The 60,948-nt window shown below is 31.0% G+C and overlaps 5 protein-coding genes across 6 annotated transcripts; 2 read left to right on the top strand and 3 right to left on the bottom strand.

Moving 5' to 3' along the window:
- Window positions 1-11,440: 11,440 nt before the first annotated feature.
- LOC124945798 (expansin-A6-like) lies at window positions 11,441-13,475 on the top strand. Its single transcript, XM_047486296.1, has 3 exons — window positions 11,441-11,608; window positions 12,498-12,816; window positions 12,895-13,475. Exons 1-3 carry the CDS (start codon window positions 11,458-11,460, stop codon window positions 13,202-13,204), a joined length of 780 nt encoding a protein of 259 aa, XP_047342252.1. The 5' UTR covers window positions 11,441-11,457; the 3' UTR covers window positions 13,205-13,475.
- An 8,586-nt stretch (window positions 13,476-22,061) lies between these two features.
- On the bottom strand, window positions 22,062-29,490 carry LOC124945636 (transcription factor MYB3R-5-like). 2 transcript variants are annotated; one of them, XM_047486102.1, is made up of 9 exons: window positions 29,282-29,490; window positions 28,854-29,039; window positions 27,706-27,757; window positions 27,072-27,129; window positions 25,601-25,695; window positions 25,378-25,481; window positions 24,743-24,871; window positions 23,243-24,115; window positions 22,062-22,470 (listed from the first exon to the last, which is right to left on the bottom strand). In XM_047486102.1, exons 2-8 carry the CDS (start codon window positions 29,036-29,038, stop codon window positions 23,257-23,259), a joined length of 1,482 nt encoding a protein of 493 aa, XP_047342058.1. In that variant the 5' UTR covers window position 29,039; window positions 29,282-29,490; the 3' UTR covers window positions 22,062-22,470; window positions 23,243-23,256. The 2 variants fall into 2 exon arrangements, with proteins under 2 accessions (XP_047342058.1, XP_047342057.1); XM_047486101.1 differs by having other exon boundaries at window positions 22,062-22,451.
- Window positions 29,491-43,922: 14,432 nt separating this feature from the next.
- LOC124910451 (metallothionein-like protein type 2) lies at window positions 43,923-45,162 on the bottom strand. The gene is made up of 3 exons (XM_047451094.1): window positions 45,050-45,162; window positions 44,451-44,531; window positions 43,923-44,218 (listed from the first exon to the last, which is right to left on the bottom strand). Exons 1-3 carry the CDS (start codon window positions 45,112-45,114, stop codon window positions 44,131-44,133), a joined length of 234 nt encoding a protein of 77 aa, XP_047307050.1. The 5' UTR covers window positions 45,115-45,162; the 3' UTR covers window positions 43,923-44,130.
- A 5,871-nt stretch (window positions 45,163-51,033) lies between these two features.
- Window positions 51,034-53,242, top strand: LOC124909750 (endoglucanase 13-like). Its single transcript, XM_047450397.1, has 6 exons — window positions 51,034-51,192; window positions 51,601-52,014; window positions 52,125-52,211; window positions 52,297-52,446; window positions 52,552-52,830; window positions 52,913-53,242. The coding sequence occupies exons 1-6, from the start codon at window positions 51,034-51,036 to the stop codon at window positions 53,240-53,242; spliced, it is 1,419 nt and encodes a 472-aa protein (XP_047306353.1).
- A 1,069-nt stretch (window positions 53,243-54,311) lies between these two features.
- LOC124910786 (actin) lies at window positions 54,312-56,029 on the bottom strand. The gene is made up of 4 exons (XM_047451464.1): window positions 55,952-56,029; window positions 55,453-55,846; window positions 54,752-55,365; window positions 54,312-54,637 (listed from the first exon to the last, which is right to left on the bottom strand). The coding sequence occupies exons 1-4, from the start codon at window positions 56,009-56,011 to the stop codon at window positions 54,572-54,574; spliced, it is 1,134 nt and encodes a 377-aa protein (XP_047307420.1). The 5' UTR covers window positions 56,012-56,029; the 3' UTR covers window positions 54,312-54,571.
- Between the last annotated feature and the right edge of the window lie 4,919 nt (window positions 56,030-60,948).

Below are 60,948 nucleotides of genomic sequence, written 5' to 3'. Positions count from 1 at the left end.
GAACTCAACTTTTCAACCAGTTTTCACCCACAAACCAACGGACAAAGAGAAAGGGTGAACGCGTTGCTTGAGTTTTTCTTAAGGCACTATGTAAGCGCCAATCAGAGGGACTGGACAAAGTTGTTGGACATAGATCAATTTTCATACAACCTGCAAAAAAGTGAGTCAACAAGCGTGAGTCCTTTTGAGATCGCTACAGGTCAACAACCTTTAACACCACACACCTTGGTGATGGGTTACAAAGGCCCAATCCCCACGACCTTTAAATTCGCCAAAGGGTGGCATGAAGAGGCCGACATCGTACGAGCTCACCTTGCCAAAGCCGCCAAACGAATGAAGAAATAGGCAGACACGAAGAGAAGACACTTGGAGTTCGAAGAAGGAGACCAAGTGATGGTAAAATCCTTCTCCATCAAGGGAGACGCTTTTCCAAGGTCCACAAGGGGCTTGTAAGGCGATACGAAGGCCCTTTCCTCGTGGAGAAGCGAGTAGGAAAAGTGGCATACCGCCTAAAGCTTCCATCACATTTGGAGATGCATCCCGTATTCCACGTAAGTTTACTTAAAACTTATCATGAAGATAAAGAAGATTCTAGTAGACACGATTCAAAGAGAGCTCCCACTGCAATCACAATCGTACCCGAAAAAGAAGCCGAAGAGATACTGGCACATCGGGCGATACCAAGAAGGGGTACCCATCCAAGTTACGTCGAATATTTCGTCAAGTGGAAGGGGTTACCAGAAAGCGAGGCAAGTTGGGAAAATGAATTAGTGTTATGTAACTTCAAAGACATCATCCAGGCCTACAAGGAAGACGCGACGAGGACGTTGCCAGATTGAGTGGGGGAGAATGTCACGGCCCAATCTTCCTGGCCCAAGAAGAGGAGGAGGCTTAAGCCCTCTTAAGCCCAACCCAAGGATTATTCTAGGCTGGAAGGCAGGTCCTTGATTAGCGCATCTAATTGAGAGTTAAAAGGAATTCCTTGATTAGTGCATCACTAATTAACATATAAAAGGAATGTCCTTGATTAGTGCATCACTAATTGACAATTAAAAGGAATCCCTAAATTAGTGCACAATTAATGTAGCGGCTAAAATTAGTCCTATAAATACCCTTGAAGTATTACATTGTAAATCACGAATTATTTTATCAATATATTACTTTCTCTCTCTAAAGTTCTAGTGTTTATTCGAGTATTACTTTGAGTAAGGCTGTCTAGTTATTCAATCTTGCGAAGATCATAACTAGTGTCGCACGGATCGTTGGTGCAAAGACCAAGCCCGTGACAAAATGCACGAGCTACATACTAGTTCCAATTAATTACTAATGTTCCACCACGATGAAAAGATGCTTGATCCTCAAACATTCATCTTACGTTCATTTTGAACCCTAGAACTTCCTTAACTACTAATTTCAGTTTTTAACTTTTGAATTTCAACTTATTTTAAATAAATTAAAATTAGTTTAGCCCTTAAAAATTCAGCTTCATTCAATTGAATCTCTAGACTCTTTTAAGGTCCAATTTCAACCTAAATTTCAATTTCGAATTATCTTTAATAATTCTGAAATATTTCAATCCATAGACTATTTGTTCACGTTCAAATCAACCCATGAACTTCATTTATGTCCAATTTTGACATTAAAGTTCCAAATTTCATTATTTCAAAATTTATTAAGGATTGTTTGGCTTTATTTCACAGAAAATAAGTTTTATTCATGCTTTTGACCTTCTAAATTATTTTAGAAAAATAAAAAATACAATATTGTCAAAAATATTATTTTCGACAATAGTAAAAAATTGGAACCTAAAAAATATTCATCATTTTTAGGATTTTATTGGAAATCTATCTATCATTGAGAGCTCATATCTTAAATTTTACAATTCTAAAAATCGTTATTTTTTTATAGTATGTCCCTGAAAATATTTTTGACCTCCAAAATAAATTTTAGATTTTTTTGGCACGTTTGAAAAAATACCTAGATTTCTACAACTCCTAAAATTATGCTTGACATGCATAAAAAATTTCATAATTTTTCAAATACTTTAAAAAAAAATCTCGACTTTCGCGGTGACATAAACGGGGCTCCAATACTCCAAAATTCTTAATGTGAATTTTCTTATGCTCGTGGACTTTTTTTACAAGGATCTACAACCTAAATTCTAATTAAATAACATGTGAATTTTTCACTTCACATTTGTGTTTTCTTTGTGCTTAGGACGCGTTCGTGGCTCTATTATCTTAACCTTGTCTAAACTTAATGGACGCCTAAAGTCATATTTAAGCAATGAATAGGGATAGCCCTTTAATTAGACACAAGTTAGGATAATCAAAAGAGTAAAAGAGTTTTAAACTCATAATGCACGTGTAACAATCCTTTCAAATATCCATGGTCAACTATGTTCGAGTAGAAACTGTCCATCTGGACAGGCATGTAGGAGATATCACCTTAGGCCCTTTCTTAATACGTAACCAATCACTGAAATATTAAAAATAAATCTCAAATTTTAATTCCTAGTTTTTTTGAGAAGTAAATTAAGGTGGCAACTCTTGAAGTCAATTAAATTAATACGTTCAGACACGTATTAATCTAAAACATGTACGGGCTAATTTTAAAAGGCTTATGCTAAAGAACGTTACTTTGGTTTCTCATCTCACACTTAAGACTTGAAAACTTCCAAAAAATAGTCTTCTTGTCTATTTTACAAGATTCGAAAGGAAGGTAAGTCAAAGGGTTCTCAAACATAACACGTGGAAAACATTTTCCTAAAACAGTACCCAAGGTCGAGCTTACCATCAAATTCCTTCGTTGTGACCCCTCTCAAGGCATAGCACACGAAAGGACATGTAAGACATAGGGCTCCGACCAATTTTCAGATCGTATAAACTGATCTTAAAGACGAGGCATTCGAATGGATAAAACATGGGAAAAAGCGCGAGAGCGAGAAAGGACGATAAAAATCGCGTACAATTTCATCCACAAAAAATAAGTCATAGATACTTTTATAAAAGCTGTTGAAGAAAGTCATTTAGCCGAGCTAAAGACGTGACTAAATCTGCAACACTTTCATATTGAGGAATGAATATACAAATATTAGGTTAATTAAAGATTATTTAAAAGTTAGTTTATTAGGATTTGAAAGTTAAAGATAAATTGTAATTCGATAAATAGTTGGGGGACTTGATTATTAAAATCTAACTTTCCAACGATATAACTAACTACATTTAACTATTGAAAATATGATATTCTCGCCTAACATTGTTTTCCCAAAATTAGCTAACCTAATTTGGGCAATTTCTCTCTCACTCTCCATCCCTCTTTTCTTAAATTCCACTTTCCCCACATGGTATTAGAGAAAATTTGTTAATAAGAAAGTGTAGAGAAACTAAAATGGTCTGATCTAGCATCACGACGATAGGAACGGACTGAGCGATACTTTATAAATTGCTCCAATGAAGAAAAATATAACGTCAATTCACTAAATCTTCACGGTGTCGACAATCTGAATTCCGTTCAAAGCGTCATAACTCTCACCGGAGTAAATTACTTATCTTGGACGAAGAGTATCAAACTATCTCTTCAAACCAAAGTGAAACTCGGTACTATCAAACAAGGTAACCTTATTGTTAAAGAATATATTCAAAGATTATGTTATACTTGGAAGAAATGGTTGATATTAATCCCTTTCCGAAATGTGAATGTGAAAAAATGATTCATATACTCGCATCCCCTTTGTAAGCACTAAAAATTTACATCCCAATTTATAATAATAAAATAATTAATTTGACTTATTTTTAAATAAATAAAATCAAAATAATTAACCTCATGGCCAAAAATCAATTAAAACAATCAATTAGGCTAATTATTGTGATAATTAAAACCTAATTAATTAAGAAAATGGTCAAAATAATAAAAATAAAATTATTTAAGATAAATGTTGTACTCATTTATTTTAAAATAATTTTAGAAAATTTATGAGAAAAAATAAATAATTTAGAATGAATTGTTCTATCCATTTTATTTAAAATAATTATTTATTTAACCCTGAAAATATAATAAAATAAATTGATAAAATATTTTTATATTTATTTTAATATTTTGTGTAAAAAGATCAAAATTAAAACCAAAAGGGTGAAAGAAAAATTAATTTTAAACAAACCCTTAAGGTTTTAAAATAAAATTAAATCTATAATCGGGTGTAGCCGAAAACAGAAGAAAATGTTGCAGCAGGAACCGCATTCATTGGATGAATACAGGGACCGCATCCTACACCTTAGAGTGATTCGCGTAGCCCGTTGTAAGGGAAGCATCGCACGCCCGAGACGTAGGAGAAAAACTAACGCGGACGTTAGCTCCGTCCATCTAAGTGCTGACAGAATGCCAGACGCTAACATAACGCCAACGGAATGCCTAAACACGCCTTAAACAACATAATTTTGGCCTCCGGTCTTCTTCATCGCGATGCCGAGCATATATGCTTGAAGATTCATGGTTGATTTTGCCTAGTTGGAACTTAGCCATTAATCCACCATTTCGGCTCAAAATAAAAAAAAAGGTTTGATGTTCTTGGGTAAATTCTGCTGAATCACAACCCATAACGCTTCCCAACATGATTGTAATGATGTTGGGAAACTATTTGGATCATGATGTTTGATCCATCCCGATCATGTTTGATCAAAATCAATTTTTTCAAAATAAATTGAAAATTTTGAATGATTGATTTGGTCAAAACAAGCCGCTAGTGTTCTTGTTTTGGTACCAATCAAGTATATATATAGTATAAGGAAGCTATTAGATAGCTCCATACACTTCAAAACAACTTTAAAATTAAAAACCCGATTTTGATCACAAACTGTTTTGAAAATTTTGATCATCATCCATGTCGATTTATACCTTAAGATGATGATCAACGTGTTCTTGGGAGTTTTGTGAAGCTACCCAAACCCTTGGATCATAGAATCCAAACTAAAAAATGAATTAAAAAAATGAACCTTTGATGTTCTTAAGGACCGAGGCTTGTTAGCCTAGGAACGAGAGACCCAACCAAAGATCCTCGGTTTGGACCAAAACCTAGGACCGAGAAAATCGAACCTAGGACTAACACCTAGGACCAATGTTCTTAACGTAGGACCGATTTTCTTGAGCTATAACCAAGAGGTCTCACCGATGTTCATGAGCTAGGACCGAGAAGTCCAACCTTGGGACCGAGAATCCCAAGTCTAGTACTGAGAGCTCCCGCACCTAGGACCGAGGGACTTAGCCTAGAGCTAGCCCTGGACCGAGAGGTTTAGAACCTAGACCCTATCTAACCTAGGACCGATAGGTTTTTACACCTAGACTGGTAAGATTATTCAAGGACCGAGAGTCCTTAGCACCTCGACCAAAGGACTTCGGTACTTAGGCCCAAGACCCTAAACCTCGACTTGGACCGAGAGTCTTTTGACCTCGTCCGATAAAAATGAACCCAAGCTTTAAGACTCCGGTCCTAAGGCCTGTTTGGTTCTACTTTTTGAAATCCAAAATTATTTTTGTAATTTTGGGACTCCAAATCATTAAAAAATCCTTTAAAAATTTGAAAATATCTCGAAAAAGGTTCGTTTAATGTTTATTTCTAAACCCTAATGCCTTTAAAAAATGACCAATATTCTTCAAGTATTTCCACCCTAGTTATCATCCGCAATAGGTATGAGCATTTAAATCTTGATGTTTTAATACTTTAAATAATGCTAAATCTAGAAGCATGACTAGGACCGGAATAATAAACGGTTAAAACTCAAACGTTATATAACCGATTTTCGAAAACTAACTGTATAAGTAGAGACCGTTTTAAAAATTGGTATGGAGTACAAATCGCGAAATCATTTTCCCGAGTATCACCAAACTATGAACATAAAGAAAACTTTGGTCAATACGTTTGTACACGTATGCCAACTTTTATTGATTTTCAAAAAAATCAATTAACGACTCTGTTTCAAAATAAATAATCTGCCAAATTAATTATGTTTAATTAATTTAAACTAAAGAATTTTCTAAAAATCAAATTATGATTTGATTACTGTAAATTCTCGGATTATTTAAAATTGAACCACTGGAATTAATTATATTTAATTAATTTAAAAAGTTGTCAGGAATGAACGACATCTTTTAAAAACTATATTTTATTTGAAAATAAAATTCATGACACGTAAATCAGGTTAAATTTCCCAAACGTCAAGATTTTTATCGGGAACCACACGAAGGGTTTTTTTTTGGGGGGTTACAATTTTCTAGCGACTTTGTTGGGAATTAAATGTTTAACTTGAAAACATAAAACCTTGCTTTTGAAAAGTTTGTATCATATTTTCATACTTAAATAGGCTTGTCTTAAAAGTTACAACACCTTAAAAGGATGCATAAGTTTTATCCCTATTTTAGAACCTTTATGTGTAAAGGGTCCATCACTTTCTTCTTGCAAAGAAGTACTAGACCGGGATCGGTAATTCTACACTTATGTGCAAAGATTGTCAATGTGGAATGACAACTTGTTACAAATCGAGTGATGTTTCGAGAGGAAAAACTAGAATGCACATGATCGACCCCACCCTTTGGCGATGAATCGTCCGATAGGATGCAAGCATTATGGAGGTGGGGGAAATTCCCAATTGAGTAGATATTCCCGGGTTTATGGCGGCAGTTTACCCCTCCACTATTGGTGAATGAAACTCTTTTATGATTCCCCTTAGAACAAAAAACCTAGTTACTATCACCAAGCCGGTTTTTGTCGTGCCCAAACAACCAAAAAGCCTCGTCACTACAACCCTTATATGACTACTATATATGTATTATGTGTATGAATGTATAGTCTAAGTGAGAATTCTGAACATATTCCTTCTTTTTAAAACAAATGTATGTTTGTAAATGTCTTGAATTTACAGTCACAAATGATGTCCATGCTGATGAATGACGCGCTGGTTCCCTGGATTGATAACTTTGACGCATATTGAAATGTTGCAAGTTCAATATTTATATTTATCATTTATTATTTTATTTTCAAATTATTATTCCATATTCAAAGATTAATTTATATTAATCAAAATGAAATTAATATATATGAAGTTAATGGTAATATATATATATATATATATATATATATATATATATATATATATATATATATATATATATATATATATATATATAATCAGTACATTAATGTTTGTTGTCTTAACTGTTGAAATTAATCACGAAGGCGTGCATGGAACTTTAAATTAGTTAATTATTTATGCATGCATGTGAAAATGGAAATTGGACGGCCAAAAAGTTGGACTGGTCAATATATAGTATTAACTAATATATATATATATATATATATATATTCAACATATATCCATATCTATATATATATATTCACATGGTATATATATTTACATGATATATATATTCAGGGTCAAGTATGTCTCCAGCATTTAATTGGACCTCAACAAATTCAAACACGCCTTTCAAACTCTAATTTATTAAGTGTGAAAGGAGACACTTTATATATATAAAAACAAACTCATTTTTATCTCTAAAATAGTATTAAAAAAAAATACTTTTTTTGTTTTTCATCTATTGTTTATTTGTTTTGCTGTGTAGAAATGTGTCAAAAAAATATTTGTCTTAATTTTTTTTTAAAGAAAATAATGAGATTAAGAAATTATAGAAGTTTTGTAAAAAAATATTTAAAAATTTTAATGGAGTTAATCAAAAAATGATAACTACAAACAATTTGAGTAAATTTTTAATTAAAACTAAAATGAACATGCAAAAATTAAAATTTTAAAACCAATCATTAATGCAAGTTTGAGAAGTAAAAAGAAGATTATATAAACAAGTAACTTATTAAAGTTAATTTATAAATTAATTGAAGCAACATTTTATCCCTAATTGTTTTGGTTCATTTATTATTTTATCATAAATTAATAGGCACCGATGATACAACTACTGCCGACTGGGTGAGTAAAGTGACTTTGCATTCATATGCTTACACGTGGATACAATTAAGTGTGACGTGTATAGAAGGTGGCACCATCACATGCAAATGTTGGAAGTTTCTTGATGACGTGGCAGATCACCTAGATTTGGTTGGTTGGATATGTGAGCCAGCCGTACTTTTCGCATTATAACTACCGGCTCACATATACAAATCCATGTTTTATGTGATAAAAATATAAACTATATATAATTCAAATAAATATAAAAGTTACCACAAGTTTAAGAAATACATAAATCAAACTCATATCATAATAATACCAAATACATGATAATAGATTCATGTTCCACGAGATAAATAATATATAGTTTACAAGTTCCCCAAGTAACCTAACTCAATTTATAATATGAATACCTCTATCGTACCCTCTTTTATAATTTCATCAACTGTTTACCTTGAAAACATTGGTGTCACACAAGCCTCTTGATTCGTCTTCGTGTTTGAGTCGAGGGAGGTTGGGTGCTTAAATTGAAAAGGGTGCAAACTGGCGGATGAGCATTGCAATAATGAAGGGTCTCCTTCGTCTCAAAAGTTTTGCGGAGTCCACCTCCTCAGGGTCCCCTCCACTAGTAGAAAAAAGGTCTTCTGTAACGACTACTAGTAACTGCGCTCGAACGCCCTTACTAATGTTTTTTTTATCAGTAACGGTTATAATAAACCGTTACGGTTAAGAACACATCAGTAACGGCTATATAAGACCGTTACTGTTAAGATTTTACAGTAACGGATATAAGGAATCACCGTTACAAATAATAGCGGCTTGTTTTTTTAAATCGATTTAAAATAAAGTTTTCCTTCCGTACCTATATGAAACAAGAATGCATTTGTATTGAATTGCTGTAAGTTTTTACAAAAGATATCCGCATTCGTGTGCGAGTGCCTTTAAGCCACTTTGTGGTTTGGCACCCATACATCTATGCATTTGTATAGTCTCCCCTTAAAAGAATTAAAATATATTTATAGCAAGGTTTGAACACTAAATTTATAGTCACTGTGTTGACTATAACTAATCAACTAAGTTAGAATAATTTTATTAATTTTATATTAATCTTTTATACATCTCTATGTATTTTTTAAAATATTTAAAAAATAAAAATAAAAGTTCAATAGTCCCCATAAATATCCAACTCTGAGGTCGGCCCTAAATGACAGTGTCAACGAAAGTCTCTACTCGCTTCTCTTCTCGTTGAGTGAGTAAGTTTCAGACTTGAGTAAATTAGAATCACTAAATAAAATAAAAAAAAGAATTGGATATTATAAAGTTTAAGATAGAATTCAAATTCAAATTCTTAGTTTTAAATGGTCAAACAATGAAATGAATTTGAATAACCTTATCTACTCTAATTCCAACCCATGCCATATATATACAGCCAAATTAATCCTAGGTTTGAAATAAAACAAATTAAGCTGCTTAGAAAGTTTGAACCCTGACATTTTTTATATTCCATGGAAAAGTTGCATTGACATTTTGCATATAATGTACAAAACATTTATTTTACTTATAATTATTTTGTGAAAATTCATAAATTTGACCCCTGTGAATAGTCTGAACACTAGCACTATTATTTATATATATATATATATATATATATATATATATATTTTGATAGATTGGAATATAATTTTTAATCTTTGGATATTTGATTCAATGTGTATACGTTGTTGATGATTATGTATATTTCTGTCATTCTACATTACTGATAAATATACTTTGACTGCTAACTTGGTGTAAAATATTGACATGGTTATCGAATAAGTATTAAACTAATTAGTTTTATTTGATTATAATTAGTTTAATTGTAAATCAATATTGTAAGTCTAACTAATATTATCCAAAATTTAGGAAAATTACTGTTTAAATAGATATTTAAAGAAGATTTCCCAACCAAATATATAAGCTTTCAAGTCTTTTAGTAAATTCTCTCCATAACTTTCTTACATTTATTTTTTTATTTAAATGAGTATATTATTGTGGGGAAGTTAAGGTTAGTTAGGATTTTTGTCTTTTTTTTCATTAAATGGTAAAAGAAAAAATATTTTTACTTTGAAAATATTGTCAACTAAAAGATTTTTCACTTATTTTCATTTCTTCTTTAAAGAAGCATATATGTATTTTGTGTGAACTAATTAACTAAAATAGTTTAAGTGGTAAGAAGGAGTCTTAAGAGACTAATATCACATGTTTGATTTTTATTTATAACGCTTTAAATTAAAGTGAAGGTCAAACTTTTGAGAAAATGTTAACTTTCAACATTTTAAAAGAAAAGTTAATATATCTTGGGTAAGATACCCACTATATATATAAGGTAGCTCAAATACTAAGAATGAATTTTAAGAGATTAAATATTGTGGATTTGATTGTTTAGAATGTATTAAATTGAAGGAAGTTAATGCATAGGATAAAATTCTAACTTCAAACATTCAAAAAAAAAATAATAATAAACTTTGTATGAGTTACACCATTAAAAGTTATTTTATTATGAAGTGAATTGGTTATATTGTCTATTGGACACTTATTATGTTATAATTTGATAGTAACATTTGAATATTAATGTTAAATCAATGATTTTATGTTACAATATCAAATTGGGACCTAAAGTTTGTTAAGATTTCCAAACTGAATTAAGCATCATTTACTCTTAAGTCTTAACTCTTAAATTTCATTGAACATTTTAAAACAACTAATTTATTTTTTTATTTAAAAAGCTAGCAGTCACTAATATGATGAGTTTTTATTTATAACATTTTGTCATGTCTTGATGTTTTTATGAACCGACATTTTTCTTTCTCAACTACTGCCCGAGTTGATTACCTCATTATTGTTAACTTTCTTCTCAAGAAACTTCATATCGTTAAATAAACCATAAAACATGTAAAACGTCAAAATGTTTCTGCTATTTTCTTTGTCATAGTAGTTGTAATGTAATTGTGTCACATAGTTATATTGTTGTCTTAAATGATGAATGTGTTGTCATTTGAAAAAACTAAAAACATTAAAGTGTTGTCACTTGCTTAACTAATTAAAGTCACTTATTAAAAATGAAATAAAATACTCACCAAATTATGTTTCATTTTGAATTTCTCAGCAAACACTTATGAAATTTACCATCCAATATAATTGTTAGAATCCATTTTGAATAACTCACCAAATTATGTCAATTAAGTTGATATTAACTATAATACTAAAGTAATTTTCATTATACTATTTTTTATCTCCCCCTTTCCTCATAAAAAAAGAAAAGAAATATTTTATAACAAATTAAATGAAAACAAAATCTCAAATTTGGCCGGTTCTATCAGTAAAAGGAAGGAAGACGGCAAAAATTAATTAGAAATAGGGTCCACTACTTATTTTATTTACACAATTACCCTTTTTTCCTACATAAATACCCTTCATCTTCCTCCCACTTTCCAATTCACTCCAGTCTTTCTCTCTAGTTTTGAAAATGGCTCTTGCAAGAATAACCTTTTGCATTGCAGCAATACTCTCTCTCTTAACGGTGGCTTATGCACAGACTGCCGGAGTTTTCACGGCGGGGCCTTGGCAGAGTGCTCACGCCACCTTCTACGGCGGCAGCGATGCCTCCGGCACCATGGGTAATTAAGTAATTATGTTTTGTTTTTTTCCATTCAAACTTATGCTATCTATCCAAGTCTCCCATTATTTGATTTTTTTAGGAAATAATGTTACAATATGTATATAAATATTATTTAAACTTATCAAATAGTTTAATGGTAAAAGTTAGTTTAAGAAACTAAAATGTTATAGATTTGATTTCATCTCAAAACATTAAAGTGAATTTTATTCATTAACCTACATTATAACTCAAGTCACGAGAAATCTTCTCTTTTAGTTTAATGACAATAAGAGGTTGATATTAACCCTAAGTTTCTGAATGATCAAATGAGAAATTATTTAGTTAATTGTGTTTACAAGCTAACTACATTATTATCTGTTGTCTTATGTTTTTGATTAACAAAAACACAAACTAGAAGAAGGAATACTTAAAATACTAATTATGTCACTAATTTATTTCTACTTCTAGCTTCCTATTAACAAACAAATATTTAATATATATATATATAAATCATAAAATTATATAATATGGGTTGTTAAGGAAAATTTTACAATAATCTTTACAATTATGGAATTGAAGAATTCATTCTGAAATATTATTTATATATGTTATACATAATACTTTTATCTATTTTTTCAAATAACTAAATATAAATATTACAATAAATTAATAATTAATTTAATATTTAATATAGTACAAAAATTAAAATATATATTTATTAATGCCATTTAAATATGTGTTATATTACCTATTTATTTCTAGTGTTTCGGATTCTAGATAGACAGACAGATCATATAAATGTCATTTTCATTCAATTTTCAGTCAAATTACTAGTCAAATTTATATTTAATAAGAAAGAATTATTAAATTAGATGATTTTTTTTTTATGGTTTTGTTTTTGGGGACAGGTGGAGCTTGTGGATATGGTAATCTATACAGCCAAGGATACGGAGTCAATACGGCGGCGCTAAGCACGGCATTATTCAACAATGGCCTGAGTTGCGGCCAATGTTTTGAGATCAAATGCGCCAACGATCCCAAATGGTGTCACTCAGGCAGCCCTTCAATCTTCGTCACCGCCACCAACTTTTGTCCCCCAAACTTCGCCCAGCCTTCAGACAACGGTGGATGGTGCAACCCTCCTCGCCCACATTTCGATCTTGCCATGCCCATGTTCCTCAAGATTGCCGAATACCGTGCCGGAATTGTCCCCGTCTCCTATCGTCGGTAAGCAATTGTTCCAAAAGTTATTTCATTTTGATGTTATTCATCTGATGAAAATTTGCTAATATGTTGGTTCTGTAGAGTTCCATGCCGGAAACAGGGAGGAATCAGGTTTACTATCAATGGGTTCCGATATTTTAACTTAGTTCTGATCAGTAATGTCGCCGGAGCAGGAAATATAGTGAAAGTGAGCGTGAAAGGGAGCCGTAGTCAGTGGATGTCGATGACCCGTAATTGGGGACAAAACTGGCAGTCCAATACCGTTCTTGTCGGTCAGGCTCTGTCGTTTAAGGTGACCTCCGGCGATGGTCGTACTTCCACCTCATTCAATGTGGCACCTTCTAATTGGCAGTTTGGACATACTTACCAAGGCAAGAATTTCATCGTCTGATGATTCAAGTCAGTTTGTCAGACTCAAACCCAAACCGAGCCGAATTGAGCAAAAAGTATTAGTATTAGTATTAGTATTAGAATAAGACAATGGTAATGGGAATGGAAGTAGATTGTGATGAATTTGGTATTTAATTACCCACATTTTGTTTCCCATTTTTTTCATGGGAAAACTTGAAGCTTGCCCACAATCCCTACGTTTTATGGTTTACGTTTAGCGTGTAATTGTATGATAATAATCTTTGTTATATAAAATAAGTGGGTGTTTGTGTCAATTTATATTTCTTTTTATCACTTAAGTTAGTATTCATCCAATTCTCACCAAGGATTGAACACATGAGTGAGCTTAATGATGCTTTATTTACTATTTTAGTTATTTTTTTACTAAAGGAAAAGGATATCTAGACAAGACAATTGACAACTAAGTACCTAGTATAAAAATTTTTGGGTCAAATAGGATTGGGTACATGCCGGGTATCTGAAAACAAAGGACCAAACTTAACAAAATGTTAATTTTATATATATAAAAAAGGGTCCTTTTAAAAATTTATTTCAAATTTATAAAAAAATAATTTTTATTTGTAAAACAAATAGGTTTTAAAAATCTGATTCCTTGTGTAATAAATAGAATTTGAGTTGGGTGGAATACCTATAGTGTCAAAATGGGATAGGACAAATTTAGGATTATTGTTGAAAGATTTTGTCAAATTTAGAACTTACCTAATTTTTTGTCATTTTAAAAACTATAGTTATAATATTTTGTTATATTTAAGACTTCTCAAATCACAGTGTAAACAAATCTGTTAAATTATTTACAATGTTATTTCTTTATTTATTTAATTTTTTTATATATCTAGTTAACATTTTCAAGTCTTCAACAACATTTGTAAATCCTTTCAATTTCTGCTCCTCTCTCTTTCTCCAATTGCATTATCACTTTCAAATGATAAAAGTTGCATAATTACATAAATTTTCACCTCTTCTTCTCAGCAAGGAAAAAATGGACGAAAAACAATCCCAGCTCTCTTTCTTCTTTTCTGACTGCAGCTTTCAGCTTCTCCAACCGAATTCCTGCAACGATTAATGTCTCCGGCGAGTACTTCCGACGATTTCTAGGAACTATTTTGTGCTCTCAAATCGTCTTTGTGGTCGGAAATGTAATAGTGATCGTTCTCTACCTGAAATTCGGCTTCTTTCGAATTCAGACAATAATTGTACTTACGAAATTGTATGAAGAATACATGACAATAAACAATAAAAATGAGAACTTTAATGATGAATAGAGCAAATAGAGCATTTTCGAGGTTAAGTTGACTATAAAGATGATGAACACAGAATCTTCTACCGACAAAGAAATGAATATTCAAAGGGGAAGAATGTCAATTTTACACATAAAGTTGTAAGAAGGTGTCAAATTTACTCATTAAGTATCAAAATTCTATTTATATATACTAACTTGTCAAAAAATGTCAAATTTATTTAAAATAACGGAAAAGTTAAACGGAGTTAAAATTTTTGCCACATGTAATATCCACCTACTTTTTTATTTATTTTTAATTTACATTACTTTAATTTTTTTTCCATTCATACAAAACATTTAAATTTTTCCTTATCAATTTTTTCTCTCTCTTTACCCATTAACTCTTCATCTTTAATACGAGTAAGTATTATGAAATAAAAAACTAGATCAGAATTTCATTTTCCTGTTTTTCCAACATCGTCGCTGATCGGTTCACTAGGGAGGGCCCCACCTTTTGTCCAGTACCTTCTACAAGTTTTGCAGAAATGCTTCGGCTGCGCGAGGCTGTAGTTGTTGTAGTAACATAATTTCGTATTTGGAGAATCGCATCTCAAACACTTTATCGACTGTTCCGCCACCTTCACCGCCGTCATAGTTTTCTGGCCACCTGGTTGTTCTTCTGTCATAATATTATTATCTGACTTCGACATAGCTGGTTCTTTAATTTTCTGAAAAAAGTTGAGAAAGAAAAGATCTTTATAGATGATTAGTTCATTATTTCATTATTTAATCTTCATTGTAGTAACCCATACTCTATCAGATCAATTTTAATTTCAGCTATAACCTAAACAAAAATAGACGATCAAAGTTATATAAATGGTATTCGTAAACATTATAGAGATTTCAGAAAAAACAGATTACTCATATTAGAGAGGAAAAGTTAGAATGAAGAGTTGGGGGTAAAGAGAGAGAAAGAAAAAATTTTGATATTTTTTTGAATAGAAAAAAAATTAAAGTAATGTAAATTAAAAATAAATAAAAAATATGTAGATATTACATGTGGCAAAATTTTTAACTCCGTTTAACTTTTCTGTTATTTTAAATAAATTTGACACTTTTTGACAAGTTAATATATATAAATAGAATTTTGATACTTAATAAGTAAATTTGATACCTTCTTACAACTTTGTGTGTAAAATTGGCATTCTTCTCATATTCAAAGGGCAGATGGAGAGAAGACATTAGTCAAACAAATGAAATTGAGAGGGTCATCAATTGATTGTCACCCACAGTTTTGTTTGACTGATAATATGCTCTGATAAATCTGATAAATCGGAGAAGCAATTGTTTACTATCTACAAGATTGCAGGAAATATTGATTTAAAAGATCTTATAATGCTACTATGTTTTATTTTTTGAAGAGATAATCTTCTGCCTGCAAATAAAAAAAATGATTTTAGAAGAGAAAATTATGATCATAACCTATAAGATCAATTGGTATTTGAATTACACGAAAAATAGGGCAAGATGATAATGATCAAATCTGAGGAGAAGAGCAATGTCTTGACGAAGAATTATAGCAATGATAGATTGCTGAGAAGTTTTAATAGACATTGCAAACTTTTGATTAGATTTTTTTATTTGGATGCTTTTCTCTATCCACGGAATAAGAGCTCACTTAACAACTTAACAGCTTGGTTGATGAACTGAAAAGATAATTAATTAAATAATTTAATAATATTTTTTTTTTTGTAATGAGAGAGATCGCGCACAATATATCATAACAGCGGGAAGGATTTGTCATTGAAGCAATTGGAATTGAAGAAAGGGAGAGAAAATCATATTAAAAGATCAAGAAGTGCACGCGTTTAAAACTTGTAAATATTAATGAAATAAGAAAATATATTAAATAAAAAAAATGTTAAATAATTTAACAGACTTTAACTTAGTGAGAAGTCTTAAATATAACAAAATATTATAACTATAATTTTTAAAACGATAAAAAAAAAAATTAGGAGAGTTATAAATTTGACAAATTCTTTGAACAATAATTTTAATTTTTTCATTTATCCCAATTTAAAATATATAATATAGATGTAACAAATCACTTAGATAGTTGATTTTTTGAGATAGGTTCGATACAATCTCAACTCGATAAAAAAATAATGAATTAATTAAAAAATTAAGAAAATACAATCGTGTCAAATTTCTACCTTACAAAAAATAAAACATTTCAGGGTAGGTAAATCCACCCCAATTTATATTAATATAATGTGGTGGAACTTTTATTCTTAAAAAATTATAAATTATACATAAAAATATGTTTAAACAATATTTTAATCAAATAAACACTTAAAATTTAATTTTAAGTGTGTTAAGTGTGTTGCTCCATATATATAATCTAAAATATTTTTTTAATAATAAAGATGAAATAAATCAAAATCATCAAACATATTGAGGTAATGTACATGGATTGAACAACGAAAATTAAGATATGTTTAGATCAAAATGTTACGTTCTGAAAATCGTAAAATTCAAAATTCCGTATTTTTTAATCAAATATTTTGAAAAACAAATAGTGTTGCACAACAAAAAAAAACTTTAAAAATATTTAAGGTACACCTCATATGAACAAAGTTAACATAGAAAATTACAACCTCCTGAATTATGATATAAAAAGAAATTATATAGATAATAATAATATAATGTAAATGAGATATATAATCCTTTTGTTTATCAATCATACAGAGTTTTTATAAAAAAAAAACATGTATCTCTTCATTGACTACCTATAACATATTTTATATGAAAAATAAATTATATAGACTATTTATCTTTAAATTTCAAAATCTTTTAAATATGTTTAAACATTCTACCTTAATATACTTTAATTTCATATATATATATATATTACAAATTAAAAAAACAATATATATATATGATGGATTTAAGTCCACCTAAACTCACACTTGAAATCTGTCATTGTTGGGGCAAAATTTTCAACATTCCTTTTGAGATGAATTCTTAAACTTAATTCTCAAACCACAATGCACCTATTTTGTTCCATTTTCAGATAAAGATATTACAAATTAAGGCGACGACGACGTGATTGTTACTAATTCGTCTCATCCATATTTAGATATAGATATTGAGTATCTATGTTATGCCCTCAAAATCATCTCTAAACAATAAAAAATATTAATGTTGAAGGAAAAGAAAATGTCTCATAGTCTTATAATTGTAAATAATATGATAAAGTTTGCGAAACATAAAATATGATATTACACTACAAAACCTGTAATAAGTTTGAATCGACCGGTTAGACATGACTTACACCAAAAATATGATTATCCCTTAGCGAGAATAAATATAATTTGATTTGAAAACAAAATGAGTTTATTAGTAAAAATAAGTTCTAATTCAAATCTAAGAAACACAACCTAATTAGAAACTTAGATGGTCGACTGTTTTAAATGAATTATAAAGAGGGTTTAAATTTCGACTATAGAATAAGCATTATTCATACTTAAAGTTATGTTCTTCGTATTGTAATATTTGAAGAAGCCTATTATTTTAAACAAAATAAATGTAAAAAAGCAATTACAAACAAAAATAAATGTGGTTATTTCATAGTGAGAAGGTAATTTAATTTGAAAACGAAATGATTTTATTAGTCGAAATACGTTCTAATTCAAATTTAAGAAACACAACCTAGTTAAAAACTGAGATGGTCCGACTGTTTTAAATTAGTTATTAAGAGGATTCAAATTTTAATTATAGAATAAACATTATTCATACTTTGAAATTATTTTCTTCATATTGTACTATTTGAAAAAACCTAACTATTTTAAATAAAAATACATGTAAAAAAAACAATTTTAAATAAAAAATAAATGTATAAAGAACAATTTTAAACAAATTAAATATAATGAAATATTTAAAACTTACTTAAATATTTATGTAGCATTACATATTAACCCAAATAAAAATATTTAAATTTTAATTAATTAATATTTGAATTATTTTGATAATATCTCAACCTAATATATAAAAAATATATCAATACTATTATACCCTTATATATTAATTATCTTAGTTAATAGAGTAAATATATTAAATTATACGATTTGATATTTTAAATATTAAATAAAAAAAATAATTAAAATAAATACTAATATTTGTAACTTATATATTAAATTATTAATTTATAATTTGTTAACATGTGTTAAAAGAATTATTTGTTAGTGTCACGTGACATTAAAACTAGTAATATATGAGTATCTCAACCAACATTAACCAAATACTAGGCTAATATATTAGATAAATCAAAAATATATAAAGGGTGTTGATGAAATAACAATGATTGTTAATATATCTTTTGATCAAGAAGTCTTACGAAAAAAATTAGCAGGAATGATTATTAGACATGATTATTCTCTTTCGATAGTTGATCACGAAGGTTTTAGAGATTTTGTGAATAGCATACAACCGTTGTTCACTATGGTTTTAGAGATTTTGTAAATAGCAAATTTGGAAGTAACAAATGGGTTAAAAGATCTTTGATGAATATTCTAAGAAATTCTTGAGATGTAAAGGGGAGACCATCAAGGATTACATCACTAAAGTCACAGCAGTTGCAAATCGGACGAGGAGCAATGGTGAAGCAATTCCAGATTTATTGGTGGTCGAGAAGATCCTACAAACTTTGACTAAAAGATTCACATATGAGGTGATCTCCATTGAAGAGGCAAGAGACACCAGGATCATGACGATTGATAATCTTCAAAGCTCACTTGCTGTTCACGAGCAAAAATTCAGGAAGCTGAATAAGACAGAAGATAATGTTCTCCAAGTAGAAACGTATGATAGTATAAGAGGAAGAGGCAGAGGTAACTTTCCAGGAAGAGGTAGAGTGGAGGAAGAGTTGTTAACAAAGCTTTAATGGAGTGTTTTAAGTGCCACAAAATAGGAAATTTCAGAGAAGAATGTCTAGATTGGGATAAAATAAACTTTGCTAACTTAGAACAAGATGCAGAAGACTTATCTATTGTTGATGGCTCTAGTGGAGACACCTACTTCCATAGATAACAGGGTATGGTTTTTGACTCGAGTTGCTCTAACCAAATGTGTGGTAACAAAAGTTGATTCACTCAGCTAGATAAAGTTTTAATCATTCTGTAAAGTTGGGAAATGAAACAGAATTAATGTCAATGGAAGAGACAAAGTAAGACTGGAAATTGGGGGAATTAAAAAATTAAGCTCTGATGTTTATTTCATCCTTTAACTGAAGATAAATTTGTCATGTGTTGGGCAACTACTCCAAAAGAAGATCGGTGTCCTGTTTGAAGAAGATGAATGCAGACTCTATCATCGAGAGAGAGTGGACATATTGTAACGACCAAGATGACTGCAAACAGAATGTTTGCACTTACTGCACTAGTTTTGCCAAAAGTCAGAAAATGCACCAACTGTTGAAGCTTGCTTCAAAACAACCACTGAAGATACCTCTCCCATTTATGGCATTGCAGGTTTGGTCATGCAAACTACAATAAACTGCAAGAGATGAATCTCCAAAAGTTAGTATATGGATTACCTCAGATTGATGTCCCCAAAGCACCCTGCGAGCATTGTCTGGTTGGCAAACAACACAGAAAAAAAGATGAACAAGAAGAGTGATTGGAAGACATCTCGGAAGTTAGAGTTTGTGCATTCAGATATTTGTGGACCAATTACCCCAATTTCAAACAGTGGAAAGAGGTATTTTTTAAGCTTCATTGATGGGTTTATTAGAAAGATATGAGTGTACTATTACCCGAGAGAAGAGAAAAAAAAATGGGACAACAGATTAAGTATGTAACCCGCAAACACACTTAATCATTTAACCAGACACAAAACTTGCCGTCTGACGGATTCGAACCCAGGAACTTAAGGTGAGTATCCACCTCTTATTGCCGCTAGGCTAGAAGAAAGGATTATCTACCAGAGAAATAAGAAGCCTTTATGAAGTTCATATCATTTAAGTTATGTGTTGAAAATGAAAGTGACCACTCAATTTCTAGTTTGAGAATAGATAGTGGAGGGGAATATACATTTAAGGAATACAATGATTTTTGTATAAACAATGGCATTTTGAGACAATTAACTGCTGCTTATACATCTCAACAGAATGGAATTTCAGAAATGAGGAATAGAACAATAATGGACTCGGTCAGAAGTATGATGTCCAAGAAAAAAGTTTCAAAAATCTTTTGGCGAGAATTTGTTCAATAGAGTGCATATGTAATGTATAGAAGTCTCACCAACTCCATTCCACGAAAGACTCTCGAAGAAGCAATGAATGAAACTACTCCATCTGTAAGTGAGTAAGTCACTTCAAAATATTTGATTGTATTGAGCACACACACATATAACAGATCAGAAGAGACAAAAACTGGATGGTATTTTTTGATGTGAGCAATGAATCAAAGGTCTACAGATTATTTGAACCTGCTTCTAAGAAGATTATTATAAGTCGAGATATGATATTTGAAGAAATTAAATGCTGGAATTGAAAAGAAAAGAATGATGCAGTGAGTGAACAATTGGAATGGGAAGATGTTGAACAAGATGACATACATTCGAATGAAACTATTGAGGCATAAGGTGAAAAAACAATCCATGAAATTGATGAAGAGAGTCATACCTCAGTATAAGAATTAGCTACTGAAACTAGTAACACTAGTTTTTCAACTGAATCTTCTAGTTGCAATTGCAGAAAGAAGGTTAAAAAGAGCTCAAATATGGCAGAGAGATTATATAGTTCCAATTGCAGAAAGAAGGTTAAAAAGAGCTCCAATATGGCAGAGAGATTATATAGTTGGAGATGAAAGCTCTAATGAAGAAGAAGATAACATCAATTTCATGTTTTTTGCTTCTTTAAATCTAGTCTCCTTTGATGAAGCCAAGAAAGATCAGAATTGGGTGTCTGCAATAGTGATATGATAAACTAAAAAGAAACATGTTTTTAGTTTAGGGGTAAAGGAAACATGTTTTCAGTTTAAAGGAAGAAATTATTAGCTTAGAGAGTTATTTTAATCTAGAAATAAAATACTAAGTCTTGCTGATTTATGACTAAGTAATTAGAAATTAATTAGTGATTAGATTTATTATTACTTGTTGATTAAGTCCACATATGTTAGTGGCATCATGTACTTAGTAGTTAGCTTAAAATTAAGAAAAAATGTTACAGCTTGCCTTTATAAGACAAGTGAATATCTAATAAAAGTTCAAACTTTTGACCCTGGATTAAACATTTGCAAAACAAATTCAAGACAAGCCCAATACATTTTAAACTACAATATGCTAACTATGCTTGCATGCTCTTAAGATTTGCTTGTTGCTCTTTAGTATTTTTAGTTTTAACTTTTTTTTATTATTTGTTTTGACCTGTATGACCCTTAGAAAAAATAAATGAATTAGTTTGAGTTAAATAATCTCCAATGCTCACCCTTATCCATATGTTAATGTTATATAATAATAATATGGTAGCTAATCTTGTAATAATTGGCTTTTTACATATACTATATATTAATCATAAACTTGGTTCTTAGATTAAATTTTAAAATAAAAATGAGAAATGTACCCAAGAATTAAAATCATAATCATAATATTTTTACTGGTCCTTGATGCAAACTAACAATAATGTTCCAAAGCAAATTTCTTTTATTCTAAAGGCAACTTTTTTCCAATCTTTTTCAGTGCCTTTGTCTCACTTTAAATTTGGCACTTATTAGTTGCATCCTAAATAGTACAACACTAACAATATAAAATAACACATATTTACCCAAAATTTCGTGTGGAAAACAAATGTAAAAATAAAATACCACTGAAAAGTAGCCAGCAAATGAGATTCATTTCCTTGAGAAGTAAGCAAGCAAGCAACAGATGAGAGAAGAATCTGAAATCTGACTATGGCTGTCCTTTGTGTAGGACTCATTGAATTTTCATGTCTTTAAGAGCCACACAAGACCTGAAATATATATAACCCACCGAAAAAGAAAGAAGAAAGAAAAAGAGAACAGTTTGTGAGATCTCTAGGATTTGTAGAGAAGAAATATAAATGATTTAAAAGCCACATCTCAAGAAAGCATATTCATAACTTTAATTCTTCATTCCTAACTGACTTACATAAGATCATTTTTTGTTTTCCTTTAATATCAAATTATTTCCATAAGATTCTACAAAAGCTGCCAATAAGGTTAGATATATCATATATGAAAAGGCCTACAACACTGTGAGTTGGGATGACTCATTAAATGATTAAGTATTTATTTGATAACTATTATTTAAAATCACTTAGATTCAGCTCAAATTAAGTTAAGAAAACTGATTTAAATCAGTAAACTATGCATAACTTAACTCAAAAATCTAATAAGAATGTCCAAAAGACAACTTAAACCCTTGATCAAATTACAACTACAATGGTAAAATAGTCCTTTTAAGTATTTTCCGACATTATTTCTACTCTTTATGTAATCAAAATTACGTACCAAGTATTTAAAATTGGGACATTTTCATTTGATTTAATTAGCATTTCATTTAATCAGCATTTCTTTGTCAATGACTTAACTCAACCGGTATTTCCACATTCAACACTAGTTTAATCAACTGTACCCTAAGCCAAAAGAAAAAGAAAATAAAACACAAAAAAGATTTGGCTTCAAGATGTATATGTAGTAAAAAAAGCAACATGTATCATTTATAGACAAGAATCACATAATTGATAAATTATATTTATGAAATTGAGATAACAGTACTTACTGTATTTCTCTTAGTCAGCCATTTTCTGATACTTGGGATTCAGTGGCAGTTGAGCTCAAATTCAGATCGTCATCACCCACTTTATTAAATTCAGTCTCAAGTTTCTTTTCTACTGACTTGAAAAGAGCAGTTCGTTTGGACTTTAATCTATAAGGAGGAGACGCATTAAACGCCATTCCATCTAAACTGTTATCAAATTGAGGGCTTGTGCACGATCTTTTGCCTTCAACAATGTCTGCCTCTATAATTTTGCTAACTGGTGTAGTTCGAACTTCAGATTTCCTCTTCCGAATTATAGATGGAGTATTGGGAAAACTCTTGGCTGCCATTTTTAGGATGGATACAGGACTCTGGTTATATAGAGTGATTGGCGGAGGAGTTGAACAGTTATCTGACCCTGTAACTTTAATAGAGCCTATGATGGAATCAGTTAGAACGGTGTAAATTGGAATTTCTTCATCTTGATTGATCTTGACACTGATTTCAAATCGCTCCAGTTTTGGCACTATGTTTGAATTACTATGGTCTGGATGATCATCAGCATATGATTGTCTCATCTGGCTTAGTAGATCTAATGGTTTTGCCTCTCCTGAGTGATCTTTGCTATCATCAGCATTCAATGATTCAAATTGATCTTCGCTACAGTCTTCAGTTATATTAGCCTCCTTAGTTGAAGATGAAGGTTCGGCAGTTGAGTTTGGTCTTTTAACTGATAAGAGAAATGGTTTTCTAACAGAACTTGTCCAGTTAGTTTCTTTGGGTCCTGTTTGGACACTTTGTTTAGCAACTGGTGGAAGGTTTCCGGTAGCCATGTAAAATTCTAACTTCTTCTTTAAGGAACTATTCCAATGATTCTTTATTGCGTTATCAGTCCTGCAAAGATAGAATTGCTCTGGCGTAAGTTTTTTATCTCGATTATAATCTGGAAATTTTTGCATATTTTATGTTTGCTAAAAATCACAACAATCTAAAATTAATTGGATCATTATCCAGAAATATAAATTTATACAAAATGACTAAAATGTACATTCTAATCTGGATTATGATATCGAAAACAACATGAATACAAATGAAGCCAAAAACAACACTATAATTTGAATCATGATCCATAAAATTATCTTAGATCACGATCGCTATAAAGTATTATACATCACTTTCAATTAATTTTAGCAATTTTCTAATGAATCATAATAGTGACAGAAATTACGAGAATGTAGCAGTTTCCAAAGAGGCTACCTATGCATAGTACATTTGAATCCAAAACAGACATGAAATTTTTGTTGTAGTACATGTTTGCAAACTCAATGTCTTACTAAAACAATAAACCAGAAACTCATTTTCCTCTTCCATGCAAATTAAAATCAAATAAATTAAAGGCTTTAAAAAACTAGCTTTCCTAAATACACGCACACACATAAAGCACCATTCCCACCACTGATTTCTAAAGGTCAACTGGCAATAAATGACGTTCAATTTTTTGCACCAAAGAAATCACAATACCTTCCAGGTAGCACTTTAGCTATTTCAGCCCATTTGTTTCCATATGTTCTGTGTGCATTCATGAGTCCGAGTTCTTCTTCCAATGTCCAAGCATCCTTTTTTATATCAGGATTCAGATGATTGTGCCACCTGAAAATTTTCAACTGTTAATGGACATATAAATACATGTCACCTACGTTACAATCTGCTATCATTTGGAAACACTTTTTACTGTCAGATATCTCATTTGAATGTGGATCCGGATCAAATAACGTTTTGAAACAGTACTGTCATACTCAGATTCAATAATTATTAGCTGTTTCTCATTTGGGTCGGAATTCAGATCCAGAAGCAAAAATCAAATAGCATTGATTGATAGATATGTTTAGTCAAGGATAAAATATTTTAAAAACTACCCATTTGTTCAAGGACAACAGGGGTTATTTGAAGCCTCACTATAGAAATGAAGAAAGTGTCCATCTTGCTGCACCATATAACAATTGCAACATCTGATGGGACACAATCAGCAGTTTCCATGTAGTTACAATCATCTTGAAAACATGAATGATTAAAGGTGCCATTCTATTATTACTACAACAGTACACTGAAACCATGAAATTAATATATTCCAGGAGGGTATTTCCCCAAATGCATACCTCTCACGGCATTGTTTGCCTATACGTCCAGGAAGTGCTTTTGCTATAACAGACCATTTTGTAGGCCCATACCTTGAAACCAGCTCTATGATTTTATCATCTTCCTATAAAATTGAAAAAACAAGAAATGGACCACAGACAGATCAATTACTTAGACAGACAAAGTTAACAATACCAAGCTGCCAATTAAGTTAAGACAGTAAACAGAGCTATAACTGACAACCTCTTGCGTCCAAGGTCCTTTAACAAGTTCAGGATTGAGAACTTTCTGCCATCTGTGTAAGCATTGCACTTCTGATCTATCAGGGAAGAACTGGGCTGCAAAACAATCATATCCAAACATGAGGTTATCATCATCAAGATATCATCTCTCAAAGAGATTACTATAACGTGGATCCCTAATATTAGGGAATAATATCTTCATATATGATTGATCATAAAATCAATCATATATGAAGAATATTGTGCAAGGCTGCTTCCTGGGAGTCCTGTAGACTTCTCAAGCTTCCCTTTAGGTTTCTTGAAATATATATCTCATTTATTTATCTTTGCTTTTCCATTGTATATATTTATTCCCTCTTGTACTATAAGATCATATCTAAAATAATATTTTCAAAGTCACTCAAATTGTCTGCCTCCATTCTCTTCTCTAAAGTCTGTCTTTCATGGTGAAGGGCAAATTCTAAAACATATAACTAGCCTATATTTATGGTAATCATATATTCATAATCAATCATAAAAACAGATATGTAATCAATCATGCCCAGATTGATTTTCTAGGGTTTGTATCACTGTTATGGAAAGAGAGCAAAATATGTCCCTAAACTCTTCAAGTAGGCAAATTTCCTCTAAAATATTTGAAAAGGCAACATTTATGGTAAAATTTGTTTAACTGAAAGAAATTGCACCCTATAAAGGGAACTACTGAAAGGGAAAATTCTCAATTGAGGGTGTTAAAATTTCAATGGTAAGGATGATCTACTTACAAAAAAATAAAGGTAAATTTGCTCTCTTTCCTAGTGTTGATTTATTACTGTTTTATCTTTTTTAAATTAAACCAGCATTCTTTTTCATCATACCATCAACTTATACAGTATATTTTCACTATGATACCTTTAAAGCTTACCTTTGCAAAGTATGACATTCTAGGTGCAAATATTTTATCAATAACAAATTAAAACTCCATGCCAAATCTTAAGATAAAAAAAATGTGAATATCTTTTATTCCTAAAAGTTTAGTATATACTTTGACCTTTTTCAATACAAAGGGCAACTACAAACTGTAATTAGAAGAGAAATAATCAATTGGACCTCTTTATTCTCAATAAACAGTCATTTTGGGTACATATTCCCTTTTCTTGGATCAGTAAAAATCAAGAGAAGGTAGAGGAACATCAAACATAATCAATAATGACAAACTTCAAATCCTTTTTTTTTTCTATTAGAACTAGTTTGAGGATCTAAACTTCATCCCATCTTTTTTCCAATTACATTGTCATAGCCAAGCCCTAAAAGGATCAAATGGTGGTGGAACATAGTACGTTGGGACCTAGCTCTTTATAATTATATTTATTTAAGGGCTGCATAGACATTATAAAAAAATTACAATCATGCCACTAGATCTCATGAATGAAAATATTCTGACAACATAGTAGAAAAAAAGGTGACATAGGAACCCACAAAAGAAGACAAACCTATTTTCTTCCAACATTTTCCCTTGAAAACTTCAACAGCTCTCTTCAGTGTATCATCCTGGACATAAACATGTACTTCATAAGATTTGAGTATAAAACTCACAAACAATAGCCTATTTGGAAAGTGGTATTTTCTTACAATCATTATCACAATCACATTTGAAAATTGCCAAAATAAAAAGAGAGTGATTTTTTGGCATTTGGTATCATAAGTGTGATTGAATTAGATGAAAAGTGAATGAGAAAACATGAAAAGTGTACGAAAGAAGTGATTTTTTGACAAACAGAAAAATTTTAGATGAAAATTTGCCAAATGACTTATTTTTAGCAGAAGTCATAAAATTTGCATACCAGATAGGCCCACCCAATTTATAGATAGCACAGATAAAAAAATAGCGTTGTCTCTTAACACATGAGCTATAATGGATTTGAAGTTGATGTATGTGGGAACATGTAATGGCATGAATAAAGTATATTCTGAAACAATTCACTGAAACTTGTCCAAATAACCTGAGAATCGAATCAAATCAATCTAACATGTAGTCCTTCACAAGACAAACAGAGAATTTGTAGCCAAAAAAACTGTTCAATTGTACTAAGTATCATTTGGCTTGGAAAAATGAATTAGGGTTACCTCCTCAGGGGTCCACCCGCCTTTAGCTCTTCTGATCGGACCAGTATGTCTCCTATAAAAAGCGAAAGAGTAAACACATTTTTAATGAGAACAATATAGTGCACTCAATAAGTAGCAAGACCATGGAGTATGACTCGTCATGTTAATCATAAAAAAATAAACATGCTTGAAAGAGCATTTGATAGGAAAAACCAAAGGCTGCAATGTTAAGTTATTACAAGGAAATTGACAACAAAAACTCTATAGAGAACTCACTTAATAAAATTACAGAACACCATATCTACAAGAATGAATAATCAACTCCACAAATTCTGAAAGAGTCATATGAGCACAAGCAACAATAACTAAGAAAAACAAGTAGGATATTGTTTTCCTTACAATATATGCAAATTTTAATATACTGGTACTAGCTAAGAACATGAAAATCTTGCTACACCAGTTTAATAAATTATTCATTTTTTTATTTCTGGTTGGGGACAGTATACTACACCTGCAAATTGAATTCGTTATGGATAGTGTAAAGGAAACATGGGGTTTTCAGTTAAGAATGGTTATATAGATACTAGTAGGAAGTTATTGACAAGCTAGTCTCGCTATGTCATCGTAGATGTATGGCCATGATAGTGAACTTCATTTACTATCATGATCATGTTCAAAACATCTGTTCATTATGTGTAGCGGAAATTATGGGGGGGAAATAGCATTTCTCTTAATGGATATTATGTCTTTCATACTTGCTATGCTGACTATTAGAATACATCTACAAACACACACATAAAAAGAATTGTGTTTTTAAATGTCACATCCTCAAATCTTAATTGTTTCTCCTTCTTGTGGACTGTAACCTATATGCTATTAAGACTCCTCTAAAAGAATCTAAGATATACAAACCTATGATCTTTGAAAAATAAAATTCAAAAGTCAATCAAAGAAAGCTCCATTCCATGTCTTGACTCTTCATTGGATTTCTAGCCCATGATTTGCAGAACGATGACATCTTGGCGATGAAACAATAATTAATACTACTAATATAGACATGGTTCAAACTATTCAGAGAATTCATCTGAATCCGAAGATTCATTATCATCTGAAAGAACAATCAAATTCAAGTAACATCAGATTGAAGAGAAGACAGATGAGATCAGTACCTATGAGAGGATGAGGTTGCAGTAGGACTACTTATCCCTGGGGATCTGACAATACTACTGTCACTTCCCTCAGAAACAGAAGAGCTCAATGTCGCTGCTGATTGTTTGTTCTCCAGACAAGGTTCATCAACCATTTTCCTTTCATTCAAATCCTTAACACTCTCATCACCTCCGCAAACAACCATCCTAATTACAGCCAAGAAAATCAAATTAAAAATCTATCTGAAGATTTCAACAACCAGATATGCCTCCAATCACTTGAACCCATATAAACCTTTGAAGGAAAATCAATGAACTCATATATACTTCCAAATCTAAAGTCAGCAAAAACCGAGATCTCGGAAGTAATAATCAAATAAAATCTAAAAACACTTCTTTTCAATTACCCAATTCAGAATTTAGTCATTAGAAAGAGAATAAGTACATACCAATCAAAATAAGATGAATCTAAGCAAATTCTATCAAACGAGAGAAATCCTTGAACCGTTCTCAACAGCTGGGAAGCTCCTTCTAAATCGATGTCACCGGAGTAGAGCAGTTCCGAAAGTTTCAAACCCCATCTAACGTTTCATATGGAGATAGAGAGAGAGAGCTTCGGTTCGAAAACCTTGCCCGTTGAAACAAGAAACCAAGAAAGAAAAAAGTTTTACGCGTTATTTCTCTCCCAAGTTTATATCATAACGAATACCATGACGTCTCCGTTTAATGCTGTTAACATAAGCTGGTTCTTTTAAAGCCACATGATAACTGGTGATTAACGTTGTTTGGGTACAAAAGTTTGACCCTCAAACGGCACTGAAGACTTACTTTATATGTCCAACATTTGGGTTATGAGATCCTTCCCGGGAATTTGTAAACCGTTGGATGGATCAACTGATGGACAGTCCATATTTAAGCGGTGAGGTTGCATTAAAAAGGTGAAAATTACGTTTCAACTGATTGAAAGAGTTAGAGCGGCCATCAATGGTTGAGACTTTTCATGTGTTGTTGCTATTATTCTTAACCGTTTGATTGAAAAACATAAAGTCTTTAGTAAAAAACAATAATTTATTTTCTATAAAAGAAACATTTATATATATATTTAAAAATTGTCTTTATAAATAACATCTCATGATAAAGGTGTCATTGATGAAAGTTGTTATACATGAATTCACAATTGATCCATATAGATAAATATTTGATCTAGATCTAGTCATCTAATTAAATTATCTTTTCAAACCTTATATTATATAAATCAATTCGGATAAGATACTAAAATAAAATATATAAAAAAATTGTTTCTTTTTTATTTTATTTCGGATTTATTCCTTATGTGGCTATCATGAATCATACCATTCTAATATTTTTAAATTAAATTGTTTTTAGTATGAATCGAATCTAAACATATTGCGATAAAAAAAATACATTTTAATACAAAATTATTTAAGATAAACATGATTTTTTTTTTTTTATGTCTAACTAATTTATATTTAAATAATTAGAAAGCATTTTCCTAAGTTTTAGAAAATGTTTTCAAATAATTAATCTAATGAGCCAGCATTTATTGTTACTATGTCTACTTTATCCTATCTTTTTGCTCCAAATTGCCTTGTTGTGACTAGATCTTAACTTTTCGTAACAATTAAGTAATCACTAACATTAGTAAACTTATGTTGAAGTGTGTTTAAGATAGTTATTAAGATACAGTAGTTACTAAATATAAATTCATTTTTTCTTTTACAAATATACTACTAACAAATAGTTGCAATTATGTTGCATTGAAAGAATTCTTGTACCTGAGGTGTATTATTAATATTAAGCATGATTAAAGGTCAATTATCAAATCTAGAGATAGTAAGACTGATTGGTGATTTTTTTTTCTTGGTAGGTTCTCTACAAAATTAATTATTTGTTGGCTTGCTTATTTGGTTATATAACTTTGTTTTAGTGTAAAATAAATAATTGTATTATTTAGTTGATTACTTTTTCTGATTATTTTTGTTGATTTAATGATGTTAATTGCATAACCCACCAAAAAGTCATTATCTTTTTTAATACAAATATTTTCCTTTCTAGAACTAAAAGATAAGAGTGGGATCTCACAATTTGTCTCTATAATTTCAGAATAGATTCATTTATTAAAAAAAAAATTAAAAATTAAAATGGATACAACTTTCCTTTCTGCCACTAAATCTTTTCTTGAGATCACTCGTATTGAACATTTTAATGGTCAAAACTTTAAAATGTGGTAAAGAAAATATTGCTTGTTTTTGATATTGTCAATGCTGAATTTGTTTTAACTACTTTGCTTGTTCTTGATATTGCCAAGGTCGTTGTTCGTGTTCGCATTGAGGAGAAAAATAAACATCAAGATAAAGCGGAGAAAGCAAAGGAATTAACAATAAAATCCAACATAGTGCAAGATCAATGTGGTAACATCAACTCTCGTTCATTCCATCGTAACCATCCCCGTCGTTGGTCATATAGAAAGCAACAAACTGTATCAAACCAAAAACATTATGAAAGGGCAGTGCGACCTCATCATCATATAGAGAAAAAGAAAGGTAATTATTTTGTTTGTGGAAATTTTGGTCACCATCGATAAGGGTAAAGACAAAGAAATTGTCCACTTTTTGCAAAACAACTCTAATACTCACACTTCAATCCACTCATAAAAAAGGTTAGAAACTCCATCCTTGGTTGGGAAACTAAAAATCTGTCATATGCAAGAAGAATTAAACTCGTTTAAAGTGTTACATTGGAAATAATTGGATATTGAGCTCAGTAAATAGTTATCTTAAAAAAAGTCATGGAAGAATTATACCAAATAATGAAGGATTACATCTTGGACACATAAGGTAGAGGAGAGAAAAAAGTCAAGTGAGAAATAGTGTGCACCCCAAAAGAGGAAGGAGGGCTAAGAATTAAGAACTACGTGAAATGGAATAGAGCCCTCACTATCCGTCATCTATTGTCCCTTGAAAATAAATCTGACTCCCTATGGGTTAAATGGGTCCACACAAGATTCATGAAAGGAGAAATTAACATTTGGACATGCTGAATCAGGGATGAAATTACATAATCATTAAAAAAAAGTCATAAGTCTGGAAAGGTGGCGTATAAGATGATCAAATTCAACATAGACAGTGGAGTGGGAGTATTATTCTGGCATAATTTATGGCTAAAAAATAATTCATTAATTCTTAGAGAAACATTCTAAACAAACACAATAAGAGGGAACAATCTTTTATCTTCGATTAGAGACGTAAAAAGGAAGATGCAACTCAATCTTGAGGACCATACTAGAAGGAAGAAGATTATTAAGCTTAATTAGCAACATGCAGTTCAATGAAAGGGTTGATACTAAAAGCTAGGAACTAAAACAAATGGAATGGTTGATACAAAAGATTATTTAAATAATTAATATTAAAGTGTATATTCTAATTTATCAAAAATAATAATATTATTATTATTTACATAATATCTATTATGACCTTCTAAATTATATTTTAGGATTTTTTCAATTACATATTATTCATTTTTTAAATTTTTTTCCCCAAATATTATTTTATATTTTCTATAAATCTGTCTCAATGATGACATAATCAATTTGACATTCAATAAAAACATATATATATAAGAAAGTCTTTAAATAAAAATTAATTATTATAAGAGAGTAAATAATTTACCTGTTATAAATTAAATTTGAATTATTTTATTATATAAAAATTTAATTAAAATTTGCTTTATTAAATTTATATCGATTTCATAATATATATTTTTTAATATTCTCTTATATATAAGAATGACTCCCTTTAGGCGGAGTGGATCTAGGCTGTAATAAAAAATAATATTTTTTTATAGAAGAAAAGGTTCGTGGCTCATTATTTTTTTTATTATTATTATTTTCTTTTATAAATCTAAAAAAGACTGAACTCATGTCATGTTTATATCCAATTAAATTTATAATTTTCTCATTATATTATTTAATGCTAAAAAAAAAAAATTAAACTCATTTTAATTTTTTTCAAGCCCACCCTAACGGTAATTCCTAGGTCCGTCCTTGGGAGCTAACATTGTTGAGTAGGTTAAGGAAGAAGTTTAGAAGCAACTCGATGCATGATTCCTCAAGGTTGTAGATTATCCAAAATGTCTTATAACGTAGTCCCAATTGCAAAGAAGGATGGAAAAATTTGAGTATGCGTCGACTATTGAGACCTCAACAAGGCTAGTCCCAAAGAAAACTTTCATATACCACACATCAATGTGTTGGTTGACCACGCGGTAGGAAATTATCTACTTTCGTTCTTGGATAGGTTCTCAAAGTATAACCAAGTTCTGATGGCGTCAAAAGATAAAGAGAATACGACGTTCATCATATATGTAAAGTTTTGCCTTTAGTATAGGAATTAATATCAACCATCAATTGTTTGTGGTTTATATTAATTTTAGTTCCATCACATTTATTCTACAGTTATGCTTATTAAGTTAGGTGTTTTACGTTTTCTTTTTATTTTTCTGAATTTAGATAGTTGTAATTCTTTTCATTTGCTGTAATCTTTTAATCTTCATCTTTGACAATAAGAATTCTCTCTTCATCTGTTTTTCCACACTTCATTGTTCATCACTTTCTTGCATTCCGCACAACAATTGGTATCAAAGCGGGTTAGATCCAATTAGATTATCACTATTTGTTTTCTAGCGAGAAGATGTGTTCAATGAATCTGAAAATCGAAAAATTCATAGGGAGAAACAGTTTTGGTCTATGGTAGATCAAAATGTGAGCCTTGCTTAAACAACAAGGCGTCTGGGCACCATTGTCGAAGGAAAATGCGAAGATAGTTGCAGGTCCTGCAAAGGAGTCTACCTCTGGTAAAATCACTTCTGAGCTTGAGGTCTTGGAAGAGAAGACACACTCAACGATTTTATTCTGTCTAGCTGATGAAGTGATTACTGAGGTATCAGATGAAGATACTGCAATCGGTTTTTACTTTGTCTAGTTGATGAAGTGATTACTGAGGTATTAGATGAAGATACCGCAATCGGTTTGTGGTCGAAGTTAGAGGCTTTGTACATGACAAAGTCATTAACTAACAAGTTGTTATTGAAGCAACGTCTGTTCAGTCTTCGTATGCTTGAATGTAAGTCTCTTCGTGAACATCTTGATAAATTAAACACTATATTACTTGAATTGAGAAATATAGATGTTAAGATCGAAGATGAAAATGTTGCATTAATTCTTTTGGTATCTTTACCCAACTCGTTTGAAAATTTTGTTCAATCGTTCGTTGTGGGTAAAGACTTTGTAACTCTAGAGGAAGTTCGGTCAGTACTTCATACTAGAGAACTGCGTCATAAGGTGAGCGGTGAAATTGTAGACACTCAAGCATCTGGGTTGATTACCAGCACAATCAACTGTTGGGTCAAATTATTTTGACTGATGGTCAAACTATTCTGACTAATGGTATTTTGATGATGAGTTTGTATAAAACTTAAATAAGAAGGAAACTAAGCCCTCTAATTATTTTTGTGCAGGTGCATCAAAACGTTCTAAGTTAGACGCAGTCTGAATGAGGTTCATTAGACTTACTAGCTATTAGACGCATCAAGTTAAACGTGCAGTCTAGCAGACGTAGTTAGACGTGCAGTCTAACAGATACGTAGCTAGATGTACAGTCTAACAGACGTAGTTAGACGTGCAGTCTAAAAGATACGTAGTTAGACGTACAGTCTAACAGATGTAGTTAGACGTGCAGTCTAACAGGCGTAGTTAGACGTGTAGTCTAACAAATGCGTAGTTAGACGTGCAGTCTAACAAATGCGTAGTTAGACGTATAGTCTAACAGATACATAGTTAGACGTGCAGTCTAACATATACGTAGTTAGATGTGTAGTCTAACAGATACGTAGTTAGACGTGTAGTCTAACAGATGCGTAGTTAGACGTGTAGTCTAACAGATATGTAGATAGACGTGCAGTCTAACATATACGTAGTTAGACGTGCAGTCTAACGGATACGTAGTTAGACGTGCAGTCTAACAAGCGTAGTTAGACGCGCAGTCTAACGGATACGTAGTTAGACGTACAGTCTAACAAATACGTAGTTAGACGTGCAGTCTAACAGATACGTAGTTAGACGTGTAGTCTAACAAACATAGTTAGACGTGTAATCTAATAGATACGTAGTTAGACGTGCAGTCTAACAAATACGTAGTTAGACGTGCAGTCTAACAGATACGTAGTTAGACGTGCAATTTAACGGATACGTAGTTAGACGTGTAGTCTAACAGGCATAGTTAGACGTGTAGTCTAATAGATGAAAGTTATACGTGCAGTCTAACTTCTTTAGACTAGTCTAAGGGGACTCGTAGTTAGACGTGTCGTCTAACTCCATTAGACTTGGTGGTCTAATGGATCCTGATATTATACGGGGGCGTCTAACTTTATTAGACTTGTTAGTCTAATTGGAGCACATCTAATTCCTTGCTTCAACAGTTACTTGAAGTTAGCATCCGTCTACCCATGATCAACTAGCTGTACGCTACTCCTGCTCCACTAATCCGTGTATGACAGTACGACAGCCAGTTACATCCAATTAATTAATGTCACGTAAGCAAATATTCTTCCCACTACTTGTTTCTTGTAGGACAATTCTAGAAGAATATTCGGCGCACTACCAGATTGGTACGGCCACGATCCTTATGCACAGAGTCTGTTGTACCTGTGTACTATGGAGGCTTTCCAATGGGTGTTCGCCACGTGTCATTATAGAAGATTTGACCGTTGGTACCTGTTCTCTATTTAAAGATCCTCAAGGACAACGGACGAAGATACGAAACATATACACACGCATACACAAGCGAGCCGCACACAAGACTTGTTGCTGAACTTACAATCTTACGAATTGCTTTCATGCTTATTGTGTTTGTATATCAAGAGAGAGATAAAATCAAAGTATTGTCTAGATGAGTGATATTCTTCAATATACTGTAAGTTGAACAGAGTTTGTCCTGTTGAACAGTGAGCTAGCATTGCAACTGTATTTGATTCTAACGAAAGTATAGTGAATCCTTCAGGTGGTTGGAAGAAGGGGTGACGTAGGAGATTTTTGCTCTGAACATCCATAAACAACTATTTGTGTCATTTACATTCTGTCATCTTCTCCTTCATCGGTTCTTAACTTCAAACCTGAGCAAACGTTTCCGCACTTGAATCGTTCAAGAGTTTGCAAGGGTTTGTGAAGAATAGAAAGTGATACAAATCCCTAACAGGATTTCTATCAAACCATTTTTGCACAAAGTTGTCATCAATAATTAGACCCCTGTCTCTATTGGTGCCACCGATCCTTTCATCAACTAGAAAGGGTCTAAAAAATACAAAGCTAAGGGCCCTAGTGCTAAAGACATCTGCAATTACTGTAAAGAACCTGGTCATTGGAAATATAACTGTCCTAAGAAAAGGGGAAAATATTCTACGGCTGTTATAGCACATAAAGACAGAGACACCGACTTAGAGGAGGACATTGCCCTTGTAAGTTGTAGCTAACGCTTCTCTACACCCTATTGATACGTGGGTGTTGGACTCAGGGTGTTCATATCATATGAGTCTGAACAAAGAATGGTTCGATACCTATGAACATTATGATGGTGGAAACGTTGTCATGGGAAATGATGTCATATGTAGAACGGTGGGTATTGGGACTATCAAGATTCTGATTAATGATGGTAAGATACGGACACTAACTGGCGTTTGGCATGTTCCTTAACTGAAGAAGAAGTTAATATCTTTAGGCATTTAGATGCTAAAGGTTTCAAGTTTAATGGTGAAGAAGGAACATTATGCAAAAGTAAAGGTTCAAAAATAATACTGAAAGGTATCAAACAAAATATCTTGTAAATACTACAAGGTAAGACACTATCAGGTTCCGCTATGGTCGTATCCAAATATGTGAATCGGCTCCCTGATGTAACCAAGTTGTTGCATATGCGACTTGGACATATGGGGGAGAGGGGGATACAAATTCTGTCCAAATGGGATCTTCTATCTGGCCACAATATTACCAACCTTGAGTTGTGTGAACACTGCATTTTCGGGAAAAAGCATTGTAGTAAGTTCAGTAAGGGAGTTCACAAAACTAAGAGCACACTAGATTATATCCACTCTGATTGCTAGGGTCCTGCTCAAGTTGAAGGTATAGGAGGTTATAGCTATTTTATAACATTCATAAATGATTACTCAACGATGACCTGATTGTATCTTCTAAGACATAAGAGTGAGGTATTTAAGAACTTCAAACATTGGGAGGCACTAGTGGAGTATCAAACTAGAAAGAAGGTTAAGAGGCTACGAATAGATAATAGACTTGAATTCTGTTCATCTGAGTTTAATGAGTTCTGCAGGGATATGGGGATTGCAAGACATCACACTATCTGAGGTACACCACAACAGAATGGTGTAACAGAAAGGGTGAATCAAAATTGCTAGAGAGAGTTAGAAATATGCTCTCTAATGCTGGATTTGCTAGAAAGTACTGGAGCGAAGTTGTCTTAACGACTTGCTATCTGATAAATCGTGCACCGCATACTTGGATTGATTGTAGAATCCCTTATGAGGTATAGTCTGGTAATGTCGTTGATTATTCTCATTTGAAAGTCTTTGGGTGCACATCTTATTATCATGTTAATGAAGGGAAGTTGGAACTAAGGGCAAACCAAGGTATTTTCATGGGCTATGGAGATGGAGTCAAGGGATATAGAATCTGGTCATCTTCCGAAGGTAGAGTAATTCTCAGTAGGGATGTCACATTTAATGAGAAGTTTATATTTAACTCCTCTATCAAGCCATCACTTTCTATAGAAAATGATAATAGCGAGAAACAGGTGGAGCTTGAGGTGGCTCCAGTTCAAGGGACAACTGACATGACACACGATACTGATAAACCATTTGAGGAAGTTGATCAATTTGGAGTACCTGAAAGTCAATCTGACATTGCTACACGACCTAAAAGGAAAATTAAAGCTCCTGACAGGTTAATTCAATCAATCAAGGGAAGAAAGATCTCAACTAGTCTTAGAAGTAGGACAATCAATCCCTCTATGAATGATACTGAAGAAATGGTAAGTTACGCACTTCAGGTAGCTGAAGATGTCATACATAATGAACCAACTTCTTACAATGAAGCTGTTAATGGTGGTGATTCTACGTAATGAATTACTGCCATGTGTGAGGAAATAGAATCACTTCATAAGAATAATACATGGGAGCTGGTTACTTTACCTAAGGGGAGAAGAGTCACTAGGTGCAAATGGATTTTCAAAAGGAAAAATAGAAACTCTAGTTCTGGAGGGACCAGATATAAAGCACGATTAGTTGCAAAGAGATTCAGTCAAAAAGAAGGCGTGGACTACAATGAGATATTCTCACCTGCAGTCTAACACACTTCTATCAGGTTACTACTAGTTATAGTAGCACATCATGATCTGGAACTCGAGCAATTAGACGTGAAGACGACTTTCTTACATGGTGAGATTGAAGATGATATATTGGTGAGTCAGCCTGAAGGGTTTCTTGTTCTTGGTAAGGAAACACATGTTTGTAGTCTGAAGAGGTCTTTATATGGACTTAAATAGTCTCCTCGACAATGGTATAAGCGGTTCGACAATTTCATGATTGAACATGGTTACAATAGGAATGCATATGATTGTTGTGTCTATCACAACAAAATTGGTGATGATTCTTTGATTTATTTACTCCTGTATGTAGACGACATGTTAAACACAACTAAGAAAATGTTGGAGATTCAAAAGTTGAAAGACCTTCTCAATTCTGAGTTTGATATGAAAGATCTATGTGGAGCACGAAAAATTCTATGCATGGAAATAGTAAGAGATCGAGTTCAAAAGAAGTTATTTCTTTCACAGAAGAGTTATATTTTGAAAATATTGTCTCGTTTGGGGATGAGTACAACAAAGGCTCTCAATACTCCTGCAACTGTTACTAATCATTTGTCTGTATTCGCACCCCAGTCTGAAGATGAGAAGTTATACATGTCTCATTTACCGTATGCTAGTGCGGTGGGTAGTTTAATGTATTCCATGGTATGCACTAGACCTGATATTGCGTATTCAGTTAGTGTTGTTAGCGGATTTATGTCTCGATCTAGTAAGGAGCATTGGCAAGCGGTAAAACGAATATTTCGCTATCTGAGAGGCATATCTGATGTTGGTCTCATTTATGAGAGTTATAACTAGTGTCTCATAACTAGTTATTCAGACTCAGATTATGCTGCAGATATCGATGGTAGAAGATCAATGACTGGTTATGTTTATACCCTTGGTTCTATGGTTAGTTTGAACACAACATTACCGTCGACTGTGACGTTGTCCACTACCGAGGTTGAGTATATGGCGCTAACTGAAGAAGCAAAGGAGGGTATATGGTTGAAAGGATTAATCAGTGATCATGGCATCCATCATGATCAGGCAATTATTTTTTGTGATAGCTTAAGTGCTATTTGTTTGGCGAAAGATCAAGTGCATCATGATAGAACCAAACATATTGATGTTCGCTATCATTTTCTTCGTACTGAGAGGAGAATCAAGTTGAAGAAGATCAGCACACATTATAATCTTACTAACATGTTCACGAAGCCGGTCCCACTTAGTAAATTCACTCATTGTTTGAATTTGCTAAATGTTGATAGTTGGAAATAGTCTGATAAGGCTTTTCTTGTTGGGTGATACTAAGGCAAGATGGAGATTTGTAACGTTTTGCCTTTAGTATAGAAATTAATATCAACCATCAATTGTTTGTGGTTTATATTAATTTCAGTTCCATCACATTTATTCTACAGTTAATCTTATTAAGTTAGGTGTTTTATGTTTTTTTTTCTGAATTTAGATAGCTGTAATCCTTTTCATTTGTTGTAATCTTTTGATTTCATCTTTGACAATAAGAAATCTCTCTTCATCTGTTTTTCCACACTTCATTGTTCATCACTTTCTTACATTCCGCACAACAATATAGGTGAGAATATTCCGTTATTGATTCACGCCTTTCAGTTTAAAGAACATATATGTACGTAAATGACATGATTGTCAAGTCAAGAGATCGAGAGAGTCACATACATAACCTTTATTGATTTCTATAAAGGATTGTAAGGTTCCGAATTTTCTTCAATTCGAAGAAGTGCACGTGCGTATTAACAACAAGAAATATAATAGGCTTCCTCATCACGCAATGAGGCATCGAAGTTGATCAAAGAAAGATCGAGGCAATCATGACCATGCCAGCACCTCGAAACAATAAAAATATGCGAGGCATTATGGGTAAGATCTAATATATAAACCGCTTCATCAACAAGTTGACCACAACATTTGACCCTTTGTTCAAACTTCTAAGGAAAGACAAAAGGTTCGTCTGAGACGATGCTTGTCAAAATGCCTTTAAGAAAATCAAGGAGTATCTCAGGACTCCTCCAATTTTGTTTCCTCTCAGGCCAGGTGTTCCTTTAATCCTCTACATGATAGGAACGAAAACTACGATGGACAACCTATTAACTTTAGAGAACAAAAAGAAGACATAATTGGTAGTCTATTATGTAATTAAGAGAATGGTAGGCTATGAGCTTAACTATTCACCCGTATAAAAAGTGTGTTGAGCCCCATTTGGGATACCAAAAGGCTAACACATTAAATTTAAGCCTACACAATCAAATTGGTGTCATGATTAGACACAATTCTCCATTTGCTCCAAAAGATGTTATCGCACATGCTAGCCAAATGGATGATAATGATATCGGAGTATGACATTGTGTACACGGTCCAAAAGTCTATCAAATGAAGAATTATAGTAGATTTTCTAGCATACCAGTCTATCAATGTGAAAAACGATGATGAGTTAGCCTTTCCAAACGATGAATTAATGACCTTAGATCCAACAACATGTAAGATATTATTCAACGGAGCGTCGGGAAATCAAGACTACGACATTGAGATCTTGCTTATTGATCCTATGAACACATACAATCATATCTCAATCAAGCTCGAGTATCCTGTAACAAACAACGAAGTAGAGTATGAGGCATGCATATCTGGTATGAAGATAGCCATGATAAAGGATCTAGATGATTAAGAGTAGTAAGTTACTCTAACTTGGTCATCTTACAAGCTTATGGAGATGACAAGTAAATTGAGAAAGCCTTAAGCCCTATCACCAGCACTTGTCAACTCTGATAGTAAGCGTGTGACATTCACGCACGCCTTGAGTCATAATCGATTTGTCGATGCCTTGGCCACACTAACATCAATGACACATATTGTAGAAGGAATCGAGAACAAGCCTTTGAAAATCTGACAAAAGTAGAAATGAGACATCGAGAAGAAGGTGATAGCGAACACAAACGTGATTCCTAAATCATGGTTTGAGGCTCTGCAAAAGTACGTCAAGTATGGTGAGTATCCTTCCCATTTCCATAAAAAGGAGAAGAGATAATTGCAAAATTAAAAAAATACAATTGAGATAAGCAAACTTTCACAAAAATTTTCATTGATATTCAATTGGGGAGTGAGTTCAACATATATAACGGCTGAATTCACCAAAATATTTAGTTACAACTTGTATAACTGCTAATTGAGATTTTAACGAAAGTTAATTTTGTGAATAACAGAAACATAATGAAAATAAAATTATAGAACAAAAAAAGAAACTCCACAACAATATCTAGTTTAACTGTTCAAATGGACATTGTAGGGTGAGATTTTATCCAAGAATCGTAACAGATAACATATACACGATATTTCCAATAATTAAATTTAATTAGATGTCAAATGACATAACGTAGAAGCATGTTTTACGAATGGAAGGGACAATTCCTTTAGAACTAGGATAATGCATAGAATTTAGAAACGATGGAAGTATGTGGTTATGATGGATGCTTTCATTAATAAAACAAAATGTGTAGTTTAATAAATGACTAAATATTTATAGTAGATATCACTCTTCAGGGTAGACATATGAAACATAATGCTGAGACATTTTTTCACATATAACAAAACACTAAACCCTTGTAACGAAATCATTGAAATTCTTTCATAATTTCTTTAAGAAGAAAATTAGGTTGTGACTCTTATTTGAGTCAGCTACGTCACGCTTTTGTTAGAAAATCTTACATTTGGTTTCTCATCTCATTTTAGGATGAGACAACTAGTGAGAGAGCGACATTCTCGTTAATTTTTACGAGATTCGAGAGAAAAGTAAGTAAATAGATTATCTAACAAAGCTAAATCGATAAACTTATCTTCTAAAAGCAGTACTTGGATCGAGCCTACTATTTAAATTATCCCTGGCCCACGTGACGTGAATAGAAGGTGAAACATGAGGTTCCGATCAATTTTGAAAACGAACTGAACATGAGCCTGAACATGAGCATGAATTGGTACTAACTTATTTCTAGTAATCATAATATAATTTATCATAAGTTTTTCAAAGTAGAATAATAGGAAACTTTTAAAGAAGACATGTGTTTATTTTCGAGTTTCAATTTAGTTTATTTTGTCATGAAACTTAGCAATATTTTAATTCAAAGTTATCTTCTAACAATAAATAAATTCAAAGTTGTTCACTATAATTTATATAGACAATTCATATGAATATTGAGCCTAGAATTGTAGAATATAATATAATATATGTGTAACAATATAATAAATTTTGATAATATTATATTATTATATTAATTTTTTTAAAGTTTAATTATGTAATATATTATCAAAATATAATAAATTATAATAATATCAATATTATATTATATTAGTTTTTTTATAAATTTAATTATTGTCTATATATTACACATAACCTATGTAACTTTGTGACACATCATTCAACAACATTCTAATATTTAGAATGTTGTTGAATGATGTGTCACAGAGTTACATAGGTTATGCCTTTATATTAGAATGTTGTTGAATGATGTGTCACAGAGTTACATAGATTATGCTTAATATATAAACATTAAATTAAATTTATAAAAAAACTAATATAATATTAATATTATCACAATTTATCATATTATAATAATATCTTACATAATTAAACTTACAAGAAAATTAATATAATAATATAATATAATATATTACATATATATTATATTATATTCGTGATAATATAAATATTATATTATATTAGTATTTTTTTATATTATATTCATGATAATATAAATATTATATTATATTAGTTTTTTTATATTATATTTATGATAATATAAATATTATATTATATTAGTTTTTTTTATAAGTTTAATCTAATGTTTACACACAACTTCTCTTTCTTTAGTTACATAAATTATGTCTAATATATAGACATTAAATTAAACTTATAAAGAAATTAAAATAATATAATATTAATATTATCATAATTTATCATAATTAAACTTACAAAGAAATTAATATAATAATATAATATTAATATTATCACAATTTATTATATTGTGATAATATAATACAGATATATTATATTATATTCTATAAGAATATCATAATATATTCATATAAATAATTTTTATATGTACTTTACTATGTATTTAGGTAATTCAAATGAAAGAGGTCAATGTTTACAAACAGTCATCATCAAATGTAACAGTTTAATCACCAATAATGAAGTCTAAAACCAAACGAGTGATTAAGCAAAATAGGTGGGATGCGAGAACAATAAATTGAAATCCAAAATTAGCGAAAATGATATTTACTAAATTGAACAAAAATGTTAAGAAGTATGATTGATATGTTCTAATTATCTGTAATCTCTATTTTTATGTTTGTTTCTATTCGGATATGCTAGGTTTAATCAAAGATTCAAATGCTAGAACTTGATTAGTTTTGATAATTGAGCATTTCTCCCACTTTTGGTTCTTATTAAAATAACTTTAAACTATTTTTTCCCAAAAAAAAAAAAGGGTAAGCTAAAGTAAATTCAGTATTAGATCAATATTCAAGATTTTTTTTTGCTGAAAAAATATTCTAACATGAATGGTGTGGTTAGTTAACATTTTCCGTTTCGTTTAGATTATAAATCTTAATTATCAATGTCGAAAACAAATAAATAAATAAAAGTAGGGTTCTTTAAATAGATTGATGGTATAGACTATAGACTACCCATCTTCATTAAACCACACAAACACAAACAGACCATAAAACCATATTCTCCTATGATCCCCAACAAACACTTAAACAACAAAGTTCATAATTAAACATTATTAAATTAGGTTACTTTTTCTTCTTCCACTTCCTCGAAAGAGAGGGGATTTCTACTTGCAGCCACAATTGTCACAATTGCAGTTGGATCCACACTTGCATCCATTCTCAGCACCATTCATTTCAGACCCTTCAAAATACCTGCAATTATCATTTATCCCCCATCAGGTTCCTTCATATATAATATTCAAGATCAAGATTATAATTAATTGTGATTACAACTCATTCCAATCAAAACCATTCAAGAAACCCAACATAAACAACTCATTTTATAATGGACTGTACAATTCTAATCAAAACACTTTTATGCATGTAACCTATGCCTGTAAACTGAAAACAGTTGATAATTCTAAAGAGAAAAAGATCGACTTACTTCATCTGAGGAGCAACACCAACTATGAGAGTCGTAGTTGTGGTTTTCTCTGCATAGCTCATGTCTGGATACATTTTACACCTGTAGTCATAAACAAAACCAACCTTGACTCAAAAATTTCATAACTTTCAGTAACATAGACTCAAAAACAGGGAAAAATTGAGTGTATGCCAAATAAGAAAGACTAAAGAAAGTTGATTCAGTTGATCTGATAGATTAATAAACTTCAGTTCATGATAGGTAACAGGTTCAATTGATCTGATTCCTTTGTCTACCTTCAAAATTAATATAAACATTATGTCATTTGTATAGGTTATACAAAGATTCAATTTTTTTCTCTTAGAAGTGATCAGAATCATTCAGAAAATCAATGAAGCGCATGTCTATTAGTGAATGAACAAATCAAAGAAGCGCCACCATGAATCATGATCGAGGGTATGAGTATGAATACACAGTGCGAGTGCCTATAAACGAATAACGAATGCATGAACAAATCAAAGAGAAAATGTTATGAAAATCAAATGGCAGATGGAAAGCGAACAAACAACAGGAAGATGATGCAAACGAAATTAGATTAGGAAAAAGGAGATTATGGATACCCTCCGCAGCCATTGCCGCATTTGCAGCTAGAGCCGCAGCTGCACTTTCCTCCACAGCAAGACATTTTCAGGAGCGAGAGAATAAGGTAGCGAAAACAGCGGCGGTATGAAAGATTTTGATGAAGTGGAAATGGTTATTGCTCCTCTTTATATAATTATATTTTCTTTCTAAAATCAAAACAAATTTAACCTAATTTAATTTTTATTTTTATATTCACTTTTACTTTAAAAAAGTTTTATCTAATTAATAAAATATATTAAATAATATTAATATTAATATTACCTTTTACTTTTTATATTTTAGAACTTAATTTACATTCCATTTAAATCAAACTAATACTTACAAAAATAATAAAAGAAAATAGATTATGATCCACTTCTATTATTTATTTTTGTTCATTTTTGTTATGAAAATAAAATAAATTTGTCATCTAATTCAATAAACTTATGAATTTTTGAGTAAAGGAAACCAAACAAATGAGGTAGGTTCTCTCACTTATTATTTCTATAACTTTTCTTTGTTATTAAGTATTTTTTTCTCATTAATTTTAAAATATATATTAATATATTTTTTAAATTAGTAATAATATATAAAATAAATCAAATTAATTAATTTTAATTCTAATATATATATATATATATTATATTTGATAAATATACATCAATTTATGTATAAAATTATAAAATATTTTAAGTAGGCATAAAGTATATTTATTTATTATTATTAAATTATTTAATATAGTAATAAAATACTAACTTTAAATTATTATTCTCTTTTTTAATTTACTATTATTATAATAATATATATAATAAAATAAAACAAATTTATATAACTTTTTTAAATTATAAAAATGTTATATATAACAAACTCAAATATATTATAAAATTATATATATTAATATATTTAAATATAAAATTATTATTTTTTAATTATATATATATTTTTTAATTATAAATTATATATATATATATATATATAAGAGTATATAAAAATAATTAATTATTTTTCTCATCCTCTTTATCTTATTTTACTACAAATTAAAAATAATAAAAATGAGAAGGATGAATATTTTATAATTTGTTATATATTTATTTATTTGTATTTATTAAATATAATATAATATAATATAATATAAATTAAATGTATGTATATATTAAATATATTTTTTAATTAAAAATTAATTATTTTTTAATTAATATATATTTTTAAAATATATAAATAAATAAATATATTTTGTTTGTAAACACAAAAAAAATCTACCTTCTAATTTATAGTATTATAATAATTATTTCTGATTTATTTTTAATAAATAAAATCAAAATAATTAACTTTATAACCAAAAATCTATTTAAAATAAATTAATTATTATATTAATTAATCAAATTAATTAAAGGTTATGGACAAAATAAAAAAATTAAATATCTGACATAAATGTTGTACCCATAATGTCTCAAAATAATCTTAGAAAAAATAAAAAAAGTAAATAATTTTAATGAATTATTATATCCATTTCATCTAAAAAAATATTTATTTAAATTCTAAAAATATACCAAAAAAAATAAAAAATAAATAAATTAGTATAATATTTACCATATTTATTTTAATATTTTGTGTTTTTGTCAAAAATATCAGAATTAAAGTTAAAAGGGTGAAAGACAAATCAATTTCAAACAAACTTTAAAGTTTTAAAATAAAAATAAACTTTTGATCGGGTGTAGCCAAAATTGGAATAATAAACTACAGTCGAAAACTGGGCCATCATATGAGCGTTGGGAACTCATCCGACGACCCAACCACGCCTGCATAGCCGACTTTAAGGAAGGGAACGCGCGTCCGTGCCGCACCCTATAAACTGACTGGACGTTAGCCTCGTTACCTCGAACGCTAACGAAATGCCCAACTGCTAATGGACCACAGACAAAACGCCAGGACGCGTATGAAACAACGTCGTTTTGGCTTCCGATATCCTTCTTCATTACGACGCCATGAAAATAAGCTTCAAGATTCATGTTGATCTTGGATTTTTGGAACTCAGCCATTGGTCGACGGTTTTGACTAATTCAAAGCCCAAAATGATCACCCTACGATGATAATCATTATTCCCTATGAAAATAGGGATGAATCATCCCTAGTACTCAACCAAGAACAATCAAAATCTATTAATGACTTTTGGCCAATTAGGCCACTTGAAGCCATCAACCGACTTAGGAATGATATAAATAATTTCCCTAAGTAAATTAGAAGGCAAGGAATCCAATCTCCACATTCAAATCGAAAGATTTCAGAAATCCGCCATTAAAGCTCAAAACTTCTGGATTTTTCAAAAATCCATTTGAGACATTAAAGCTTGGATCCAGGCATCCCAACAGTTTCCATAAGGTCCAAGAAGTGTTCTCCAATCCTTGGTATAATTCCATTCACACTCTAATTCATATTTACAATTGAATTTGAAATTTTTATATTTCCAATTGCAAAAACTTGTTGTTCATAGTATTTTATGGATGAAAATCATTCTTATGATCGTTTATGAATTATCTAGATAATATATAACCGACCAATCGATCTAAATAACAAAAACCCAAATAATAAAAAATAGGTAGGTTGTTCTTGGGTAAATTCCAAAAGCTTCCCAACATTATTTTAAAATGTTGGACAACTGTTTGGATCATATTTGATTAAAATCAAAATTTTCAAAACAAATAAATTTTTTGAGTTTTTAAATTGGTCAAAACGAATAGTCAATATTATTGTTTTGGTACCAATCAAATATATGTGATATAAGGAAGTTATTTGATAACTCATTTTACTTCAAAACAACTTTTAAATCAAAAACCCAAATTTTGATCACAAACTATTTTGAACAAATTGATCATCATCCAGGTCAATTAATACCTTGAGATGATGATCAACATGTTCATGTGAGCTTTGTGAAGCTACCCAAGCTCTTAGATCAAAGAATCAGAGCTATAAAATAAATTTAAAAAAATGGATCATTGTGATCTTAAGGACCGATGCTTGTTAGCCTAAGATCAAGAGATCCGACCGAGGATCATCGGTCCAGACCGAAACCAAAGACCAAGAAAACCGAGCTAGGACCAAGTCCCATTGAATAAAGGTTCGAGACTTATTGGTTTTAAATATCATAAGGAACATTTATGTGAGTTCGGTTTGTGGAATTGAGGTGTGTATTGAAATCGGTAGGACTAGTCTACTTTACGTGTTTACTAGAACGGACGAAAAAACAGGTGAGTCCTTTGTCGACATCCTGATTGTGTCGCTCGTGTTTTGATTGAAGAATGGAATAAATGTGCAGATGTCCGACCGAGAAAAGGGTTCCCAATGCGCAAAGAAAACAAGGAAAATAACTTATGGGCAGGGGCGGAGCCACGCATGGGATACAACCCCACCTAAATTAAAATCTTAAAACAAAACATTTGATATATGTGTTTAACACGTGACTCTCAGCCCAGTTGGCTATGTAATCAAACCCTGGCCTCACCTTTAATTTTAATTTATAATTATATTATTTTAATTTTAAATATAATTTTATTAATATTTTATTTTATACTAACAATATTTTCTAATATATAAATATTTATAATAATACATAAATTTTAATTAATATATAAATAAGATTTATTTATATAAATAAAGTATAAAAAATTATATATAAAATAATGTAAATCATATAATAATATTATTTATTTTAAAATTATATTTATTTAATAATTATACATTATTTTTATTTATTTCAATAAAATTAATAATACAAATTATTTATAAGGGTAAAATATAAAAATTAAAATAATAATAGTGTTTTATATTCTTTAATTTTAAACTATTTCAAAAATTTATAAGAAAATATAAATTAATATTAATAAAAAGTTAAAATAGTTACATTGATTTGATTCGGTATTTAAATAAAGAATTTGATATCTCTGCTCAAAAACCTAAAAAACTCCTAAAATTGATATTGATGTAAGTTCTCTTAAACTTGATCCAACATTACGTATTCCGATATGGAAATATCATTTTAATCAAAGGGATGAATTTAGACGAGCTTATATAAAGATGGGTCATATCAACCTATTAAGGATGAGTACCCGCCGACCAAATTTGAAAATCAAAATCGACGGTTGCAAAGTCATTGGTTTAAGAAATCTACTTGGTTAGAATACTCTCCTTTGAAAAATGCTGCTTTTTGTTTCCCATGTTTCTTGTTTGAACATAAGCAACCCCAAAACTTACATTTACAATAGATGGATTCAAATATTGAAAGCGAGTTAATGATGGGGATAAATGCTTTTTTGTTATGCATATATGATGTAATATTTCACAACATAATAGGGCAGTTGAATATCTTGATAATCTAATGAATATCCTTGTCATATTGATAAAATATTGAATGCACGGTCTTCAGATGAAAAACAAAATAACAGATTACGGCTTACAACAACTATTGAAAGCACTCGGTGGCTCACTTTGCAAGCGTGTGCATTGAGAGGGCATGACGAGTCTCCATCTTCTAATAATCGTGGAAATTTTATTGAAAGAAAAAGCGGAGCATAAAAAGTTAAATCTGAGATGCAAGTTGGAGTCATCCCCAAGTAATTTTTCATCCTGGCTCTGCCCCTGCTTATGGGGTTCGGGATTCGAACCTGCAACCTCTAAGCATGCTGCCTCGGACCAAGCCTCTACTTACTAAACCTCCCTGAACTTTCTGGGCCTTTGATTCCTTCTTTCCGAACCTAACCCAAACCTCTACGACCATTGTTCTTGCCTAAACCTAAACCCATGCCTAAATTTATGGCCTTGTTTGTTTTGTATTTTAATTATTTTAGTTATTTTTTATAATTATTAGTGCTTCAAATTATTTCATAAAATTCTAAAAAAAATAGAAAATGGTTTTAAATATTTTAAGATTATTTTTCTATTTTGATAAATTTCTTGTGTGTATAAATTTAGTTCTATAACTCCAAAATATGAGGAAAATTCTTAAATAATTATTAAATTAAATATGATTTTTCTTTGCACTCACTTCAATTTTTGAAATGATTTTAAGTTTTGGTCATATTTTTCCTTCTCCCAACTAGGTATAACTTCACTTTTATTTTCTAGCATTTCCTAGTCAGGTTGAGAATAGAAACGGATTAGAAAATGATCGGACATGGCCCTTAAAAATATGCTAGATATATGATTTCATTTTGAAACATATCTAAAAATATGTTTCTTAATAAATTGTGTAAAATTGTCATGTCTGTAGTCAATTTGTAGTAGAGATCGTCAAATCCGACGGATGTGCGAGTCATAACGTATATGTACTTTTCACACGTAAATAAGTACCAAACCAGAAAGAACTCTCAAGAAAAGTAAAAAAAAACAAAAAAACACTTATTTCTTAGTTTCTCGATACCTAAATTAGGTGCGACTCAAAATCTGATCGATATATGTACGAACCGATTTTCAAGTATGCCTACATTGAAAAACAAATCTAACAAAGAACAAATTTTATTTTCTAGTGTGAAATAATTTTCATTTGATATGAAACAAATTCTTTTAATATATTAAATATTAAATTTATAAGTCACAACAATAAAATTCATTCATTAACTAGTCAAATTATAATAATGCCCAATGTTTAATATTAGCGGTCAACTATGCATCCAAAAAAAAAATTAAAAAAGGAAAACTTTAATAAAATTTGGTATGCCATATTAAACATAGTCAAACTTTTACTCATGGAAACACAGTTCCAATATATGAAACAAAATATGTTTAATGTTAATGTTGGAAAATTACAATGAAAATAATTTCTGATTAATAAAATTCTAGATTGTTAAAGATGCATCTATTTTGCCTTTAAATATTCAAAACTAATACTAGTAAACAATACACAAATTTATTTTCTTTCTCTCAAAACATTGAAACCAATTGACATCTAAAGATGTCTTCTACAAAACATTTATTAGTTTTTTGCATCACAATGTCAATGTTACTTCATTGTTTTGTTTCATTAGACTATTCAATTGCTTTAACAAAATCTCTCTTGTACTACGAAGCTCAAAGGTCGGGAAAGTTACCATCAGGACAACGTGTTCATTGGAGAGGTGATTCGGGTTTGAATGATGGACAATCATCAAAGGTTGACTTATAACTTTCTTTTCGTCTAAATTTATAATTTGATTTTGTCGTGTTTACTAGAATCGTCTTAAAAAAAAGTTAGAACAATGAAAAACAAGTCAAAACAAGCCACTTGCTCTTGATTCATTTATTTACATATACAATCTTGACAATTATTATTACTATTCAAAAGATATACTCTTTTTTTTCAGGATGTACTAAACAAAAGTTCATTGATATTAGTTTATTGTTTTTGTTTTCTTACAAAATTGTATATTGGGGAATGTTATAATGATCATTGATCAGTAATAAATATGCTTACATTAACTGTTCATAATTTTTGAAAGGATTAATTGTTCATAATTAGCTTAATAATAGAAACAACAATCTATTACATATAATTATTTTTTCTCCTACATTAACGGCTTAGATTGATTTGAGCGGAGGCTATTATGATGCTGGAGACAACGTGAAGTTTGGACTTCCCATGGCGTATACCGTGACAATGCTAGCATGGAGTGTCGTTGAATACGAATCCGAGCTATCCAAGAAGAGCGAGTTGCTCCACACTTTAGAAGCTATAAAATGGGGAACCGATTATTTCATAAAAGCCCACCCTGAAGCTAACGTCTTTTATGGTGAGGTTGGTGATGGAAACTCCGATCATCAATGTTGGCAAAGACCGGAAGATATGACCACTCCGAGGACCCCTTATAAGATCGATAGTTCCCATCCCGGCTCTGATCTTGCGGGTGAGACAGCTGCTGCCTTGGCCGCAGCCTCACTTGCATTTCGCAAGTCGAGTCCAAAATATGCGTCCACTCTCCTCACACATGCAAAGCAGGTTTGAATTATATTGTTAGGTTGTGTATGAGCAAGGTTTCATAAGGAATACATATTATTATATTTCATTTTTTAACCTTATTATTGTCTTTTGTGTATTGTGGAATATAGTTATTTGATTTTGCTAGTTCAAATCAAGGACAATATCAAAACAGCATTCCTGAAGCTGGATCATTCTACTCAAGTAGTGGTTATCAGGTCAAATACTATACTAAAATTAGATTGAAAGTAGTCAATATTTCCATAAAATGAAACATAGTAATAAAGGTTATGTTCCATTCAGGATGAATTGACATGGGCCGCGGCTTGGCTGTATGATGGGACAGGAGACACGAAGTATGCTGATTGGATCATGCAAGCAGGGTCCGGCGGCACTAGAACCATGTTCTCGTGGGACGACAAGTATGTTGGTGCTCAATTATTGGTCACCAAGGTAATTAATTAAACAAGTTGTTTAAATCAACCCTAATGACTATTTTTTAGCATCTATGTATGTTTAGTTATAATAATCTGAATCATTTTTCATTTATTTGGATAGTTCCTCATGCAAAAAAAGTTAAGTGACAACAAGCTATTGGATTACAAGAATAAGGCGGAAGAGTATATATGTAATGTCATTCAGAAAGGAAATAATAACGTGGGTAGGACGCCATCTGGTCTATTATGGTGGACACCATGGAATAATCTACAATACGTCACGTCTTCCATGTTTGCCGCTTCTACATATTCTAACTACATTAAAGCTGCTAGATCTAATGTCAAATGTGCTCAAGGGCAAGTTACCCCAGATGAAATAATCTCATTTGTCCGTTCACAGGTACTTTATTATCAATATTTCTAAATTTTCAGGTCATTTTATGTATTTTATTGTTTAAGGTATAATTGATGTAAATTTATAGGTGGATTATATATTGGGTTCGAACCCGAATAAAATAAGTTATATGGTAGGATATGGGTCAAACTATCCTCAAAAGATTCATCATAGAGGAGCATCTATTGTCTCAATAAATAATGATAGTACACCATTAGCTTGCAATGATGGTTTTGGTAAATGGTTCAACAAGAATGCTCCAAACCCTAATGTGTTGGATGGGGCAATTGTGGGTGGGCCGGATCAAGGTGATAACTATAACGATGATAGAGGCAATTATCAACAAGCCGAACCAGCTACGGCCAATACAGCTCCCCTTGTTGGAGTTTTAGCTTCGCTTGCATACAACTACAATTAGAGCAAAGCTAAGAAGCAGCTACAACTTTGAAATTGGGCCACATAGCTTAATTTTATAAGGAATAAAACTAAGAAGCAGTTAATTTTCATGGTTATACTATTATATTGAAGATTCTTTACTTAATACTTAAATAGTTATATTATCTTAGTGTCATGACACAATCAAATAAGTATAATCCAGTTAATAAAGACAATAAATCACATGTCTTGTAGAGTCTATTTTATCCTTGTATGATTAGTAATTACCCAAACAAAGACCTTAATGTCGTCAAGATTATGAGTTTGAGTATTCAAATCCGGACCATTTACAAAAAATAAATAATAATAATTACCAAAATACAATGCTTAACTTTTCAACTATATGTTGGGTCACCATCTTAGTATCAGGTGATGACAATTAATTTGATGATCAATAATTACAAAGGCCTAATAATACAAGTTTGGAGGTATTGGAACAAAAATTAGATTGAATTCCACATGACATTGTTTAGCCAAAATTGTGGATTTTATTCTTCCATTATTTACTCCAAATATTGGTGGATGACAATAATACAGTACCCATAAGGGTGTTGATAAAAAGATTTCATTCAAATTTTGATGAGAATCTTTTGTCACCAGATAGTGTCCTTAAAATCTTTAATGAAGAGGAGGTTGATAAAATAAGTGATAAATTTGTAGATAAAATTTCTCTCTAATAATATCAAATCTCCAATGTCTATGAATTGTTTCGATGAAATGATATTATATTGGAAGACAGTCTTCTTTTATGGATGATATCGTGACTTAGATGTGTAAAATGACTATCCTTTTTATAAATTGAATTGACCATTTTAGTCCACATATATAGATCTTTCAATTCAGGCAAACAAATGCCTTTCAAGACTTGAGATACATGTTTAAAAAATAGTTATAGTATGTTGGGATGGATTGAAGTGCATGTTTAACATATAATTGATAAGAAACTAACTTTGCATTCCATCAATGTTGAAATTCGAATAGATAAGTTTATTCTTCTCAAACCCAAAATAAGAGTTCAAAATACTCTCCCATCAGAAAGAACAATTCCTTGGAACAGCTGAAGGGGGATTGTCAATTTTATAAGGACTCCACATTGTTTGATAAAATACCTAGTCTAACTCTCATCCATATACTAGCGAAGCTAACATTCCATTCTACAAATGAATGAAACATCTGTCAAAAAGGCATTATAGTGTATAAAATAAATTTTGGAACAATAAAGAACAACATAAAGAGAAGAACAAAGGATAGCAAGATTTTCTTTTTAATCTTCTTAAAAGATTGAGTAAAGTGATGATTCTCAATCTGTGGATTAGAAGCATTTTCTGTGCACAATTGAAGGACCCGACTCGTCATACTCTGCCTTAGCGATCCACATCTGCATTTCAAGGCCAAATTAGATATTCACATAACCAAGCAAGAACAAAATCAAATCTAAATATAGCACACTTCAATTCAAATAGCCCTAAAACGTTTTGATGAGAATAAAAACCTGCTGAAATGTGCTGAGTGATGCTAAGATGGAACCGCCAATCCAAACACTATACTTTCTTTCAGGCGGGGCAACAACTTTGATTTTCATGCTACTCGGAGCTAAAGCAGTAATTTCCTTACTCATTCTATCAGCAATTCCAGGGAACATGGTGGTTCCACCACTAAGCACTATATTCCCATACAAATCCTTCCTAATATCCACATCGCACTTCATTATGGAATTGTAAGTTGTTTCATGAATGCCAGCAGCTTCCATTCCTATCATAGATGGCTGGAAAAGCACTTCAGGACACCTAAACCTCTCTGCCCCTATTGTGATTACTTGTCCATCAGGTAACTCGTAACTCTTCTCAACACTAGAGCTTGTCTTGCTAGTTTCAAGTTCCTGTTCATAATCAAGTGCAATATAAGATAACTTCTCCTTCATGTCCCTTACGATTTCACGCTCAGCACTGGTGGTGAATGAGTAGCCACGTTCAGTCAAAATCTTCATTAAGGCGTCCGTCAGATCACGACCTGCAAGATCAAGACGGAGAATGGCGTGGGGAAGTGCGTAACCTTCATATATGGGGACTGTATGGCTTACACCATCACCAGAATCAAGAACAATACCTGTGAAAATAGGAAAAACAGTTTATACACATTTTCTTATTCTACTTTTTCCTTAACATGAATTACAAGAACATATATGAATCTTACCAGTGGTCCTTCCACTAGCATAAAGAGAAAGAACAGCTTGAATAGCCACATACATGGCGGGTGCATTGAATGTTTCAAACATAATTTGAGTCATCTTCTCTCTATTAGCCTTTGGATTGAGAGGAGCTTCAGTAAGGAGAATAGGATGTTCTTCTGGAGCAACTCGCAGTTCATTATAGAAGGTATGATGCCAAATTTTCTCCATATCATCCCAGTTATTCACAATACCATGTTCAATTGGATACTTGAGAGTTAAAATACCACGCTTAGACTGAGCCTCATCTCCAACGTATGCATCTTTCTGCCCCATGCCTACCATGACACCGGTGTGACGTGGACGACCAACTATGCTTGGAAACACAGCCCTGGGAGCATCATCTCCGGCAAAACCAGCCTAGGTCGATTAAGTAATTAAGAGAACCAAATCAAAATTAGCTAGATTAATGTAAGATCAATGAAATGTTAAGAGAATGAAATGACATTCATTATATGACCTGACCTTAACCATTCCTGTTCCATTGTCACATACGAGAGGCTGAATGTCTTCAGAATCCGCCATCTTGTTCTATCTGGAGGATTGATGATGATCGATCCTATTTATGAGATGAATAATAATATTAGAGACATTAAGATCAAAGTTGATGACTACCACAACTGCATGCGAATTAGACATGCAGCAACTGTACCTTCTTCAATCTTCTTCAAGTGATATATCGGAATGAAGAAGAGAGAGGAGAATAGAAACTTCAACATAGAGCAATGAAAGGGAACCTCTAAATTTAGCGTGAAATTCGTTTCGTTCATTCTCCGACGACCGTCCGTTATATAAAATTGTGTATGGAGTATGGACCAGAGTGATTGATAATTCAAATAAAAACAACGTATCATTTATAATTGTATTTGTTATATACCATTTATTTATTTAGTTTATTAAACTAACAAAACTGGTGTGTTATTATATATACTAAAATTAAACTATTTTTGTTTATGTTTATATATAAATAAATCACTCTCTAATGTAACAAAATGTCCGGCCCTTTCTCTAAAATGGATTTAAGAAATGTAATAAATTATAGAGAAATTATAAAAGAGGGGACCTATTGAGTCGCACCACACGTACATTTACCAAACTTTTACTATAATGTCCCCTTCATAAACCTTGTATTGATTGTTAAATCTAGTATTGATTGTTAGCAAATTTGGAAGTAACAAGTTTTTATTGTTTTAATTAATCTTATTTAATTATTAATATACTTGTACTTAGGTTTTTAGGGTAATCTATTCCTTTAAAAATGTTGTTTGTAAATGTTGATATATAACTAGAGATTTTTAAACCTTTTTCACTTCAACATATATATAATTGTTCTTCCCAGTTTTTTCTTATTTTCCTTTTTTTATCGTTGTTCTTAAAAGATCCAATAATTGAAACCAACAAACCTAACCCGTATCACTAACCATGGTCCAGAGACGGATATATGTAAGGACTCAGAACTAATTAACTAAACACGATAAGCAACTTATAGCCCTTGGATGTTGGCGTGCAGATTCCATACCATTTCAGGTGTTCGATCTCCCTTGAGCTCACGTGTGACACGATCACCCTCACCACCGACCAAACCTGTTTGGAATTTTTAAACAAATTCTATAAATTCCATTAATGATTTGAAAAGTAGATAGCGAGTAATAAAATTAAATCAAATTCAGATGGAATTTAAACGTAAATTAAAAGGTGAAATTTGATCTAAATATATAATTTAAATTAATTGATTTAAAATGTCTTGTTGACTAATTAATATGTTGTTAATATTTAGTATAACTTACATAAGTTTATTATTAACAATTGAAAAAAAAAACTATGTAACGTGAATATTATAAAATAAATGTCTTAACTAAAATTTGGCAAACAATTACCCTACATTAAGAAGAAATACGGAAGTAAATGAAGAGATAAACAATATCAACCCTTGGATGAATTAATGATTTTAGTTAACAATTTATTATTTCAACAATATAAATAGGAATTCTATCCCACACCATCTTATGTTCAATATCATCTCATCTTATTATTTCTCACTCTAGAATTCTAAGAGTTTTTTCCTCTAAAATTTTAAAAACCATATTCTTATTTTTTTTAGTATTCTTCAAGTTTTTGACTACTCGTATTTCCGTTGAAACCAAGTGATTGATTCATGTACTTTGACAAGTTTTCTACGTAGTGATTTCAGTGCTGAATCTTTACTATATTCGTTATACCTTGGGAGATAGCCATCTGCGATAAACTCCAACATAAGGGAGAGAGTGAAACTGTAGTAAGAGAAATGTGTTAAGGATATGCCTCGAATCAACATCTTTATTTGATAATTTTCTTCTTCGTATATTTTATTTTTCTTAATTTTTTGTAACATCATATGTATATATATCTTCTAATTTTGAAGACAAGAATACTAACAAAACCTATGACTGATCTAGCATCGAGTCATGGGTTACAAACGATAGCACAACCTCTGTCCGGTCACCGCTCCCTTCTACCTTACTTATCTTTAATCCCTAACCACACTCCCCAACACCTTATTCAAGAATGGTGCGTCACCTTTAGCGTCTAGCGAATCTCAAAAGGAGCCACTTCCCCCAACGACTCCCCACGTTGCATGCCACATATAATTGTTTTTTTTAAATTACAAAAATAGTGCGCTAATCTATTCCCTAAAAAATAACTCTACCATCCTCTCTATCTCGCTTCTTTCTCTTTCCCGAGGATAAAAGAAAGAAATTCGTCTATTTGCGAAAGATGGGAATACGATATTCCGAAGTCACAAAGGTAAGAGATTTTAAAATGAGATAAATAGATTTGTTTGATTATTGTAATATGTCATAAGACTTGTATTTTGTATGTATTCTTTGTTTACTTATTGTATTATTTCATAAGGTATAATGAAATAAACGAATTATGTTCGTTTTTTCCCTTTAGGAATTTTTAATAAGATGACAACATTCCGTTTTTTTAAAAAAAAATTGAATTTGTTTAAATAAAGTGACAACTAAACAAACATCCATAATTCATAAAAACAAACTAGAAGAGGCACTCCAACACAAACATGTATTCAGTGACATATCAAAAGTCTTACAAAAAGTTCGTTTTGTCGACCTTTAATATCTATGACAACCTTTATAAATTTTATTTTATTTATATTTTTAAAAATCTTTATAAGCAAATAATTATATAGCATTTTGTTTTAATATATTTTATGTTTTATTTTATAATTTTTATACGTTTTATAAATTATAAATTATAAATTTTGTTTATCAATATAATTCGATTAACTATTGAAATAAAATTGTATATTCGTTTTTATCTCAAAACTTAAATTATTTATATTTTGAGTCAACTAAATATAAATTTATTATTAATATTAAATTAATTAAATATATTATTTTTTTAATACAAATAAATATAAAGTTAAAAAAATTAATATTTATATTATTATATATAAAAACAAATAAAATAAATTTAAGAATAAATAAATATTAGTTAATTATTAATGAGTTTTCACGTTTGTTCATGAGTTTATATATCTTCCTTCACTGACAGAATTTAGAGGGAGAAATTATAAGAAGTTGGTCGGATCTAGGGATGAGCATAATTTGGATTTACTCAAACCTAATTCAAACCCAAAATATTAATTTGGGTAAGTTAATTTGGGTTGAATATGAGTTGGGTTTAATTTCAGGTCGAACACGTTTTTAGCATGTTTAACACGTTTTGACACGTTTAACACGTTTTTGACATATTTAATACATTTTCACATTTATAACACGTTTTCTACGTTTAACACGTTTTTCACACATTTAACACGTTTTCACATTTTTAGCACGTTTAACACGTTTTTGACATGTTTAACACGTTTAATACGTTTTCACACTAATATCACATTTTCACACGTTTTTCACGTTTTCACACGTTTTCACGTTTTCACACGTTTTCACGTTTTTGTCACGTTTAACACATTTTTGTCATGTTTAACACGTTTTTGACAAGTTTAATACATTTAACACGTTTTTGACAAGTTTAACACGTTTTTCATATTTTGGCATATTTAGCACGTTCTTGACCACACGTTAACACATTTTGACATGTTTTACATGTTTAACATGTTTTTGACAAGTTTAACATGGTTTTCATGTTTAACACGGTTTTCATATTTTTGGCACGTTTAACACGTTTTTGACATTGTAACACAATTTACACGTTTTTGATATGTTTAACACGTTTAACACGTTTTTCACATGTTTAACACATTTAACATGTTTTTCACGTTTTTGACATTTTAATACAATTTTGACATGTTTAACACGTTTTTCACACGTTTACATGTTTAACACATTTTTCACCTTTTAGCACGTTTAACACGTTTTTGACATGTTGAACACGTTTAACATGTTTTTGGCTCATATAATACATTTTGGTACGTTTAACATGTTTTCACGCTTGAAGTACGTTTTTCACGTTTTGACACCTTTTTCATGTTCTTGGCACGTTTTTTGACATTTGAACACGTTTAACACGTTTTTGCACATTTAACCTATTTTTGACATATATTTTTTGTACGTTAACATGTTTTGACAAGTTTTAAAACGTTTTGGCACGTTAACATGTTTTTGGCATGTTTAATACATTTTGCACATTTTTCACATTTTGGCATGTTTAACACATTTTTCACGTTTTGGCATGTTAAATGTGTGAAAAACATTGTAAACATGTCAAAAATATGAGAAACATGTTAAACGTGTCAAAATGTGCCAAAAACATGGAAAACATGTTAAACATATCAAAAAATGTGTTAAACATGCCAAAAATGTGTGAAAATGTGAAAAACATGTTAAGAATGTCAAAACTTTTTAAACGTGCCAAAAATGTGAAAAATGTGTGAAAATGTGTTAAAAATATGAAAAACGTGAAAACGTGAAAAATATGTTAAACGTGCCAAAAACGTGTTAAAATGTGTAAAATGTGTTGTAATAGTCAAAAACGTGTTAAGCATGCTAAAAACATGTAAAACGTGTTCAATGTGTCAAAATGTGTTAAACGTATCAAAAACATGAAAAACGTGTTAAACGTGTGAAAAATGTGTTAAACATGTCAAAACGTGCCAAAAACGTTAAAAACGTAGAAAATTTGTTAAACATGTTAAAAATGTGTTAAAAATGTTAAAACGTGTTAAACGGATAAAAATGTGTTAAATGAGTCAAATACATGTTAAATGAAAAAATAAAAAAATAATTTAGATTACTCAACCCATACCCAACCCATATTAGTAAATAATATGGGTTGAGTTATGGGTTAGGTAAATTTAATTTTGATTGAGTAAATTTAATTTGGGTTGAATATGGGTTGGGTAATACGAGTTGGGTTTACCAGTTTGCTCACCCCTAGTCGGGCCAGGTGGAGAGATAATCTCTCTTTGAAGTACCTTTTCAAGTTTTGAGATTTCCTCGTTA

Source organism: Impatiens glandulifera, chromosome 7 (genome assembly GCF_907164915.1).
Source record: "Impatiens glandulifera chromosome 7, dImpGla2.1, whole genome shotgun sequence".
Lineage (NCBI taxonomy): Eukaryota > Viridiplantae > Streptophyta > Magnoliopsida > Ericales > Balsaminaceae > Impatiens > Impatiens glandulifera.
This window is presented reverse-complemented; position numbering and strand designations above follow the sequence as displayed.

Excerpts from the sequence above, each read along its gene's own strand:
- LOC124945798 (XM_047486296.1), top strand. The coding sequence starts at position 11,458 with ATGGCTCTTGCAAGAATAACCTTTTGCATTGCAGCAATACTCTCTCTC. Across the intron at positions 11,609-12,497 it reads CGATGCCTCCGGCACCATGG|GTGGAGCTTGTGGATATGGT; the intron begins GTAATTAAGTAA and ends TTTTGGGGACAG. Across the intron at positions 12,817-12,894 it reads GTCCCCGTCTCCTATCGTCG|AGTTCCATGCCGGAAACAGG; the intron begins GTAAGCAATTGT and ends TTGGTTCTGTAG.
- LOC124945636 (XM_047486102.1), bottom strand. The coding sequence starts at position 29,038 with ATGGTTGTTTGCGGAGGTGATGAGAGTGTTAAGGATTTGAATGAAAGG. Across the intron at positions 27,758-28,853 it reads GCAACCTCATCCTCTCATAG|GAGACATACTGGTCCGATCA; the intron begins GTACTGATCTCA and ends CGCTTTTTATAG. Across the intron at positions 27,130-27,705 it reads GCGGGTGGACCCCTGAGGAG|GATGATACACTGAAGAGAGC; the intron begins GTAACCCTAATT and ends GTTTATGTCCAG.
- LOC124910451 (XM_047451094.1), bottom strand. The coding sequence starts at position 45,114 with ATGTCTTGCTGTGGAGGAAAGTGCAGCTGCGGCTCTAGCTGCAAATGC. Across the intron at positions 44,532-45,049 it reads TGCGGCAATGGCTGCGGAGG|GTGTAAAATGTATCCAGACA; the intron begins GTATCCATAATC and ends TTATGACTACAG. Across the intron at positions 44,219-44,450 it reads GGTGTTGCTCCTCAGATGAA|GTATTTTGAAGGGTCTGAAA; the intron begins GTAAGTCGATCT and ends TGATAATTGCAG.
- LOC124909750 (XM_047450397.1), top strand. The coding sequence starts at position 51,034 with ATGTCAATGTTACTTCATTGTTTTGTTTCATTAGACTATTCAATTGCT. Across the intron at positions 52,212-52,296 it reads ACTCAAGTAGTGGTTATCAG|GATGAATTGACATGGGCCGC; the intron begins GTCAAATACTAT and ends TGTTCCATTCAG. Across the intron at positions 52,831-52,912 it reads TCTCATTTGTCCGTTCACAG|GTGGATTATATATTGGGTTC; the intron begins GTACTTTATTAT and ends GTAAATTTATAG.
- LOC124910786 (XM_047451464.1), bottom strand. The coding sequence starts at position 56,011 with ATGGCGGATTCTGAAGACATTCAGCCTCTCGTATGTGACAATGGAACA. Across the intron at positions 55,366-55,452 it reads TGCTAGTGGAAGGACCACTG|GTATTGTTCTTGATTCTGGT; the intron begins GTAAGATTCATA and ends CTATTTTCACAG. Across the intron at positions 54,638-54,751 it reads CACTCAGCACATTTCAGCAG|ATGTGGATCGCTAAGGCAGA; the intron begins GTTTTTATTCTC and ends CTTGAAATGCAG.